This window comes from Aegilops tauschii, chromosome 6 (genome assembly GCF_002575655.3).
Source record: "Aegilops tauschii subsp. strangulata cultivar AL8/78 chromosome 6, Aet v6.0, whole genome shotgun sequence".
In the NCBI taxonomy this organism is placed as follows: Eukaryota; Viridiplantae; Streptophyta; class Magnoliopsida; order Poales; family Poaceae; genus Aegilops; species Aegilops tauschii.
Genome location: NC_053040.3, coordinates 369,509,638 through 369,581,726, shown reverse-complemented (window position 1 = coordinate 369,581,726; position 72,089 = coordinate 369,509,638). Strand labels below are relative to the sequence as shown.

Genomic DNA, 72,089 nt, shown 5'->3' with positions numbered 1-72,089 from the left:
ATAATAAATGGTTATTATTATATTTCTTTGTTCATGATAATAGTCTATTGTTCATGCTATAATTGTGTTATCCGGAAATCGTAATACATGTGTGAATACATAGACCACAACGTGTCCCTAGTAAGCCTCTAGTTGACTAGCTCGTTGATCAACAGATAGTCATGGTTTCCTGGCTATGGACATGGGATGTCATTGATAATGGGATCACATCATTAGGAGAATGATGTGATGTACGTGACCCAATCCTAAGCATAGCTCAAAGATCGTGTAGTTCGTTTGCTGGAGCTTTTCCAATGTCAAGTATCTGTTCCTTAGACCATGAGATCGTGCAACTCCCGAATACCGTAGGAGTGATTTGGGTGTGCCAAACGTCACAACGTAACTGGGTGACTATAAAGGTACACTACGGGTATCTCCGAAAGTGTCTGTTGGGTTGGCACGGATCGAGACTGGGATTTGTCACTCCGTGCGACGGAGAGGTATCTCTGGGCCCACTCGGTAATGCATCATCATAATGAGCTCAATGTGACTAAGGAGTTAGTCACGGGATCATGCATTGCGGTACGAGTAAAGAGACTTGCCGGTAACGAGATTGAACAAGGTATTGGGATACCGACGATCGAATCTCGGGCACGTAACATACCGATTGACAAAGGGAATTGTATACGGGATTGATTGAATCCTCGACATCGTGGTTCATCCGATGAGATCATCGTGGAACATGTGGGAGCCAACATGGGTATCTAGATCCCGCTGTTGGTTATTGACCGGAGAGGCGTCTCGGTCATGTAGGGTGCAATACGGTGCTCTACGATGAGCTAGTGATCGTATAATCACCGCAAAACTATATATAGTGACCTTAAAGAGCGTATTGTTACATACGTTGACCGCTAGTGTATTTTTCTTGTTTCAAATTAAGCCATATTAACCAGAAAGGACGAAGTATGGCTAGTACTAGTACTGCTTTGATGTGTCCTGTCAACTCGCCGAACGAGGAGAAGCTTGCTTACTACGCCTCTCCCTCGCCCACGCGCACAATGGTTTGTAGGACGAGGAGAGGGTTTTGACTACAGCGCCCTCTCCCTCTCCCTCGCCCTCGCGGTGGACGTGCAGCAGTTCAATCGGTGTCAGATTGCCAGAAGCATAATGTGTACTGTAGTATCATCATTGTTGGACCTTCCGAAGAGGCGAAGAGCCAAGTGCAAGGTTCACACGAGTACGAACTGTTGAACCTCCCGAAGAGGCAAAGAGCCAAGCGCAAGGTTTTATAGGAGTTGTCGTCCTAGTAGGAGTGTACTACAACTATAGAGAACGATGCTACTGTATGATGCCGCCACGTCACGTATATCCAAAGTTGTGCCACCTTTTTTTCTCAAAGAGCATGTTGGAGCCCGTGCAACAACCACACAAGTTGCACGTACACATAACACATTTACTAGTAATAAATTCTAAAGGACAAATGCCAGTATGCCACACAAGTTCATCTTCAATTCATGTGATAAATTTGTGCACGACTAGTCTACATATATTCACAGCGCTACCATTCACAATTTACCGTACTCCACTTACACGTTATAGATGGGCTACATGTCCTCCTCCAGGTTCCAGTCCCAGGTGTTCTTCATGGATGGCATGATCCATAGCGGTGGGCAACGGGAATCATTGTCGCAGCTTTCTAGTCCGGTTCCACACGATGGAGACTCATCCAAGCTGAAGCGGCATAAATTAGGGATAGCGTGTCCCAGCATGTCGTTCATCCGGCGGTGCGCACTGAACACACAACCATGCTTCATGAACGGCAGGCCTTCCGTGTCGTGCACGGAAGGTGGCATCCGCTTCACAATGGGGTAGCTGTCCCCAATGAAAAGCGAGTACTCTCCAAGAGTGTTCCTCGGCACCCACGTAGCATCACGAGGGTCGAACTCGGCGCCGTTCATTTGGCACACGCGGCATCTCAGATCTGGACACATGGTGACGTACATAGTCAAGGTCCATGCATAATAATGTTGTGCTCAAATATGGCGGTCAGTAATACTGTGCAGCAAATAGTACTACTCCGGTATAGAGGAAGTAAAATAACCGGCTTATTATATATAGCCACTCTTGGCTACATGGATGAGATAGTAAGACATGGAAAAACAAAAATGCTGGCAGCTATTGGGTTCAAGTATTCAAGGGCCTAGCTAGCTATACGCGTCCTCCAAGGTAAAAAGTACTCCTACTAGTACGTAAGTAGAGTACTAGTACAATAATGAAAGAGAAGGCGAGAGGGTTAAAAAATGGAATACCTGGGTAGATGGTGACGGTACGATCATGGTAGATTGTGTGACCATGTTGCACATCAGTGGTACCATGGGTAACGACTGCTAAGATAGTTGATCCCAATATGCCAAAGTCAGCTACAAGGTTCCAGGTTAGACCGAATCGCGGATGCAAATGCACATCCAGGATCGGCGATCTTATTTTGATCGCGGGATGACTGGTCCCTGCAAAATAATGGAGTACCGTTAGGGATGCAAATGATGGTTTGTGCATTCCGTTTGTAATCTCCCGTACCGTAGGATGGCAACCAGATGAAACAAGTCCCCTGGCTTGTCACCACGAAGATGCGGCCTAGATGGCGCACGACGTCTTCGAACGTGTAGGGGTACAAATCTGCCGCCGCCAACATGCGCCAGCCTCTGCCGTTACTGCCTCTTGCATTGATGGCAATCCTTATGTCGAACACCGCGATGAGATAGTAATCGTCATAGCCGCGTCGCTTTGCCGGCGGGTCCGCAATTGCTATCTTCTTCAATCTCATGTAGGCATCATCATACGTATTCAAACCCAGCCAGTCCGGAAGGCCGATCCCAATGGTGGAGAAGGGGTCTACCGGAATGGCCGCACTGCTGTGGATGTTGTGCAAAATGATGGTGGTATCCGGCCGGAGGTATGCAAGCCAATGTTCGTTGGCACCGACCCAGACCTATATATAAGATGGTGGGCAGCGGAGAAATTACGAGGTGGAAATGGAATAACTAAGTACTACATGATCAAACTCCATTACTGACCTGCTCATCGGACAAAATCCGACTACCTCTCAACGTCGACAACTCTAGCGGAGTCAACGTGCAACCATGGCCAGGGAGCGGTGGACTGTTCGAAGGATTGTCCCATAGAAGAACCTTCTCCTCGAGGACGCATGGAAGACCAACAAGCATGGCCTTTTCCCAAGCCATTTTAAGCACCATCTTGAAAAAGTTGGTGCAGAAGCACCGAGTCTTGCGGCGGTGAGGACGTCAGAGCGGCGTGCAATTTCTCCCAGAGGATCGTCGTCCAAGGTCTCCCAGCCCCGACGAGGAGGAGAACCGCCTGGCGAATCCATGGGAGCAGCAACGAACTGCCTTCTCTGCGGGGGAGGGGAACTGGCGAGGAGGAGATAAGAGTGTAGTAACTGCAGGGCCTCGTCCCTTCCAACTGTAGATCGTTCCTTAGCGAAGGGATGAGGCTATTATTTACTACTAGTACTAGCATTATGGGACGTTATGGGATTTCATTATACTGTAAATAATAGCACTAGTAAGAAATTTTTGGCACTAGCTAGTAGTTTTTGGCGTGGATTAAGAAATTTTGGGTATGTTTTTGCTATTTTTTGTACATGCCAACTAGTGTCAAAAAACGTCTTACATTATGTGACAAAGGAGTACGTGCTCGTACTGTAGCAGTACTAGTACTACTTTCTCAACTAGTAGTGCGATGTACTGTACTTCTAGTATAGTGCACCAGTTTTGAACTCTTGAATCTCAGGGCCAAGGAGCTACAGTTGGAAGTGGAGGGCACTACTGTTCTCTAGAACCATCGCTGTACTATCAATGCAGGGAAAGTACACCTGCGTAGTGGCCTAGTGGGTACTCTCGGTGCTCTATTCAGCCACTCCTCTCACGTAGCTGGCCTACTCAGCCGCTCCTCTCACGCACACACTAGCAGCCTGTTTATCAGCGACGGTTACTGCGGGGGCAGAACATTTGAGTTATTTGATACAGCAAGACTAGGCTTTTCGCTTCCATTTGTGGAGGTGTAATGGATCTCGTCGATCTTTGTTAGTAGTTCCTTCTTTATGAATGATATGAAGCAAAGCTTTTGCCTCCGTTTCAAAAAAAACACGTCAAGAGGAATTTCTTTTATAGTAGAGCCGATAATGGAGTGAAGTCCATGTGTGCAACGCCACAAGCTACGGAGTAGTAGTAGAGCACTTTACGTACAAAGCCATATTGCACAGTTCCCAACGCCCCGCCAGGCTTTTCCAGCTCCTCGGGCTTAATTGGGAGGCGCTAGTTTAAATATGCTACTAGCAGATGAGGAAGCTGCAAGCGAGGTGCGGCTAGGGCGAGCACGCGAGCCACGAGATGCTGGGAAGGAAAACTCGTTCACGTGGCTAGGCTATCCAGTGCACCCAGATTGTGGTGCCGCACTGTTGGAAATATGCCCTAGAGGCAATAATAAATGGTTATTATTATATTTCTTTGTTCATGATAATAGTCTATTGTGCATGCTATAATTGTGTTATCCGGAAATCGTAATACATGTGTGAATACATAGACCACAACGTGTCCCTAGTAAGCCTCTAGTTGACTAGCTCGTTGATCAACAGATAGTCATGGTTTCCTGGCTATGGACATGGGATGTCATTGATAACGGGATCACATCATTAGGAGAATGATGTGATGGACGAGACCCAATCCTAAGCATAGCTCAAAGATCGTGTAGTTCGTTTGCTAGAGCTTTTCCAATGTCAAGTATCTGTTCCTTAGACCATGAGATCGTGCAACTCCCGGATACCGTAGGAGTGCTTTGGGTGTGCCAAACGTCACAATGTAACTGGGTGACTATAAAGGTACACTACGGGTATCTCCGAAAGTGTCTGTTGGGTTGGCACGGATCGAGACTGGGATTTGTCACTGCGTGTGACGGAGAGGTATCTCTGGGCCCACTCGGTAATGCATCATCATAATGAGCTCAATGTGACTAAGGAGTTAGTCACGGGATCATGCATTGCGTACGAGTAAAGAGACTTGCCAGTAATGAGATTGAACAAGGTATTGGGATACCGACGATCGAATCTCGGGCACGTAACATACTGATTGACAAAGGGAATTGTATACGGGATTGATTGAATCCTCGACATCGTGGTTCATCCGATGAGATCATCGTGGAACATGTGGGAGCCAACATGGGTATCCAGATCCCGTTGTTGGTTATTGACCGGAGAGGCGTCTCGGTCATGTCTGCATGTCTCCCGAACCTGTAGGGTCTACACACTTAAGGTTCGGTGACGCTAGGGTTGTAGAGATATGAGTATGCGCAAACCCGAAAGTTGTTTGGAGTCCCGGATGAGATCCCGGACGTCACAGGGAGTTCCGGAATGGTTCGGAGGTGAAGAATTATATATAGGAAGTCCAGTTTTGGCCACCGGGAAAGTTTCGGGGTTATCGGTATTGTACCGGGACCACCGGAAGGGTCCCGGGGGTCCACCGGGTGGGGCCACCTATCCCGGAGGGCCCCATGGGCTGAAGTGGGAAGGGAACCAGCCCTTAGTGGGCTGGGGCACCCCCCATGGGCCTCCCCCCTGCGCCTAGGGTTGGAAACCCTAGGGTGGGGGGAGCCCCACTTGACTTGGGGGGGAAGCCAACCCCCCCTTTCCCTTGGCCGCCGCCCCCCCCCCCCCCCATGTAGATGGGTCTTGGCCGGCGCCCCCCCCCCCCCTCCCAAGGGGCCTATATAAAGGGGGGAGGGAGGGCAGCAAGAGAACAGCCTTGGGCGCCTCTCTCCTCCCCTGCTACACCTCTCCCTCTCGCAGAAGCTCGGCGAAGCCCTGCCGAGATCCCGCTACATCCACCACCACGCCGTCGTGCTGCTGGATCTCCATCAACCTCTCCTTCCCCCTTGCTGGATCAAGAAGGAGGAGACGTCGCTGCACCGTACGTGTGTTGAACGCGGAGGTGCCATCCGTTCGGCACTCGGTCATCGGTGATTTGGATCACGGCGAGTACGACTCCATCAACCTCGTTCATTGGAACGCTTCCGCTCGCGATCTACAAGGGTATGTAGATGCACTCCTTTCCCCTCGTTGCTAGTATACTCCATAGATGGATCTTGGTGATGCGTAGGAAATTTTAAAATTCTGCTACGATCCCCAACACGCACGTCCGTTTGACTTCAAAACTCAAACTACCCGTGTAAAATATTGGCTCGCAGTGAAGTTACTATTTAAAAAAAGGCCGCCGTGCGTTCGGCCGGGATCAAACCCACAAAACAAGGTATACACTCCCGCGACCACTAGTAGTACTCGTTGGAGTACAACGCAACCTAGAATTGCCTTTTGTCGCTAGTAGTACATTGTTCCTTACAAGAAACCCCTAATAATGCAAGAAACCACTAATAATGCCAAGAAACTACTACCACTTGCATACATGGCAGACTTAAGATAAGGCTACCTTATCAACCATTGTACATGCTCTTACCAACCAGCCCTACCAAGAAACGACTACTCTACAAAGTGTCATTATAGGCACGTTTCAACCCATGGCCCTGTTTGGATACATTTGTTGTCAATCTAACCCTGCCATCCAAACACTACTTTGGTTAGAGTTAGTTCAGGGTTAGAATCTAACCTCTAACTTAGAGTATCCAAACAGGGCCCATGTCGCTCATTAAGTCAACGCCTTCTATTCGATCGGGCGTTATGACTTGTGGGGCCTACATGCCAGTCTGCACAAAAATCCTCGAGTGACCACCTACCTCCGGCCCGTCCACCTAGTCATCCTCGGCCATGGGACACAGCTACCGCCGCCGGCAGAAGGCGAGGTCAAAACCGCCGGCGGTGCGGAGCCCATCTTGCGGCAGCCCGGATGCCAGCTCCGTCCGGCGCTCGCGGCCGCTAGCTAGCCAAGATAGCTCCATCCAGCTGCTTGTCTGCAAGGTTTTCTAGCTAGATTGGCACGGCGGCGCGGCGGCTTGCTCGCGCACGCCGCGCTAAGGCCAGCCATCTGGCTCGAGCGAAGGCCAGCGTGGCGGCTTGCTCGCTCATGAGTCATGCTCGGGCCAGCGTGCCAACCCGTGCGGAGGCCAGTGCGGCGTCCGGCCCGTCCGGCGGAGCGGCGGCCAACTCGCTCATCACCGCCGCCACCGACGAACACGCATCTGTACTGTTTGAAGTAATGTTCAGGAAAAATAATGATTTGAGGGGGAATAATGCTACGTCTTGAGCACTGCGTTGGTTTCCCTTGAAGAGGAAAGGGTGATGCAGTAAAGTAGCGTAAGTATTTCCCTCAGTTTTTCAGAACCAAGGTATCAATCCAGTAGGAGATCACGCACGAGTCCCTCGCACCTACACAAACAAACAAGAACCTCGCAACCAACGCGATAAAGGGGTTGTTAATCCCTCAACGGTCACTTACGAGAGTGAGATCTGATAGATATGATAAGATAATATTTTTGGTATTTTTATAAAGATGCAAAGTAAAATAAAAGGTAAAAGAAATAACTAAGTGTTGGAAGATTAATATGATGGAAAATAGACCCGGGGGCCATAGGTTTCACTAGTGGCTTCTCTCAAGAGCAGAAGTATTATGGTGGGTGAACAAATTACTATTGAGCAATTGATAGAATTGAGCATAGTTATGAGAATATCTAGGTATGATCATGTATATAGGCATCACGTCCTTGACAAGTAGACCGACTCCTGCCTGCATCTACTACTATTACTCCACACATCGACCGCTATCCAGCATGCATCTAGAGTATTAAGTTCATCAGAACAGAGTAACGTTTTAAGCAAGATGACATGATGTAGAGGGATAAACTCATGCAATATGATATAAACCACATCTTGTTATCCTCGATGGCAACAATACAATACGTGCCTTGCTGCCCCTGCTGTCAGTGGGAAAGGACACCGCAAGATTGAACCCAAAGCTAAGCACTTCTCCCATTGCAAGAAAGATCAACCTAGTAGGCCAAACTAAACTGATAATTCGAAGAGACTTGCAAAGATAACCAATCATACATAAAAGAATTCAGAGGAGATTCAAATATTGTTCATAGGTAAACTTGATCATAAACCCACAATTCATCGGTCTCAACAAACACACCGCAAAAGAAGATTACATCGAATAGATCTCCACGAGAATCGTGGAGAACTTTGTATTGAGATCCAAAGAGAGAGAAGAAGCCATCTAGCTAATAACTATGGACCCGAAGGTCTGAGGTAAACTACTCACACATCATCGGAGAGGCTATGGTGTTGATGTAGAAGCCCTCCGTGATCAATGCCCCCTCCGGTGGAGCGCCAAAAAAGGCACCAAGATGGGATCTCACGGGTACAGAAGGCTGCGGCGGTGGAATTAGGTTTTTGGCTCCGTATCTGATAGTTTGGGGGTACGTAGGTATATATAGGAGGAAGAAGTACGTTGGTGGAGCAACGCGGGCCCCACGAGGGTGGAGGGCGAGCCCAGGGGGTAGGCGCGCCCCCTGCCTCGTGCTCTCCTTGTTGATTTCTTGACGTAGACTCCAAGTCCTCTGGATCACGTTCGTTCCGGAAATCACGTTCCCGAAGGTTTCATTCCGTTTGGACTCCGTTTGATATTCTTTTTCTGCGAAACACTGAAATAGGCAAAAAAAACAGCAATTTGGGTTGGGCCTCCGGTTAATAGGTTAGTCCCAAAAATAATATAAAAGTGTATAATAAAGCCACTGAACATCCAAACCAGAATATAATATAGCATGGAACAATAAAAAATTATAGATACGTTGGAGACGTATCAAGCATCCCCAAGCCTAATTCCTGCTCGTCCTCGAGTAGGTAAATGATAAAAACAGAATTTTTGATGTGGAATGCTACTTAGCATAATTTTCAATGTAATTCTCTTAATTGTGGTATGAATATTCAGATCCGAAAGATTCAAGACAAAAGTTTAATATTGACATAAAAATCATAATACTACAAGCATACTAACTAAGCAATTATGTCTTCTCAAAATAACATGGCCAAAGGAAGTTATCCCTACAAAGTCATATAGTCTGGCTATGCTCTATCTTCACCACACAAAGTATTTAAATCATGCACAACCCCGATGACAAGCCAAGCAATTGTTTCATACTTTTGGTGTTCTCAAACTTTTTCAATCTTCACGCAATACATGAGCGTGAGCCATGGATATAGCACTATATGTGGAATAGAATGGTGGTTGTGGAGAAGACAAAAAAAGGAGAAGATAGTCTCACATCAACTAGGCGTATCAACGGGCTATGGAGATGCCCGTCAATAGATATCAATGTGAGTGAGTAGGGATTGCCATGCAACGGATGCACTAGAGCTATAAGTATATGAAAGCTCAACAAAAGAAACTAAGTGGGTGTGCATCCAAATCGCTTGCTCACGAAGACCTAGGGCATTTTGAGGAAGCCCATCATTGGAATATACATGCCAAGTTCTATAATGAAAAATTCCCACTAGTATATGAAAGTGACAACATAGGAGACTCTCTATAATGAAGATCATGGTGCTACTTTGAAGCACAAGTGTGGTAAAAGGATAGTAACATTGTCCCTTCTCTCTTTTTCTCTCCCTTTTTTTGGGCCTTTTCTCTTTTTTAGCCTCTTTTTTTTCTTCATCCGGAGTCTCATCCCGACTTGTGGGGGAATCATAGTCTCCATCTTCCTTTCCTCACTTGGGACAATGCTCTAAAAATGATGATCATCACAATTTTATTTACTTACAACTCAACAATTACAACTCAATACTTAGAACAAAATATGACTCTATGTGAATGCCTCCGGCGGTGTACCGGGATATGCAATGAATCAAGAGTGACATGTATGGAAGAATTATGAACGGTGGCTTTGCCACAAATACGATATCAACTACATGATCATGCGAAGCAATATGACAATGATGGAGCATGTCATAGTAAACGGAACGGTGGTAAGTTGCATGGCAATATATCTCGGAATGGCTATGGAAATGCCATGATACATAGGTATGGTGGCTGTTTTGAGGAAGGTATATGGTAGGTGTATGATACCGGCGAAAAGTGCGCGGTATTGGAGAGGCTAGCAATGGTGGAAGGAAGAAAGTGCGTATAATCCATGGACTCAACATTAGTCATAAAGAACTCATATATTTATTGCAAAAATCTACAAGTTATCAAAGCAAAGTATTATGCGCATGCTCCTAGGGGGATAGATTGGTAGGAAAATACCATCGCTCGTCCCCAACCACCACTCATAAGGAAGACATTCAATAAATAAATCATGCTCTGACTTCATCACATAACGGTTCACCATACGTACATGCTACGGGAATCACAAACTTTAACACAAGTATTCCTCAAATCGACAACTACTCAACTAGCATGACTCTAATTTCACCATCTTTATATCTCAAAACAATTATCAAGCATCAAACTTCTCATAGTATTCAACACACTCATAAGATATATTTTTACTAATCTTGGATGCCTATTACTTTAGGACTAATTTCTCAACTTAAGCAAATTACCATGCTGTTTTGTAGGACTCTCAAAATAATATAAGTGAAGCATGAGAGAACAATAGTTTCTATAAAACAAATCCACCACCGTGCTCTAAAATATATAAGTGAAGCACTAGAGCAAAAACTATATAGCTCAAAAGATATAAGTGAAGCACATAGAGTATTCTAATAAATTCCGAATCATGTGTGTCTCTCTCAAAAGGTGTGTACAGAAAGGATGATTGTGGCAAACTAACAAACAAAGACTCAAATAATACAAGACGCTCCAAGCAAAACACATATCATGTGGTGAATAAAAATATAGCTCCAAGTAAAGTTACCGATGGAAGTAGACGAAAGAGGGGATGCCTTCCGGGGCATCCCCAAGATTTGGATTTTTGGTGTCCTTAGATTATCTTGGGGTGCCATGGGCATCCACAAGCTTAGGCTCTTGCCACTCCTTGTTCCATAATCCATCAAATCTTTTACCCAAAACTTGAAAACTTCACAACACAAAACTCAGCAGAAAATCTCGTGAGCTCCGTTGGCGAAAGAAAACAAAACACCACTTCAAGGTACTGTAATGAACTCATTCTTTATTTATATTGGTGTTAAACCTGCTGTATTCCAACTTCTCTATGGTTTATAAACTATTTTACTAGCCATAGATTCATCAAAATAAGCAAACAACACAGGAAAACAGAATCTGTCAAAAACAGAACAGTCTGTAGTAATCTGTAACTAACACAAACTTCTGGAACTCAAAAAAATCTACCAAAATAGGAAGACCTAGATAATTTGTTTAATGATCATCAGCAATTGTAATCAGTATTTTATCACGTTCTGATGATTTTTAACAATTGTTTTCATGAACAGAAAGTTTCTGGAATTTTCAGCAAGATCAAATAACTATCATCCAAGAAGATCCTATAGGTTTAACTTGGCACAAACACTAATTAAAACTAAAAACAAATCTAACCGAAGGCTAGATCAAATATTTATTCCTAAACAGAAGCAAAAAAGCAAAGAAACTAAAAATTGGGTTGCCTCCCAACAAGCGCTATCGTTTAACTACTCACACATCATCGGAGAGGGTATGGTGTTGATGTAGAAGCCCTCCGTGATCAATGCCCCCTCTGGCAGGACACCGGAAAAGGCCCCAAGATGGGATCTCACGGGTACTGAAGGTTGCGGCGGTGGAATTAGGTTTTCGTTGATGCCTCTGATGGTTTGGGGGTACGTAGGTATATATAGGAGGAAGAAGTACGTCGGTGGAGCAACGTGGGCCCCAGGAGGGTGGAGGGCGCGCCTGGGGGGGTAGGCGCGCCCCCCTGCCTCGTGCTCTCCTCGTTGATTACCTTACGTGGACTCCAAGTCCTCTGGATCACGTTCGTTCCAAAAATCACGTTCCCGAAGGTTTCATTCCGTTTGGACTCCGTTTGATATTCTTTCTCTTCGAAACTCTGAAATTGGCAAAAAAACAGCAATTTGGGTTGGGCCACCGGTTAATAGGTTAGTCCCAAAAATAATATAAAAGTGTATAAATAAGCCCATTAAACATCCAAAACAGAATATATATATAATAGCATGGAACAATAAAAAATTATAGATACGTTGGAGACGTATCAAATAACAGGATAGAAGGTCAGATGTGGGTCCCTCGTGTCAACGGTCAAACAAAATGTGTTGGTTTAAGCTGCCTCGTCAGCACGGACGTGTGGGCCAACCCTGTCATAAATAGGTTTAAACTAACCTAATCGGTAGGTAGTAGTTTTTGGCGTGGATTAAGAAATTTTGGGTATGTTTTTGCTATTTTTGTTGGGAATCGTAGCATAATTTAAAAAAAAATCCTACGCTCACCAAGATGCATCTATGGAGTCTACTAGCAACGAGGGGAAAGGAGTGCATCTACATAGCCTTGTAGATCGCGAGCGGAAGCGTTCCAATGAACGTGGATGACGGAGTCGTACTCGCCGTGATCCAAATCACCGATGACCGAGTGCCGAACGGACGGCACCTCCGCGTTCAACACACGTACGGTGCAGCGACGTCTCCTCCTTCTTGATCCAACAAGGGGGAAGGAGAGGTTGATGGAGAGGTGTTGCAGGGGAGGAGGGAGGCGCCCAAGGCTGTAGGTTGCTGCCCTCCCTCCCCCCCCCCCTTTATATAGGCCCCCTGGGGGGCGCCGGCCCTAGAGATGAGATCTCATGGGGGGGCGGCGGCCACAAGGGGGAAAGGGGTTGCCTTGCCCCCCCAAGGCAAGGGGGAACTCCCCCCCCCTAGGGTTCCCAACCCTAGGCGCATGGGGGGAGGCCCAAGGGGGGCGCCCCAGCCCACTAAGGGCTGGTTCCCTTCCACTTTCAGCCCACGGGGCCCTCCGGGATAGGTGGCCCCACCCGGTGGACCCCCGGGACCCTTTCGGTGGTCCCGGTACAATACCGGTAACCCCCGAAACTTTCCCGATGGCCGAAACTGGACTTCCTATATATAATTCTTCACCTCCGGACCATTCCGGAACCTCTCGTGACGTCCGGGATCTCATCCGGGACTCCGAACAACTTTCGGGTTTCCGCATACATATATCTCTACAACCCTAGCGTCACCGGACCTTAAGTGTGTAGACCCTACGGGTTCGGGAGACATGCAGACATGACCGAGACGCCTCTCCGGTCAATAACCAACAGCGGGATCTGGATACCCATGTTGGCTCCCACATGTTCCACGATGATCTCATCGGATGAACAACGGTGTCGAGGATTCAATCAATCCATATGCAATTCCCTTTGTCAATCGGTATGTTACTTGCCCGAGATTCGATCGTCGGTATCCCAATACCTGTTCAATCTCGTTACCGGCAAGTCTCTTTACTCGTACTGCAATGCATGATCCCGTGACTAACGCCTTAGTCACATTGAGCTCATTATGATGATGCATTACCGAGTGGGCCCAGAGATACCTCTCCGTCACACGGAGTGACAAATCCCAGTCTCGATCCGTGCCAACCCAACAGACACTTTCGGAGATACCCGTAGTGCACCTTTATAGTCACCCAGTTACGTTGTGACGTTTGGCACACCCAAAGCACTCCTACGGTATCCGGGAGTTGCACGATCTCATGGTCTAAGGAAAAGATACTTGACATTTGGAAAAGCTCTAGCAAACGAAACTACACGATCTTTTATGCTATGCTTAGGATTGGGTCTTGTCCATCACATCATTCTCCTAATGATGTGATCCCGTTATCAATGACATCCAATGTCCATAGTCAGGAAACCATGACTATTTGTTGATCAACGAGCTAGTCAACTAGAGGCTTACTAGGGACATATTGTGGTCTATGTATTCACACATGTAATACGATTTCCGGACAATACAATTATAGCATGAACAATAGACTATTATCATGAACGAAGAAATATAATAATAACCATTTATTATTGCCTCTAGGGCATATTTCCAACAGTCTCCCACTTGCACTAGAGTCAATAATCTAGTTACATTGTGATGAATCGAACACCCATTGCGTCCTGGTGTTGATCATGTTTTGCCCTAGGGAGAGGTTTAGTCAACGGATCTGCTACATTCAGGTCCGTATGTACTTTACAAATATCTATGTCTCCATTTTGAACACTTTCACGAATGGAGTTGAAGCGACGCTTGATATGCCTGGTCTTCCTGTGAAACCTGGGCTCCTTCGCAAGGGCAATGGCTCCAGTGTTGTCACAGAAGAGAGTCATCGGGCCCGACGCATTGGGAATCACCCCTAGGTCGGTAATGAACTCCTTCATCCAGACTGCTTCCTGTGCTGCCTCCGAGGCTGCCATGTACTCCGCTTCACATGTAGATCCCGCCACGACGCTTTGCTTGCAAATGCACCAGCTTACTGCTCCTCCATTCAAAATATACACGTATCCGGTTTGTGACTTCGAGTCATCCAGATCTGTGTCGAAGCTAGCGTCGACGTAACCCTTTACGACGAGCTCTTCGTCACCTCCATAAACGAGAAACATATCCTTAGTCCTCTTCAGGTACTTCAGGATATTCTTGACCGCTGTCCAGTGTTCCATGCCGGGATTACTTTGGTACCTTCCTACCAAACTTACGGCAAGGTTTACATCAGGTCTGGTACACAGCATGGCATACATAAAAGACCCTATGGCCGAGGCATAGGGGATGACACTCATCTTTTCTATATCTTCTGCCGTGGTTGGGCATTGAGCCTTGCTCAATTGCACACCTTGCAATACAGGCAAGAACCCCTTCTTGGACTGATCCATACTGAATTTCTTCAATATCTTGTCAAGGTATGTACTCTGTGAAAGACCAATGAGGCGTCTTGATCTATCTCTATAGATCTTGATGCCCAATATATAAGCAGCTTCTCCAAGGTCCTTCATTGAAAAACACTTATTCAAATAGGCCTTTATACTTTCCAAGAATTCTATATCATTTCCCATCAATAGTATGTCATCCACATATAATATGAGAAATGCTACAGAGCTCCCACTCACTTTCTTGTAAACACATGCTTCTCCATAAGTCTGTGTAAACCCAAACGCTTTGATCATCTCATCAAAGCGAATGTTCCAACTCCGAGATGCTTGCACCAGCCCATAGATTGAGCGTTGGAGCTTGCATACTTTGTTAGCATTCTTAGGATCGACAAAACCTTCCGGCTGCATCATATACAACTCTTCCTTAAGGAAGCCGTTAAGGAATGCCGTTTTGACGTCCATCTGCCATATCTCATAATCATAGTATGCGGCAATTGCTAACATGATTCAGACGGACTTCAGCTTCGCTACGGGTGAGAAAGTCTCATCGTAGTCAACCCCTTGAACTTGTCGATAACCCTTAGCGACAAGTCGAGCTTTGTAGATGGTCACATTACCATCTGCGTCCGTCTTCTTCTTAAACATCCATTTGTTTTCTATGGCTCGCCGCTCATCGGGCAAGTCAGTCAAAGTCCATACTTTGTTTTCATACATGGATTCTATCTCGGATTTCATGGCTTCTAGCCATTTGTCGGAATCCGGGCCCGCCATCGCTTCTTCATAGTTCGAAGGTTCACCGTTGTCTAACAACATGATTTCCAGGACAGGGTTGCCGTACCACTCTGGTGCGGAACGTGTCCTTGTGGACCTACGAAGTTCAGTAGTAACTTGATCCGAAGCTTCATGATCATCATCATTAACTTCCTCCTCAGTCGGTGTAGGCACCACAGGAATATTTTCCCACGCTGCGCTACTTTCCGGTTCGGAAGGGGTGACTATCACCTCATCAAGTTCCACTTTCCTCCCACTCAATTCTTTCGAGAGAAACTCCTTCTCTAGAAAGGACCCGTTCTTGGCAACGAAGATCTTGCCCTCGGATCTGAGGTAGAAGGTATACCCAATAGTTTCCTTAGGGTATCCTATGAAGACGCATTTTTCCGACTTGGGTTCGAGCTTTTCAGGTTGAAGTTTCTTGACATAAGCATCGCATCCCCAAACTTTTAGAAACGACAGCTTAGGTTTCTTCCCAAACCATAATTCATACGGTGTCGTCTCAACGGATTTAGACGGTGCCCTATTTAAAGTGAATGCGGCAGTCTCTAAAGCATAACCCCAAAATGAGAGCGGTAAATCGGTAAGAGACATCATAGATCGCACCATATCCAATAGAGTGCGATTACGACGTTCGGACACACCATTTCTCTGAGGTGTTCCAGGCGGCGTGAGTTGTGAAACTATTCCACATTTCCTTAAGTGTGCACCAAACTCGTGACTTAAATATTCTCCACCACGATCTGATCGTAAGAATTTTATTTTCCTGTCACGTTGATTCTCAACTTCACTCTGAAATTCCTTGAACTTTTCAAAGGTTTCAGACTTGTGTTTCATTAGGTAGACATACCCATATCTACTTAAATCATCAGTGAGAGTGAGAACATAACGATATCCTCCACGAGCCTCAACACTCATTGGACCGCACACATCGGTATGTATGATTTCCAATAAGTTGGTTGCTCGCTCCATTGTTCCGGAGAACGGAGTCTTGGTCATCTTACCCATGAGGCATGGTTCGCACGTGTCAAATGATTCGTAATCAAGAGACTCCAAAAGTCCATCTGCATGGAGCTTCTTCATGCGCTTGACACCAATGTGACCAAGGCGGTAGTGCCACAAGTATGTGGGACTATCGTTATCAACTTTACATCTTTTGGTATTCACACTATGAACATGTGTAACATCACGTTCGAGATTCATCAAAAATAAACCATTGACCAGCGGGGCATGACCATAAAACATATCTCTCAAATAAATAGAACAACCATTATTCTCGGATTTAAATGAGTAGCCATCTCGAATTAAACGAGATCCAGATACAATGTTCATGCTCAAAGCTGGCACTAAATAACAATTATTGAGGTTTAAAACTAATCCCGTGGGTAGATGCAGAGGTAGCGTGCCGACGGCGATCACATCAACCTTGGAACCATTCCCGACACGCATCATCACCTCGTCCTTCGCCAGTCTCCGTTATTCCGTAGTTCCTGCTTTGAGTTACAAATATGAGCAACCGCACCGGTATCAAATACCCAGGAGCTACTACGAGTACCGGTAAGGTACACATCAATTACTTGTATATCACATATACCTTGGGTGTTGCCGGCCTTCTTCTTGTCCGCTAAGTATTTGGGGCAGTTCCGCTTCCAGTGACCACTTCCCTTGCAATAAAAGCACTCAGTCTCGGGCTTAGGTCCATTCCTTGACTTCTTCCCTGTAACTGGTTTACCGGGCGCGGCAACTCCCTTGCCGTCCTTCTTGAAGTTCTTCTTACCCTTGCCCTTCTTGAACTTAGTGGTTTTATTCACCATCAACACTTGATGTTCTTTTCTGATCTCCCCTTCCGCTGATTTCAGCATTGAATATACCTCGGAAATGGTCTTTTCCATCCCCTGCATATTGTAGTTCATCACAAAGCTCTTGTAGCTTGGTGGAAGCGACTGGAGGATTCTGTCAATGACCGCGTCATCCCGGAGATTAACTCCCAGCTGAGACAAGCGGTTGTGCAACCCAGACATTCTGAGTATGTCCTCACTAACAGAACTGTTCTCCTTCATTTTACAGCTGAAGAACTTGTCGGAGACTTCATATCTCTCGACCCGGGCATGAGCTTGAAAAACCAGTTTCAGCTCCTCGAACATCTCATATGCTCCATGTTTCTCAAAACGCTTTTGGAGACCCGGTTCTAAGCTGTAAAGCATGCCGCACTGAACGAGGGAGTAATCATCAGCACGCTGCTGCCAAGCGTTCATAACGTCTTGGTTCTCTGGGATTGGTGCTTCACCTAGCGGTGCTTCTAAGACATAATCTTTCTTGGCTACTATGAGGATGATCCTCAGGTTCCGGACCCAGTCCGTATAGTTGCTGCCATCATCTTTCAACTTGGTTTTCTCTAGGAACGCGTTGAAATTGAGGACAACGTTGGCCATTTGATCTACAATACATAGTGTAAAGATTTTAGACTAAGTTCATGATAATTAAGTTCATATAATTGAATTATTTAATGAACTCCCACTCAGATAGACATCCCTCTCGTCATCTAAGTGAAACATGATCCGAGTTTAACTAGGCCGTGTCCGATCATCACGTGAGACGGACTAGTCAAGATCGGTGAACATCTCCATGTTGATCGTATCTTCTATACGACTCATGCTCGACCTTTCGGTCCTCCGTGTTCCGAGGCCATGTCTGTACATGCTAGGCTCGTCAAGTCAACCTAAGTGTATTGCGTGTGTTCCGAGGCCATGTCTGTACATGCTAGGCTCGTCAACACCCGTTGTATTCGAACGTTAGAATCTATCACACCCGATCATCACGTGGTGCTTCGAAACAACGAACCTTCGCAACGGTGCACAGTTAGGGTGAACACTTTCTTGAAATTATTATAAGGGATCATCCTACTTGCTACCGTCGTTCTAAGCAAATAAGATGCAAAAACATGATAAACATCACATGCAATCAAATAGTGACATGATATGCCCAATATCATTATGCTCCTTTGATCTCCATCTTTGGGGCACCATGATCATCTTCGTCACCGGCATGACACCATGATCTCCATCATCATGATCTCCATCATTGTGTCTTCATGAAGTCGTCACGCCAACGATTACTTCTACTTCTATGGCTAACGCGTTTAGCAACAAAGTAAAGTAATTTACATGGCGTTATTCAATGACACGCAGGTCATACAAAATAATAAAGACAACTCCTATGGCTCCTGCCGGTTGTCATACTCATCGACATGCAAGTCGTGATTCCTATTACAAGAATATGATCAATCTCATACATCACATATATCATTCATCACATCTTCTGGCCATATCACATCACATAGCACTTGCTGCAAAAACAAGTTAGACGTCCTCTAATTGTTGTTGCAAGTATTTACGTGGTTTGTAGGTTTCTAGCAAGAACGTTTTCTTACCTACGTATGACCACAATGTGATTTGCCAATTTCTATTTACCCTTCATAAGGACCCTTTTCATCGAATCCGTTCCGACTAAAGTAGGAGAGACAGACACCCGCTAGCCACCTTATGCAACTAGTGCATGTCAATCGGTGGAACCTGTCTCACGTAAGCGTACGTGTAAGGTCGGTCCAGGCTGCTTCATCCTACAATGCCGCCGAAACAAGAAACGACTAGTAGCGGCAAGAAGAATTGGCAAACTCAACGCCCACAACTGCTTTGTGTTCTACTCGTGCATAGTAACTACGCATAGGCCTGGCTCATGATGCCACTGTTGGGAATCGTAGCATAATTTTAAAAAAAATCCTACGCTCACCAAGATGCATCTATGGAGTCTACTAGCAACGAGGGGAAAGGAGTGCATCTACATACCCTTGTAGATCGCGAGCGGAAGCATTCCAATGAACGTGGATGACGGAGTCGTACTCGCCGTGATCCAAATCACCGATGACCGAGTGCCGAACGGACGGCACCTCCGCGTTCAACACACGTACGGTGCAGCGACGTCTCCTCCTTCTTGATCCAACAAGGGGGAAGGAGAGGTTGATGGAGATCCAGCAGCACGACGGTGTGGTGGTGGATGTAGCGGGTCTCCTGCAGGGCTTCGCCGAGCTACTGCGAGAGAGAGAGAGGTGTTGCAGGGGAGGAGGGAGGCGCCCAAGGCTGTAGGTTGCTGCCCTCCCTCCCCCCCCCTTTATATAGGCCCCCTGGGGGGCGCCGGCCCTAGAGATGAGATCTCATGGGGGGGCGGCGGCCACAAGGGGGAAAGGGGTTGCCTTGCCCCCCAAGGCAAGGGGGAACTCCCCCCCCTAGGGTTCCCAACCCTAGGCGCATGGGGGGAGGCCCAAGGGGGAGCCCCAGCCCACTAAGGGCTGGTTCCCTTCCACTTTCAGCCCACGGGGCCCTCCGGGATAGGTGGCCCCACCCGGTGGACCCCCGGGACCCTTCCGGTGGTCCCGGTACAATACCGGTAACCCCCAAAACTTTCCCGGTGGCCGAAACTGGACTTCCTATATATAATTCTTCACCTCCGGACCATTCCGGAACCTCTCGTGACGTCCGGGATCTCATCCGGGACTCCGAACAACTTTCGGGTTTCCGCATACATATATCTCTACAACCCTAGCGTCACCGGACCTTAAGTGTGTAGACCCTACGGGTTCGGGAGACATGCAGACATGACCGAGACGCCTCTCCGGTCAATAACCAACAGCGGGATCTGGATATCCATGTTGGCTCCCACATGTTCCATGATGATCTCATCGGATGAACCACGGTGTCGAGGATTCAATCAATCCGTATGCAATTCCCTTTGTAAATCGGTATGTTACTTGCCCGAGATTCGATCGTCGGTATCCCAATACCTGTTCAATCTCATTACCGGCAAGTCTCTTTACTCGTACCGCAATGCATGATCCCGTGACTAACGCCTTAGTCACATTGAGCTCATTATGATGATGCATTACCGAGTGGGCCCAGAGATACCTCTCCGTCACACGGAGTGACAAATCCCAGTCTCGATCCGTGCCAACCCAACAGACACTTTCGGAGATACCCGTAGTGCACCTTTATAGTCACACAGTTACGTTGTGACGTTTGGCACACCCAAAGCACTCCTACGGTATCCGGGAGTTGCACGATCTCATGGTCTAAGGAAAAGATACTTGACATTTGGAAAAGCTCTAGCAAACGAAACTACACGATCTTTTATGCTATGCTTAGGATTGGGTCTTGTCCATCACATCATTCTCCTAATGATGTGATCCCGTTATCAATGACATCCAATGTCCATAGTCAGGAAACCATGACTATCTGTTGATCAACGAGCTAGTCAACTAGAGGCTTACTAGGGACATATTGTGGTCTATGTATTCACACATGTATTACGATTTCCGGACAATACAATTATAGCATGAACAATAGACTATTATCATGAACGAAGAAATATAATAATAACCATTTATTATTGCCTCTAGGGCATATTTCCAACAATTTTTTGTATAATAGATTCTTCCTAGGGCTGGTTGAAAGTGGTAGTTTTTTTGTTAAATACTCTACATATTGTAAGTAGGAGTGAAAGTTAAGCCTTGGAACCCAATAAGCAAGGCTAGTTACATAGTGCATATGTGTACATGATTGAAAGTAAATATCAACCATGAGTGACTAATATCTTGATGGAAAACTCGAAACTATGGAATACTAGGGAAAAAATTGCATGGTTGGAAATACTAGCAATGTTCATGTGCGTTGCAACGAATCATAATTAGAATAATACTTATTCACAAACTTGATACAAAACACTCTAATTTTGATATACATATATCACTAGAGATATATTATGTGTCAATTAGAATATATTCCTTGGGCTGTTTTGGTGAGGTCAGGGAGGGATGTGGTTGGTTTTAAGATACTAATTATGGGTTTTTCTGCAAATTGGTAGACAAGTGGGATGTTTGTGAGAAAAGGCAACAACTTACCTCACAGTCGTTAGCTGTAGATCTAATGGTCACAAACGACGGATGGCAGACACACCATCATCTCCAACTTAGTCTTCTGTAGGAGTACTAGCAAGATCCGTGCATTGCACGGAACATCAAGATGCATTTTTTATAAAAACACTCGTTGTGATTGACCCATGCGGGAGTAATCCCATGTGTAAAAACTAATGATATCTCGAGAAATAGGAGATAAGGTGAAGAGGAGTGGTGCGTGGTGGTGATTGGTGATCGGACTGAGCGGAGGCATGGGGATTGACGATGCCGGCAGCGGCCACCTGGCCAGTTTGTTCCAGAGGCTTCCTTTCTTAATTGCTCAACAATGAGGGGATAAGGATGAACGAGGGAAGGCCTTGTCTGCAAATGTGGAGAGGGGCGCGGGTATCTTTTAGTTTAATTTCCATCAGTCAGATATAGATCGGACGGTCTATATTGCAAGATGGCACGCGTACCATCATCACCAACTCGGATTTTTATAAGAGAAGAAATATAAGTATGGAGATACAAACGTATTATCGATACTTGTTTCTGTAAACTAGCATCTACATTCTATTCAATGCCTCAGCATGTGAGGCCTTAGCACAATGACTTCTCGACTGTGTAAAACAAAGGTTTTCCCGTCGCCGATAAGGAGGGGGTGACGGCAGCGCACTTTTTGGCTTGCTCTAGTCCCAGTAGTCATACTAGGTGGTCTAAGCACGTGTAGATTTATTCTTTTTCACGTCTCGTGTTCGCCGTACTACCACGACTGTTGATGAATAGACGGTAAGTTATTCACGGGGAAACCCTTGTTGAGCGTGTTTGCGAGAGAGAGAGAGAGACAGTGTGCATGTGTGATATGTCTAGAGACTGAGGCAATGATAACAGATTCTTTGTGTCTATGTGTGTGGAGGATAGAGAGAGACATGTACATGGGGCTTTGTGTTGTGTAACGTGGAGACACATATAGATAATTAGAGAGTGAGTGTGCGAGATACACATGCGGACATGGGGAGAGATGAGGATCCAGATTAATGGGTGTTTGTGCGTGTCTGTGTGTGTTTGTGCAAGCGTTTGTGTGTGAGAGGGAGTGTGTGTATGCGGAGTAGAGAGACCACTAATGATGTAAACCTAGTATAAGGGAAGGGGGAATGGTGTGACATGTGTAGTAGCGGGATAGCATGGGTGCGGGCGGGGGGCAGACTATTTGGAAGAGACATCGATTGTGTGTGGGAGAGGGGTGTGAGCGAGAGAGAGAGAGAGAGAGAGCTAGCGACGGAGAGAGAGAGAGAGGGAGAGGAAGAGAGGGGCGAGAGAGGGGGCCTTTGTGTCCATAAATGGCGTATAGATAGGGAGACAATGTTGATGTTGTTTGAAATTGGCCTATGTACGGAGGCGCAAGGGAAGCGAGTCATCGTGTGTGTGATAGGGACTTCATGAGAGATCTAGAATAGATGGTGTAGAGAACAATGTGCGAGATCGAGAACGATGATACATTAGGGAGCTATGGAAAGAGTCACGACATATATGTATACAGGGAGGAGCTGGGGCAGGTCCGCATGTGGGAGAGATAGAAAGAGGAGAGTGGTGCACAAGGAGAAAAAGTGTGCTTGTTTTGCAGTGGGGTGGTGTGTGAGGTGAGTGTGCGAGAACCACATAACTAGGGAGATAGACGTTTGGGGGTGACGTTTTGTGTGTATGGGAAAGATACACTCTACATAGTGCGTGTGCTTGGGAAAGAGAGATGTCGGGAGACCTAGCTAGAGAGTGTGGGAAGAGATGTGTGCATGCCCAAGAGACAAAGTGATAGAGACCTATATTGGGGTCCAGACTTTAGAAGAGAGAGGGGTGTTAATGTGCTCGTGTGTTGGTGTTTGGGGGAGAGAACGACTTCTGTGTGTGTGGGGGGCGACGAGGGGTGGGGGGGTGGGCGACGAGGGGGGTTGGCTTCAGATAAAGAGTGAGGTGTCTATATTTGAGGGACTTTAGCGTAATTGAGATATACATGGTCAATAGTGTGTGCACTCAAGGTTGATCAATTTGTTTCACAGTTTGGACTATGAGATAACGATACTTTTTAACATGCGTGATATACTTTGATGTACCAGAATTACAAACCTAAGATTGGAATTTTGGAATTCGACTCCATCATTAGCTTTTGTAATTCATTTAAACGGAGGTACATTTTTAAGCCGGGATTTCGTGATTTCAAATTCATATATCAAACCTAGAGATATACACATACGGGCATGTTCAAACTTTATAATCATCCACTTTATTCATACACATACACATTTTTGCTTTTGTCATCATATTTAGGATAAACACATTTGGAATTTCATTTGAATTGGACCATATGATGGTATTTGCTTGTAGTAGCTCAATGATCCATATTTGAATTGAATGGACAATCTAAGTTTCGAGTTGGAGAAATTGATTTTCAAAACTTGCACTTTTTTTGCGTGCAAAATAAACAAATTCTCGGCCATGATATCATAGTCGACTGTACAAGAGCAGAATATAATTTCAGGCGCCAAAAGCTTTCAAACTTCCCGCTCACATCGAAATATCTCGCACCCGAAAGTTTAGCCCTGCGATATTCCTGTTTTACCCCTGCCACATGAATGGAAAAGGGCTGCTTTGGTAACTTCATTGTTTTCCCCTCTTTGTCCCCAACATTGTTCCCCAGAGCCCCTCCCCTTTCCCTCCCCGACCCCCCCCCCCAACCACGGCAAGCCGCCGAATCTAGTCCTCCGCCGCAGCGGTGGACCTCACACCCCGACGGATCTACCTTCCGCACCTTGGAACCCCCAACTGCCAACTCACCACTTCACCGGAGCCGCTTCAGCGACTGGCTTGTACACCGCTCCAGATCTCCTTGACCGCCATCATGGTCCACCGCACCGGATCTGCTTAACCGGCGCCCTCGTCCACCACAGTGTAGGCCCTACACTGACTCCCTCGTCCGTCCCTTCGCTGGCCCTTCATACAAGCCCTCGTCCGCCGCAACAGATCCGCCTCACCGAAAGCACTGTACAACGCGCCCGCCGAAGCCTTCGTCCACTACACCGGACCCGCTCCACGGATGCCATATTCAACTCCACCAGCCCTACTTTACCGACGCCGCAGCCTCATCAGGTTATTTCGATCTGTACTCCTTCGGTTTTTCTCTTTATCATGCAACTGTTCACTTACCACAGATGAGCTTTCTTGTATGTCGACAGGCGCCGCAACCGTAGCACCGGAGCCGCTTCAGCGACGGCGACAGCCGGCCCAAACTCAACCGCAACACGAGCACCATCGACGATCCTTAGCTATCAAGTATGCCAACGATACCCATACGTCGCCGAGAATCAGGTACTATTATCCAACGACCGGCGCCTACGTTCACTTTCTTAGCATAAGCACCGCACCTTTGAATTTCTTCAGGGCATCATTCAGTTTTTCATGAGACGCGTTATTCTGCTTGCACCTGTAGGGCCATACTTCTGGCAGTGAACATGTTACATGTGCTAAATTACATACCAGTGCACATATAGTTAATATGCTTTAGTTTTGTCCTGAGTATTATTGTACTTCCTAGATATCACTGCCTACTATTTTACTTCTTGCATGCTATATTTATGATAATGGTGTTGTTCTGATGCCACCTGTTGGTTCCATCAGACCGCTTCATGTTCTCTATGCTTAATTACACATCAGCAAACTAGCATGTGGTTCCGCTGGTTTTTGTTCGTTTTACCCTACATTTTCTGTTGCTAGCTATTACATCACTGCTACGAGCCTTTGTTCATTACTTTTGTGTGTTCTTGATCTTCCCAAGTTGCATGACTAATTCGATGCTTCTATTAATTATGGAGCTACCAACCCCATCAAGCAAAATATTTGTTCTTTTGGGGCTGGCACCTCGAACAAGCATAAAAATAGAGGGAAGCAGATATATTGTCGTGTATGCACACACCCTTCTTTCATTAGTTTAGATGAACCATTGATGATCAATTCGAACCAGTGCATGTGATTAAAATTAATTTTACCTAAATAGAGGGTGCAGAATAAACTACAACAAGTAGATTTGCAACCACGGGATGCTGACGATATCTTCAAAGAACATTGCAACAACAGCGAGGCTTCACAGCAACATATGGTAAGCCAGTGTGTTTTAGTACATGTGAAATGTAATGCGTGTGGGCTGCTTTCTTGGCTTGTGCCCTCAACCTGTAATCCTACTGAATAACAAATAGTTCAGTTGTCTGCTTTGCTGTATTGCTTGATTCAAATGCTTGTTTGTTACTTGTTATGCTATACCTGAGTTGGCCAATATGTCAGCAGTGCCTGTTGTACTATCGTAAAGAAATGCATGCCTAGTTCATTTGAGTCCTTAAATTTTCCTCTAAACTTCATCACAAGACTGTCTTCGTAGTTTATATGAGGCCACACTTTTAAGTGTTTTCTCAGATTATTTCAACTGCTTAGATGCCATGGCAACTTAAATATAGCGGTGGTACACTCCCTTTCAACTAGGGATGTCAACTGGGTCCTGTTTAATCCCGATTAAAGTCCACTAGTGGTATGATAGTTCAAAAGAGTTTTTGTTTTTTGAGGAAAATGAACCAGGGAGCTAGCAAAAACTAACTAGATGGGACTGGCGGATGTCGTTTATTTGCCACTTACATCCCTAGTTTCATCTTACCATTTTAATTTCTTTTCGGCTAATGCTGCTTCGAACCATTTAAATATAGCTTGTCATGCTCGGCAATAATTCGTATGTCATTTACCATGTAAGCTTACTGCCTGGATCATGCGATAACTATCTCTTGCGGAAACCTTTCAGGATGCCGTTCACACTAGGACACAATGTACAACCCCAGAATCTATTTGTGGAAGCAGTGCGCCATCCATGTTACCAGATGGTAGTAGTTCAGAGGCAACACCGCCGGAGAGCATTTTGAGCACAGATATTATAGTTCTTGAGGCTCTACTAGAGGCAGAAAGAGATGGTGTGGCTGCCATGAATGAGGTAATCTCGATCTTGAAGCTGGAAATTATGCAATTAGCTGCACGCATTATGCAAGCAACCCAATAATTGGAGGAAGTAAGATTGTTGCATTTGAAGACGGAGGAGGTCCTGTTGCTTCTGCTATCTGAAGCCCAGGGTAATCCCAGTTCTTCTTTAGATAGCAGTTGAAATTGTCATTAGATTATTGTACTTGCATGTTGTGTCATGTCTCTGAATGGATTATGTTGTAAGACCCCCTATGTTGTCCATGTGTTGTAATGATCCGAATTTTTTAGGCGAGGTAATCCTTAGTACTTGTATGACTGACATAAGGTGAACTGTTTTCGTGTGAGCATATTGTATTGGATGAAATAACTGTTTGACGCAAAGTGTATCCAACCTACTGAATTCGAAGATCACGGCATTTCTAAATCATAATCATATATAAAGGTGGAATAAATCTTTGTTGTGGTTTTGAAGAAATAAATAACAAAACGTAGAATTATCTGTGGATATTCGTAATTGAATAAAAATTGGATTTGGATTTAGTTGCCAGGGCCCAGGGCAAACGTGAATGCTAATTCTCCCAAGTTTTGAACGAAGCGGCTAAACACCCACTATCATTTGTGGGCTGCCCGAAGCAAGTGTTTGCGTGATGGAAATTACTGTCTACCCCTGACACTTGACATCCTTATTGACCGGATTTGCACTGTTGTCGATAGGGGTAGACTAGTAACTTCAATCGGACATGACATGACGGCCTCTGAGCCCATTCAGACACGGTGGGCGCCAAACGTGGGCGGCAAAACACATTTGATTCAAGCTCGTCTGAAAGACATGTGTCTCTCCCTCCATTTCCCCATTCATCCACGGGGGGCTGCAAAACAAACTCTCCCCGTCCGAAATCGATGTAGGCTAATATTTTAAATAGGGGCAGATGTGTAACTTCCCTCAGACGTGACACAACCGCCCTACCTGTCAGCCCCGTTCATACACCGTGGGCGCCAACCGTGGGCGGCAAAACACCCTCTCCTCGCCCGAAATCGTTACCGGCAAATATTTGGGAGATGCGAGATTACCGTCCTATCCCCAACCGATGTGATGTCCGAAATTTTAAACGGGGGATAAGTTCGTAACTTTCCCACATTTCAGACAAGCGCGTCCCAAAGTTTGAGATCCCCCCTCCCCCTCCATTTCCCCATTCATACACTGTTGGCGCCACGACAACCTCCCCACTGCGGCCAGCCTCCTCCGTCCGCCACCCCATCCTCCACCTTGCCGGAGCCGCTACCCCTACCCCGTCGTCCACTGCAAGAGATGGACGTCTCTCATCCACGGCGCCGGACCAGGATCCTTTCATCGCGTCGTCTCGCTTCATCGGCGCCGTCGTCCTCTTTGCTGTTGTCGCTCCTACGACCGCCTTGTCCATGGCAACAGGATTTATCCCCGACCCGGCCGTCTGCCATCTAAAGTCTTCTTCCCCGCCGCCGACAGCCATCGCACCCACAGCACCCTCAACGTATCAGCAGGGGCCTACACGGCGTCGCAAGAGAGGTGGTACTCTTCCATATGTGCTTAAGTTATTGATCTCACCCGGAAAATAGATCTTAAATTGTTTACTGTACTTTTCTTGTCCGTACCAAATCGTAGTGGCTAGTTGAATGCAAACATTGGTTGCGAAGTAGCTTTGTCCGGTTTGCACCTTCAGATCCGCCATGTCACGGTCACTATACTCGTAAAGCTTATGATTTCCCCCCTTTATATTCACTACCATCATTTTAGGTGCTTCACTGCTTCGTGTCGTGCTAGCACTGCTCCTCAAGACCTCAACCCGTCAAGAGAAACAGCATGCCACTCATAATTCCAAAGCTTACGTGTTGAAATACGAATCTGATATGATGCTCATATTACTAAAACAGAGAACGTTTAATTGGTCACCTAATGTTCCTATATTCGTTCCGAAAAGCATGTGCACCACCCACTAGTCCAGCTAGTTCCACTTTCCTGATTTTACTCTTGATGCTTAGGGTTTTCCCCTTTTATCTACTCTACTATGATCTACGTAGGTGCTTTCTGTCATACTAGCATTACTCCACCCTTCAAGCTAAACAACACAACACTCAAAATTCCAAAGATTAGTTGTTCAAATATGATTGTGATAAGATACTGATATTAGTTAACAGACACATTTAATTGGTTAGCTAAAGGTCCCACTTGAGTTTCCAAATGCATGTCGAGACATATAGAGAGACAGCAGAATTGCATTTCTTTGTCACTTGTTGACTGTACTTTATTGTCCATACCAAATCTTAGTTGTTATTTCAAAGCAAATATCGGTTGCTAACTACCCTTTGCGCGGTTTGCAGCTTCAGATCTGCCATCCCACTGCCACGGTCAACACTAACTCATCATGCTTACGGTTTCCCCATTTTATGATGACCACGATCAACCTACGTGGTTCCTGTCGTAATAGCACTGCTCCACCCATCGAGCTAAACAAGCTTAGTTGTATGTAGCGACCAGACCTCAAATGGCCTGTGCTGCTGTGCACCAGTGTCATCCCTGGATCAGTAATGCTGACACGCACAGTACAAATGGAGGATTTATAACAGAGTAGCAATCACACACTTATTACATCGGATATCTCCATAGAGACTAAGTATGATAAACATGGCTTAAGGCCATCTAAAAACGATAACAGCGGAAGACTTGGAAGAATAGTGAGTCCATCAACTCCAGCGGCATCACTGAGTATAAGACCACGACCTAAGGCACCTTACTCGTCGTCTGAAAAGTCTGCAACATGAAACGTTGCAGCCCGAAAACGGGTCAGCACATAGAATATGCTGGCAATGTAACACATAGAGAGCAATGAACAATAATAATGCTATACTACATGCATATATGGCTGGTGGAAAGCTCTATGGTTACATTTTTGCGAAAAGCCAATTTTATCCTACTTCAAAAGGAATAACTTTATTTAACTATCATGGTGGTTGTGAAACATTGAGATGGTTGACAGCATCTCAATCCCAATTAAAAAGTCATTAATAACCCAACAAATTAATTAGAAGTAACATAGTTTTGAGATTCACATGATAATCCAAGTACTAGATACTCAAGTTGTCCATAACCGGGGACACGGCTAATCATGATCAGTTTGTACACTCTGCAGAGGTTTGTGCACTTTTCCCACAAGACTTGATCTCCTCCGTTGGATTACTCGCACTACATGGTGTTTGAGTAACGGATGACCAAGACACAGTCTTTCAGAAGTGTTTGCACCTTACGTATGGGTAGACCGTTACACCTACTTTCCCCTACATCTGCTAGTCTACCACTGTAAGAGTTCACACAACTTAGTCAACTATGCTAGAGCCCATAATAGCTTGCGGCTGCACACGGAAGTTTCTAGCATGAAAAATCTCATGATCCCTTTGAACCTGGGTGGCGGTCCAAAAGAAAAACAGGCAATCCTGGAATACCCAGGTACCTCAATCCACCCAGATGTGAGTTTAAGTTGCCACCTTAAGTAAACCATTAATTAACAATCTCACATCTATCATGAATTTCACTCAAACCCAATCCACGTCTACGAGCATAGCATGGCAATAATAAAAGCAACGTAGAAGTAACTCCCAAGGGTTTGATAGAAAACAGGTAATAGGTACTACCTCATCTACTTCCCAATACCCACAGTTTATTAGATCCTAATCATGCAATGTGTTTGAAGAAATAGATCTAATGCAATAAAACTGGGTATGAACGGGGTATGCTCACAGTGTTACTTGCCTTGCTGATGATCCGCAAAACCTAGCGATTCGAAGTAACAAGCGGCACACTCCGGGTACTCTATCGCAAACAAACAAGCATACAATCAGTACTCAACTAATGCATAGGTAAAACTCGAATGAAAGATCCAACCAGAAAGTTCAACTTAAGAACTCCGGTTTGCAAAAAAAATCAACTCGAAAGAAGCAACGAAAGTCAAACGGCGGAAGAAAGAAACTTTGTTTGCTAATCTGGATCTAGGTCAAATTTTACTGTAGCAAAAACTTGTTTGAGTAGGTTAAACGGAAAGAGAATTTCGAGACGAAACTCTAGGCGCTTGAATCACCTGATTCCGATAAACGAGCGAGAAGTTAAACAGAAACGAAGATTCAATCAGAATTCGAATCTGAGAAAATAACGAGATAATCCGCCGAAAAAGAAAAACGGACGAACGGTTAAAGAACGGACGTTCGTTAACAGAGAAAAAACCGACGAACGCGTTCGTTAAAACGAACGGTTCGGTGAACGCTCGTAAAATAAGAAAACCGAAAAAAACAGATCTAGGGTTTTTTTTTAACGAAGGGTTTTTTTTAGAAAAAAAACCGGTCAACGCAAAACGGCAGTGAGGCAGTACCTCGACGGGGCTACTCCGGCGGGGCGGGGTGCGGGGCTCGGGGGCTCGGCGGGCGAGGGGCGGCGGCGGGGCGGCGAGCGGCGGCGCGTGCGGGCGGCGGCGGCGGGGCGGCGGGTGCGGCGGGCGGCGGCGTTCGGGGGAGGAGGAGAGGGGGGCTATATATGGAGGGGGGGCGAGGGCGGCTTGGGGGAGGGGCAACCGAGGCGGCGGCGGCGTCGTGGCGAGGTCGGACTCCGGCGGCCGTGCGGGAAGAGGACGCCGCGAGGCGGGCCGTCGGCTGGGCCTTTTGGCCCAGTCGGCGCGGGCGTCTATTTTTTTTTAAATAAGTTCCGCGAAGAAAAATGCATAGAAAAATAAATAAAAATCAGAAAAATATGAAATAAATTTTCCCCGTCTAGTTGGAAAATCTAGAATAGGGTGAACATTTGTAAAATCAAAAATAAATATTTTGAAAACATGCATAATTTTAAATGCAATAAAATTTACAAATAAAATCCAAATAAATTCCAAATAATGATTTTAACAATTTTCCTCCAGTATTTCAATATTTTTGGAGAAGTCATGTTTTCTCCTCTCGTTTATTTCAAGAATGAAATATTTTTCCGGAGAGAAAAATAATTAAAATCCCAATCCTCGTTTGAAAAATCAAATAAGAAAATTCGAGAAAATCCCCAACTCTCTCCGAGGGTCCTTGAGTTGCTTAGGATTTATCGAGGATTTTGTCAAAATGCAGTAAAACATGATATGCAATGATGATCTATGTATAACATTCCAAATTGAAAATTTGGGATGTTACAAACCTACCCCCCTTAAGATGAATCTCGCCCTCGAGATTCGGGTTGGCTAGAAAACAGGTGGGAGTGGTTTTTCCGTAGATCTTCCTCTCGCTCCCAGGTGGCCTCATCTTCTGTGTGGTGACTCCACTGAACCTTGCAAAACTTGATAACCTTGCTGCGGGTAACTCGGCTGGCATACTCGAGAATCTTAACTGGTTTCTCCTCATAAGTCAAATCACTTTCCAACTGGATCGCTTCCAGTGGCACGGTATCTCTCAGTGGTATCTCAGCCATCTCTGTGTGGCACTTCTTCAACTGTGAAACATGAAATACATCATGTACTCCAGACAATCCTTCGGGCAATTCCAACTTATAGGCAACTTCTCCCATACGTTCCAACACTCTGTATGGTCCAATAAAACGAGGCGCTAACTTTCCCTTAACTCCAAAGCGCTTCACTCCACGAAGTGGTGATACTCGAAGATACACTCTGTCTCCGATTTCATGAACTGTCTCCTTGCGTTTAGAATCAGCATAACTCTTCTGCCTGGACTGGGCTACCTTGAGCCTATCGTGAATCAACCTTACTTTCTGTTCAGACTCCTTAATCAAATCTGGTCCAAACAACTGACGATCTCCAACTTCGTCCCACAACAACGGTGTTCTACACCTCCTTCCGTACAAAGCTTCGAAAGGGGCCATCTTCAAACTGGTTTGATAACTGTTGTTATAAGAAAACTCCGCATATGGCAAATTGTCGTCCCAACTATATCCATAATCTAGCGCACATGCTCTCAACATGTCCTCCAAAATCTGGTTGACTCTTTCAGTTTGTCCATCTGTCTGTGGGTGAAATGTTGTACTAAATTCCAGCCTGGTTCCCAATGTTTCATGTAACTGCTTCCAAAACTTCGAGGTAAACTGGGTTCCTCTGTCTAATACAATGGTCCTCGGAACTCCATGCAAACATACTATCCTGGTCATGTATATCTTTGCCAACTTGGCACTGGTATAAGTGGTCTTTACTGGAATGAAATGAGCCACTTTCGTCAAACGATCGACTACAACCCATATCGAGTCATAGCCTGAACGGGTCCTTGGTAATCCTGTGATAAAATCCATGCCTATTTTATCCCACTTCCATTCGGGTATCGGCAATGGCTGCAGCAATCCTGCTGGCTTCTGATGCTCTGCCTTCACTCTCTGACATACATCACAAACTGCTACATACTCTGCAATATCCTTCTTCATTCCGGTCCACCAGAAAGTATTCTTCAAATCCAAATACATCTTGGTATTCCCTGGGTGAATCGAGTACGGTGAATCATGGGCTTCTTGCAAAATCAACTTCCTGATCTCCGGATCATTTGGTACATATACACGGTCTTCAAACCATAAGGTATCGTGCTCATCTTCATGAAATCCCTTGGCTTTTCCTTTACTCAACTTTTCCTTTATCTCTTCAATCTCCTTGTCTGTCTTCTGAGCTTCTCTGATCCTTTCCATCAAGGTAGACTGGATCTCCAATGTTGCTAAATAGCCTCTAGGGACTATCTCCAAACATAGCTCGCGTAGATCCTCGGCTAACTCCTGAGGTAACTCTCCTGTCTTGATGTTGTTGACATGACTCTTGCGGCTCAACGCGTCTGCTACTACGTTAGCCTTTCCGGGGTGATAATGCAGTCTCATATCTTAATCCTTGATGAGCTCCAACCATCTCCTCTGTCTGAGATTTAACTCCTTCTGCGTGAAAATATACTTCAAACTCTTGTGATCTGTGTACACCTCACAATGGTTTCCGATGAGAAAATGTCTCCATGTCTTCAATGCATGCACCACGGCTGCTAATTCCAAATCGTGTGTAGCATAATTCTTCTCATGGGGTTTAAGTTGTCGTGAAGCATACGAAACAACTCTTCCTTCCTGCATAAGCACTGCTCCAAGTCCTCGACGAGAAGCGTCGCAATAGACTTCATAGTCCTTGCATTGATCTGGCAGTATCAACACTGGTGATGTAACCAATCGTTTCTTTAACTCCTGGAAACTAGCTTCACATTCCTCAGTCCAATTAAATTTGGTGTCCTTCTTCAATAGCTCAGTCATGGGCTTAGCAATCCTTGAGAAATTCTCGATAAATCTCCGGTAGTATCCTGCAAGTCCAAGAAAACTCCGGATTTCTCCAACTATCGTGGGTGATTCCCAACTTGTCACTGTGTCAACCTTGGCAGGGTCTACTGCTATTCCTTCTCCAGAAATAACGTGTCCAAGGAATCCAACTTCCTTCAACCAAAACTCACATTTGCTGAACTTGGCATATAGCTGATGTTCTCTGAGCTTCTCAAGTACCAATCGTAAATGCTCCTCATGCTCTTCTTCATCCTTGGAAAAGATTAAAATATCATCAATGAACACCACGACGAACTTATCCAAAAACTCCATAAACACTTTGTTCATCAGGTTCATGAAATAGGCAGGTGTGTTAGTCAGTCCAAAAGACATAACGGTATACTCATACAATCCATATCTGGTGGTAAATGCCGTCTTGGGTATATCCTGCTCTCGAATCTTTAACTGATGGTATCCTGATCGTAGATCGATCTTGGAAAATACTTTAGCTCCTTGCAGGCGGTCAAACAAATCATTTATCATCGGCAGTGGGTACTTGTTTTTGATGGTCACTTCATTCAATCCTCGGTAATCAACAACCATCCTTAGTGATCCATCTTTCTTCTCCACTAGAAGTACGGGTGATCCCCAAGGTGACGAACTTGGGTGAATATAGCCTTTATCCAGTAACTCCTTGATCTGTTTCTTAATTTCCTCCAAATCCTTAGCGGGCATCCTGTACGGTCTCTTAGATATTGGCCCTGTGCCTGGCAAAAGTTCAATCAAGAACTCAATGTCTCTATCTGGTGGCATGCCTGGCAACTCTTCTGGAAATACATCCGGATAGTCCTTCACCACTGGTACTTCCTCCTGTACAACTCCTGATAAGGAATTTACTTGAGTCCTCTTCGGCATATGTCGGGATACATACTTGATCCTTTTTCCTTCCGGGGTGGTAAGCAAAATCGTCTTGCTGGCACAATCGATGTTTCCTCCATACAACGATAGCCAATCCATTCCCAAAATCACATCCAAACCTTGCGATTCCAAAACAATGAGGTCTGAGGGGAAAACATGCCTACCAATGGCCAATGGTATCTGAAAACATCCTTGGGTGGCCATATACTCTGCTCCTGGCGAGGTTACTAACATAGGGTTTCTGAGAACTTTGGTGGACATCTTAAACTTATTCACGAATCCCCTTGATATGTATGAATGCGATGCACCAGTATCGAAAAGAACAGTTGCAGTAAATGACTTAACCAAAAACTTACCTATTACTGCATCAGGCTGAGCTTCAACCTCTTCCACGCTCACGTGGTTCACATGTCCTTTGTTGAACGGGTTCGGCTTCTTCCCAGAGCTTCCATTGCCATTTCCATTTTGGGCTTCGGGACATTCGTTGGCATAATGTCCATTCTTCTGGCACTTAAAACAAGTGACTTGGCTCAGGTCCCTCTTGGCTGGGGTAGATGGGTTGGTGCGGTTCTGTCCGTTGCTTCCTCCATTCCCATTCCCATTTTTAGAGCCATTATGGTTGTGCGAACTACCTCCTCCATGGGTATGCTGAAACTGTCCTCCCGGCTTCGGGGTAAAACGGGGCTTCTGCTGGGCTCCTGAGTTGTACTTCCCTTGTCCATACTTCCTCTTGCAGTTTTCAATCTGTTTTTGCTTCCCTTCAATCATGAGAGCTCTATCTACCAGCTCCTGGTAGTTGTTGAAGGTTGCTACCATCAACTGCATACTCAGCTCGTCATTCAGTCCTTCCAGAAACTTTTCCTGCTTGGCTGCATCTGTAGCAACGTCATCTGCTGCATAACGTGCTAGCTTACTGAATTCCTCCACATACTGGCCTACGGTGCGTCCTCCTTGGCGTAGGTTACGAAACTCGCGCTTCTTCATAGCCATAGCTCCTGCTGAAACATGAGTTGTACGGAAAGCTTGCTGAAACTGGTCCCATGTGACAGTGTCAATAGGGTGTGTGGCTGTATAATTCTCCCACCATGATGCTGCGGGTCCATCAAGCTGATGTGCGGCAAAACGCACTCTTTCCGCATCTGTGCATTCTGCAGTGGTCAACTCCCTTCCAACTTTGCGGAGCCAATCATCTGCTACAATCGGCTCGGTGCTACTGGAAAACACCGGCGGGTTTAGCCTTAAGAAACGGGCTAAGTGATCAACAGGTGGTGGTGGCGGTGGGTTGTTGTTGTTGTTGCCTTAGTTCTGAACTAACACTTGCATCAAGGCATTCTGTTGTTGAATCAACTGGGTGATCTCTGGCGGGAAAACAAATCCGGGGTCGCGTCTCGGAGGCATCTGATAGGTTTATAAAAGATGAGAATTAAGAATAGAATGAGGTCTAGAGAGAAAACACTACCCATATGCTCATGAGACAAATTCAATCAATATCACTCAATCAATCCAAACAAGGCAAAACAAACGATCTAACTAGCATTACAAAGTGCTTGAACTATACTACTAAATGGGGGAAAACTACTACTGATATGGTAGTCTACTAAAAATTCTGATCCGTTGAAGACTCCATGATGTCTGCTCCAGCTTCATCAATCCATTCGTCTTCACTTGGTTCCGAGTCGGTGTCGTCGATGATGATGTAGTTATCCGGACAAGTGCATTCGTCGACTTCTGCTTCTGGTACTGGATTTCCCACGGATACTCCAATCTTCTTCTCCAGGTCGTCAATCTTCCCGACTAGTGCGTTGATTTCCTCCAAATAATCTTCACGTGTAGTCTTGAGTTCTTCCTGGAGTTCCTTGATCTTCGTAAATGCCTTCTTCAGTTCTTCCTTGTCCGTGCACATCTGATTTTCCTGGCGTCGAATATGTTGGTTCTGCTCCTGGATGAAAGCTGCAATTGATCCATCCTTCTTGGTCTTGATCATCTCCCATTGCGCGTCTCGACGTCCACAAATTTGATAAATCGTATCCTTAAGCTCCTGGTGGTAGACTTCTCCAATGCGTCCCATGGCGATATGTGCGGCCATGCTCTTCCCTAAGCTCCAAGTTGGTGCTTCAAAAATCAATCTTATGGGTTCCGTAATTGGCGCAAACGTCCTTCCTGGAATGATAATTTGAATCTTCCAGCTCTCCTCTTCAGGAAATGTAGCGTTGTAGGTTCCGGTGACGCTTGGTATTCCTATGTTCAAGTACTTGGTGACTTCCTTCAAATGTCGTCCAAACGGCGTGTCTTCATCTGGTTGCATGAACTTGCTCCTTGCATTCGCCATTCCTAAAGGAGTAGAAAGTGGAGAGGAGTCAGAAATGAGAAGAGAGAAGTTTTTCTAGGGCTTAAGCTTAGTGGTCGTGTCCTATAGTCAGCGTGTGCTCTGATACCAACTTTGTAGCGACCAGACCTCAAATGGCCTGTGCTGCTGTGCACCAGTGTCATCCCTGGATCAGTAATGCTGACACGCACAGTACAAATGGAGGATTTATAACAGAGTAGCAATCACACACTTATTACATCGGATATCTCCATAGAGACTAAGTATGATAAACATGGCTTAAGGCCATCTAAAAACGATAACAGCGGAAGACTTGGAAGAATAGTGAGTCCATCAACTCCAGCGGCATCAATGAGTATAAGACCACGACCTAAGGCACCTTACTCGTCGTCTGAAAAGTCTGCAACATGAAACGTTGCAGCCCGAAAACGGGTCAGCACATAGAATATGTTGGCAATGTAACACATAGAGAGCAATGAACAATAATAATGCTATACTACATGCATATATGGCTGGTGGAAAGCTCTATGGTTACATTTTTGCGAAAAGCCAATTTTATCCTACTTCAAAAGGAATAACTTTATTTAACTATTATGGTGGTTGTGAAACATTGAGATGGTTGACAGCATCTCAATCCCAATTAAAAAGTCATTAATAACCCAACAAATTAATTAGAAGTAACATAGTGTTGAGATTCACATGATAATCCAAGTACTAGATACTCAAGTTGTCCATAACCGGGGACACGGCTAATCATGATCAGTTTGTACACTCTGCAGAGGTTTGTGCACTTTTCCCACAAGACTTGATCTCCTCCGTTGGATTACTCGCACTACATGGTGTTTGAGTAACGGATGACCAAGACACAATCTTTCAGAAGTGTTTGCACCTTACGTATGGGTAGACCGTTACACCTACTTTCCCCTACATCTGCTAGTCTACCATTGTAAGAGTTCACACAACTTAGTCAACTATGCTAGAGCCCATAATAGCTTGCGGCTGCACACGGAAGTTTCTAGCATGAAAAATCTCATGATCCCTTTGAACCTGGGTGGCGGTCCAAAAGAAAAACAGGCAATCCTGGAATACCCAGGTACCTCAATCCACCCAGATGTGAGTTTAAGTTGCCACCTTAAGTAAACCATTAATTAACAATCTCACATCTGTCATGAATTTCACTCAAACCCAATCCACGTCTACAAGCATAGCATGGCAATAATAAAAGCAACGTAGAAGTAACTCCCAAGGGTTTGATAGAAAACAGGTAATAGGTACTACCTCATCTACTTCCCAATACCCACAGTTTATTAGATCCTAATCATGCAATGTGTTTGAAGAAATAGATCTAATGCAATAAAACTGGGTATGAACGGGGTATGATCAAAGTGTTACTTGCCTTGCTGATGATCCGCAAAACCTAGCGATTCGAAGTAACAAGCGGCACACTCCGGGTACTCTATCGCAAACAAACAAGCATACAATCAGTACTCAACTAATGCACAGGTAAAACTCGAATGAAAGATCTAACCAGAAAGTTCAACTTAAGAACTCCGGTTTGCAAAAAAAATCAACTCGAAAGAAGCAACGAAAGTCAAACGGCGGAAGAAAGAAACTTCGTTTGCTAATCTGGATCTAGGTCAAATTTTACTGTAGCAAAAACTTGTTTGAGTAGGTTAAACGAAAAGAGAATTTCGAGACGAAACTCTAGGCGCTTGAATCACCTGATTCCGATAAACGAGCGACAAGTTAAACAGAAACGAAGATTCGATCAGAATTCGAATCTGAGAAAATAACGAGATAATCCGCCGAAAAAGAAAAACGGACGAACGGTTAAAGAACGGACGTTCGTTAACAGAGAAAAAACCGACGAACGCGTTCGTTAAAACGAACGGTTCGGTGAACGCTCGTAAAATAAGAAAACCGAAAAAAAAACAGATCTAGGGTTTTTTTTAACGAAGGGTTTTTTTAGAAAAAAAACGGTCAACGCAAAACGGCAGTGAGGCAGTACCTCGACGGGGCTACTCCGGCGAGGGGCTCCGGCGGGGCAGGGTGCGGGGCTCGGGGGCTTGGCGGGCGAGGGGCGGCGGCGGGGCGGCGAGCGGCGGCGGCGCGGGGCTCGGCGAGCGGCGGCGCGTGCGGGCGGCGGCGGCGGGGCGGCGGGTGCGGCGGGCGGCGGCGTTCGGGGGAGGAGGAGAGGGGGGGCTATATATGGAGGGGGGGCGAGGGCGGCTTGGGGGAGGGCAACCGAGGCGGCGGCGGCGTCGTGGCGAGGTCGGACTCCGGCGGCCGTGCGGGAAGAGGACGCCGCGAGGCGGGCCGTCGGCTGGGCCTTTTGGCCCAGTCGGCGCGGGCGTCTATTTTTTTTTTTAAATAAGTTCCGCGAAGAAAAATGCATAGAAAAATAAATAAAAATCAAAAAATATGAAATAAATTTTCCCCGTCTAGTTGGAAAATCTAGAATAGGGTGAACATTTTTAAAATCAAAAATAAATATTTTGAAAACATGCATAATTTTAAATGCAATAAAATTTACAAATAAATTCCAAATAATGATTTTAACAATTTTCCTCCAGTATTTCAATATTTTTGGAGAAGTCATGTTTTCTCCTCTCGTTTATTTCAAGAATGAAATATTTTTCCGGAGAGAAAAATAATTAAAATCCCAATCCTCGTTTGAAAAATCAAATAAGAAAATTCGAGAAAATCCCCAACTCTCTCCGTGGGTCCTTGAGTTGCTTAGGATTTATCGAGGATTTTGTCAAAATGCAGTAAAACATGATATGCAATGATGATCTATGTATAACATTCCAAATTGAAAATTTGGGATGTTACATTGTACAAATTAAAATATGATATTATGCTGATATTAGTAAAACTGAGAGATGTTTAATTGGTCAGCTAAATGTTCCTACTTTAGTTTCGAAATGCATGTGAGCCACATATGGAGAGACCGGAAGGAATAGTATTTCTCTGTGCGCTCTGGTTCATCATGGGTGGCCAACTGACATTGTATAGAAAGACTTGTAATATCTTCAATCTGCTTGCTCTTCTGCTCTTCTTTAAGATGATCCTCTTCTCTTGCGGTCGACTGGTCAGGTTGAGTTATTCTCCCTTAGTATATTTTGAATCTGTCAGGTCAGGTCGACTTGTTCTTCTTTACTATATGTTGAAGCTGTCATCTGCGAAGTATCATCACTTCTGGAGCTCTCATATTTTGAGTAGTAGGCCACATTATATTAATGCACACAGCAAATTACAGCATGCATGGCACCTCTTAGAAGAATTGCAGAGATAGCACAAAGGGGTTTACAGGGAGGAAGTATTGGATTAGAATCACTTCTGCATTACAAAGATAATCTCACTCGTTTTTATGTTTTCATGCATGTCTGGTATTGAACATTATCAAAATGAATATGAGAATGGGCGCACGAGAGGAATATTGCGGAACAATCCACTGGCTAACAAACTTGGCATGGTGGAGGATGGCCTATCTTATTCACCCATCAAGGTGCATGCTCTAACTTGGCAAGGTTGTATTGGTCGCACATATTTTGCATCTGACCTCTTGCATTACTTCTACTTTGTTACACCATCTGCTTAGTTTAAGCATCATATATGGGTATATGTCATACCTATCCATTTTCTGTACGTATTCCATGTGTCGTCATACTATGTTTTTTCAGTCAAATGTTGTTCTTTCGTAATAGATGTCCAAAAGGAAGAGGGTGATTGCAGATCCACAAGGAGTACAAACTAGGTATTTGGAAAAGGTAGTGATACCTGTTAAATCAGATAGATCAGCAGCCACAGAAAACACAGGCCCAACTGTAACAGACTTTACCCCTACTCCAGTGGCCAAACCCCTATTAGAACTGTTGACAGCCCAGCGTCAGGTACTGTCTATGATATCAATTCAAAATTTGAACTCCTAAATTGCTGCATGTGCCTTACCTTCTCTCTTGTTTGAAAACTAATTTCAGATGAATCTCCTTGCTCAAAAGATTATAGGATCTCACGACAATACTGGGCTCTTCATTGCTCTTGACAGTACCTCTTGCCCTTTGTCAGCATACTTACACTCATTGCTGTTTGATTATGTAGCATCACTGTAAATGTTCACTTCTTTATCCTCCCTTTGCTTGAAATTATAAGACCTATATTTACTCTTAGATAAATGTAGAATTAACACAATGGTTATGAAGTTTTGGATTGCTCATGTAAGTACCTGTTGTCATGTACTCCCTCTGTATCGAATTAATTGTTGATCAATTGGATGTATTTAGAACTTAATAGTGCTAGATACATCCATTTGAGCGACAACTAATAACGGATGGTGGTGGTATTACTGTACATGCATCGCGAGATAGTTGATTGTCTAGCATTACTCTGCATCTTATCTGCCATGTGATACCACAAGTATAGGGGGTCAATTGTAGCCTCTTTCGATAAGTAAGAGTGTCGAACCCAATGAGGAGCTAAAGGTAGAACAAATATTCCCTCAAGTTCTATCGACCACCGATACAACTCTACGCACGCTTGACGTTCGCTTTACCTAGAACAAGTATGAAACTGGAAGTACTTTGTAGGTGTTTTTGGATAGGTTTGCAAGAAAATAAAGAGCGCTTAAATAAAAAGTAGGGGCTGTTTAGATAAAGACACAATAAAGTAAATATAGCGAGTGTGGAAAAGTGGTGGTAGGAGTTGCGAAATTATCCCTAAGCAATTGACTACTTTACTAGACCGATAGCAAGTTTTATGTGGGAGAGGCCACTGCTAGCATGTCATCCTTGACTTGGAATTCTATGCACTTATGATTGGAAGTATTAGCAAGCATCCGCAACTACTAACGTTCATTAAGGTAAAACCCAACCATAGCATTAAGATATATTGGTCCCCCTTCAATCCTGTATGCATCAATTTCTATGCTAGGTAGAAGCTTCTGTCACTCTTGCCCTCCAATACATAGTCCTATCAACATACAACTAACCCTATGGTGTGATCCACACGCGCGCTCATATGATGGGCACCAAAGGACAGCAACATAACCACAAGCAAATTAAATCAATCATAGCAATTCATCAACCACCGATAGGACAACGAAAATCTACTCAGACATCATAGGATGGCAGCACATCATTGGATAATAATATGAAGCATAAAACACCATGTTCAAGTAGAGGGTACAGCGGGTTGCGGGAGAGTGGACCGCTGTAGATAGAGGGGGGGAGGTGATGGAGATGTTGGTGAAGATGGCGGAGGTGTTGGTGAAGATCGCGGTGATGATGGTGGTGGCCACGGCAGTGTTCCGGCGCCACCGGAAGAGAGGGGGAGAGGGGCTCCCTTCTTCTTCTTCTTCCTTGACCTCCTCCCTAGATGGGAGAAGGGTTTCCCCTCTGGTCCTTGGCCTCCATGGCATGGGAGGGGCGAGAGCCCCTCCGAGATTGGATCTGTCTCTCTCTGTTTCTGCGTTCTGGGATTCAGCCCTTTCACCGTTTCTTATATATCCGGAGATCCGTAACTCCGATTGGATTGAAACCTTCGCCTAGATTTTTCTCCGAAAATTATCATTCTTGCGGCCAAAGAAGAGCAGCAACCACCTTACGGGGGGGCCACGAGGGTCAGGGGCGCGCCCCCCTGCCTTGTGGCCACCTCGGGCACCGTCTCGCGTTGATTCTTCTTCCCATATTTTCCAAATATTCCAAAAATATTCTCCGTCCGTTTTTATCCCGTTTGGACTCCGTTTGATATGGGTTTTCTGCGAAACATAAAACATGCAACAAACAGGAACTGGCACTGGGCACTGGATCAATATGTTAGTCCCAAAAAATAGTATAAAAAGTTGCCAAAAGTATATGAAAGTTGTATAATATTGGAATGGAACAATCAAAAATTATAGATACGACGGAGACGTATCACCCTGCCCTCCACTTTCTCCAAATCATCATATCTACATTTACTCTTACCAAAATGTTGAATAAAGCCAATGCCACTGCACACGTTGATCTCTGCATTCCTCTTATCAGTACCTTTTGCCTTGTAACGCTGTACTTAATTAATTGCTATTTGATTATGTATCATCAGTCTGCACCTGAGCTTCATTATCCTCTATTTCTTCCAATATTATTTGATCTATATTTACTCTTTGCAAAATGTAGAATAATGGCAACGCTTATAAAGATTTTTCTTTGGGAAATTTATTGAATTATCTTTCCATCAACATGGAGAAGGGCTTTGTCCAGCCCGTGTTAACATGTAATGTAAGTTCATCCTTCTCAAGCCTTCAAACTTTGTTCTAGTATAGATTTGGATAGGCATCATTTCCTCCACTGCTGTTTACATCTGATTGGATGTTTGCAACAACTACCAGTTTTAAATTGTAGTTGTAAAAACATGTTCCTTATGCAGAACAGATCCATTTATTTGCTTATATAATTGTGAAACCTGTTACGTGTCTCCTTGTTTCTCTTTCAGAGTCATATCTCTTATGCCAGGCAGAACTTTAGGAAAGATAGTGAGCCAAACCATCTTGAGGACAGCGAGATGACCCCAAGGTCCTGTCTTGATGAAGACAGTGAGTTGAAGCTACTCACCAGCAGGTGTGAGACAACCTCTGTGCAGTCGCTGCCTCAATCAGTTCGACTTCTTCAGTCTCAACTTAAAGCGGAAAGGCTTGCTTCAGCTCAGCTCCGACTTGAAGTCAAAGATGTAATGAAGATGTCAGGGGACTGCCTTGCGCACTATGGTGCCATACAGCTAGGGATGAAGCATCTATCGTTGACACAACTAAGGTCTCATCAGCTTGTTCGGCTGCTTGCGGGGCCCGAGCTTGCCAGGTCTAGTGCCTTCTGAAGTGCTCTCAATTTTGTATATTCTTTTGTCGGCGCGTTTATATGCACTGGTGGCGACCTTTGATGCCCAGTGTATGTAATCCGCGGTCATGTTGCGCTTTATTATCACCGGTAGCGAACTTTGATTCACAGTGGATGTAATATGCCGTAATTTCTTTATTGTATAGTCTAGGTTTATTCTTTGGTCGGTATGCTGTAATTTAGGCCGGAAGGTTCAGTGGATCTCAGTGTTGTCGGTCTTCAGGCCGGCCCGTTACTCATATGGGCCAAAACGTGGGCCTATAATCATCTTGGGCCATTAGCAGGTCTAAACCTATAGTAGTTTCCCGCCTTTAACAGGCCATAGGCTACATATTTACTGTAGTGACACTGGGCTTCCTACGGGCCATAGAAACAATGGGCCTTCTACGGGCCGTAGAAACAATGGGCCTTCTACGGGCCGTATCATCAATGGGCCTTAGACGGGTCGTATGATCGATTGGCCAAACATGGGCCAAAAACAGACCGCATTATGGTCGTAAACGGGCTAGAGTTGGAGTCGTCCGTTCATGGGCGACCATAATGGGTCGTTGTTAATAGGCCGTATTTGATGACGCTATGAAAACGGCCCAACGTATTAACGGGCCACAAACGGGCAGACTGTAACCACATGCTGAATTTGGCCCACAAGCAGAAAATGGCAGTAACGGGCCATAAGTAACCGAATGTTGGAAAGGAGCCCAAGAATAAATGGGCCCTGAGAAGGCCGAAAGATAACATGGGCTGCAAACGGCCCAATGGATTAATGGGCCGTTAATGGGTATAAAGTGATACACTATTCATTACGGGTCAGTTTCACCATGGGCCGTTAATGGGCCAAGAGTTACAAAGGGCCTCATATGGGCCGAAAGACGTCATGGGCCATACATGGGCCAGAACTTAAAATGGGCTGGAATCATATTGGACGGCCCAGATGACCCTACTGGGCCTAATTCGGATAGGTCGTAACGGGCCCTGGGTTTGCAGGCTATAAATGGGCTATATGCGAACAGGCCGTTAACAGGCTTTCCGTGGGCCGGCCCGCCACCTTTTGACCAAGTCAAACGGGTCGGCCTTTTCACAGGAATGGGCCTCTGTTCGGCTGTGCCACATGTCGACGTATCATAGGCGCCTTCGGTCCAATGAGTGGATGACATCTGTCCCAACAGTGAGCCGACACGTGTTTCCTCCAGCCAATGATGATTTTACACGTGTAAATCCTGATACGTCTCCGTCGTATCTACTTTTCCAAACACTTTTGCCCTTGTTTTGGACTCTAACTTGCATGATTTGAATGGAACTAACCCGGACTGACGCTGTTTTCAGCAGACTTTCCATGGTGTTATTTATGTGCAGAAACAAAAGTTCTCGGAATGACCTGAAACTCCACGGAACATCTTTTTGGAAAATATCAAAAATACTGGTATAAAAATCCACGTCAGGGGGCCCACACCCTGACCACGAGGGTGGGGGCGTGCCCCCTGCCTCGTGGGCCCCCTAACGCTCCACCGACCTCAACTCCAACTCCATATATTCACTTTCGGGGAGAAAAAAATCAGAGAGAAGGATTCATCGCGTTTAACGATACGGAGCCGCCGCCAAGCCCTAAAACCTCTCGGGAGGGCTGATCTGGAGTCCGTTCGGGGCTCCGGAGAGGGGGATTCGTCGCCGTCGTCATCATCAACCATCCTCCATCACCAATTTCATGATGCTCACCATCGTGCGTGAGTAATTCCATCGTAGGCTTGCTGGACGGTGATGGGTTGGATGAGATCTATCATGTAATCGAGTTAGTTTTGTTAGGGTTTGATCCCTAGTATCCACTATGTTCTGAGATTGATGTTGCTATGACTTTGCTATGCTTAATGCTTGTCACTAGGGCCCGAGTGCCATGATTTCAAATCTGAACATATTATGTTTTCATGAATATATGTGATTTCTTGATCCTATCTTGCAAGTCTATAGTCACCTACTATGTGTTATGATCCGGCAACCCCGAAGTTACAATAATCGAGACCACTCCAGGTGATGACCGTAGTTTGAGGAGTTCATGTATTCACTATGTGTTAATGCTTTGGTCCGGTACTCTATTAAAAGGAGGCTTTAATATCCCTTAGTTTCCATTAGGACCCCGCTGCCACGGGAGGGTAGGACAAAAGATGTCATGGAAGTTCTTTTCCATAAGCACGTATGACTATATTCGGAATACATGCCTACATTACATTGATGAATTGGAGCTAGTTCTGTGTCACCCTATGTTATGATTGTTACATGATGAACCGCATCCGACATAATTCTCCATCACCGATCCAATGCCTACGAGCTTTTCACATACTGTTCTTCGCTTATTTACTTTTCCGTTGCTACTGTTACAATCACTACAAAACCCAAAAATATTACTTTTGCTACCGTTGCCGTTACTTCCATACTACTTTGCTACTAAATACTTTGCTGCAGGTATTAAGTTATCCAGGTGTGGTTGAATTGACAACTCAACTGCTAATACTTGAGAATATTCTTTGGCTCCCCTTGTGTCGAATCAATAAATTTGGGTTGAATACTCTACCCTCGAAAACTGTTGCGATCCCCTATATTTGTGGGTTATCAAGACTATTTTCTGGCGCCTTCGCCGGGGAGCATAGCTCTATTCTTTGAGTCACTTAGGATTTATATCTGCTGGTCACTATGAAGAACTTGAAAGACGCTAAGACAACAATTTATCCCTCAACTACGAGGGGAGGTAAGGAACTGCCATCTAGCTCTGCACTTGATTCACCTTCTGTTTTGAGTAAGCTTGCGACACCTAAACCTGCTTGTGCTATTCGTTCTGATATGTCGCATGTTATTGATGATGCCACTTCTGCTATGCATGATACTTATGATGAAACTACTTCTATGCTTGATACTACTGTGCCAGTTGGTGAATTTCTTGATGAACAACTTGCTAGGGTTAGAGAGAATGAAATTATTGAAACTGATAACATTGATGAAAGTGATGATGAAGACTCTCCCCCTAATAAATATGAATCGCCTGTTATTCCTGAGGGTTATTTTTTTGAAAAAGAAGCTGCTTTAGCTATTTTAGCTTGCAAAGATAGATACGAGCTCAAGATGTTATTAGCTAAATGAAAGCAGCAATCTCTTAATGCTAGAATGAAACCTGACCCTGCTTTTGCTACTTCACCTATCTGTGTTACTGATAAGGATTATGAATTCTCTGTTGATCCTGATGTAATTACTTTGGTTGAATCTGATCCTTTTTATGGCTATGAATCTGAAACTGTTGTGGCACATCTCACTAAATTAAATGATATAGTCACCCTGTTCACTAATGATGAGAAATCTCGCTACCTTTATATCCTTAAAATATTTCCGTTCTCATTAAAGGGTGATGCTAAGATATGGTTTAATTCTCTTGATCCTGGTTGTGTGCGTAGTCCCCAGGATATGATTTATTACTTCTGCGCTAAATATTTCCCTGCTCATAAGAAACAAGTTGCTTTAAGGGAAATATATAATTTTGTGCAAATTGAAGAAGAGAGTCTCCCACAAGCTTGGGGGAGGCTTCTCCAATTACTTAATGCTTTGCCTGATCATCCTCTTAAGAAAATGAAATACTTGATATCTTTTATAATGGACTAACCGATGCTTCCAGAGATTACCTGGATAGTTGTGCTGGTTCTGTCTTCAGGGAAAGAACGCCGGATGAAGCTGAAATTCTATTGAATAATATGTTGACAAATGAGAATAATTGGACACTTCCTGAGCCAGCTCCTGAGCCAATTCCTGAGCCTATTCCTAAACCAACTCCGAAGAAGAGAGGTGTTCTATTTCTCAGTCCTGAAGATATGCAAGAGGCAAAGAAATCTATGAAAGAAAAAGGTATTAAAGCTGAAGATGTTAAGAATTTACCTCCTATTGAAGAAATACATGGTCTTAATTTACCGCTTGTTGAAGAAATATATGATCCTAATCCATTACCTATTAAAGAAGCTCATGGTCTTGATAACCCGACACAGGTAGTAAAGGTAAACTCTCTCTATAGATTTGATGAAGGTGATATTCCTCACTATAAGTCTGCTAAACAATGCTTAGAAGAGTTTGATAATTTTATTGTCAAACAAGAAAACTTCAATGCTTATTTTGGTAGACAATTGAAATACAATTCCGATATGCTTGAACACTTGGGTGATTATATGTCTAGAGTTAAAGGTGAACTTAAACTCATTACTAAACATGCTTCTATGGTTACCACTCAAGTAGAACAAGTACTTAAAGCTCAGAATGATTTGCTCAATGAATTGAATAGTAAGAATAATGATTATGTTGTTAGAGTGGCTACTAGAACTGGTAAAATGACTCAGGAACCTTTGTATCCTGAAGGCCACCCTAAGACAATTGAGCAGGATTCTCAGAGGAATAATTTAGATGCACCTAGTCCTCCTAAAAGGAAGAAAAAGAAAAATGATAGGACTTTGCATGCTTCTAGTGACCTTATTGCTGAACCACCTGAGAATCCAAATGATATTTCTATTTCTGATGCTGAAACACAATCTGGTAATGAACATGAACCTAATGAAAGTGTTAATGATAATGTTCATGTTGATACTCAACCTAGCAATGATAATGATGTGGAAATTGAACCTATTGTTGATCTTGATAACCCACAATCAAAGAATCAATGTTATGATAAGAGAGACTTTGTTGCTAGGAAACACGGTAAAGAAAGAGAACCATGGGTTCAGAAACCCATGCCTTTTCCTCCCAAACCATGCAAGAAAAAGGATGATGAGGATTTTGAGCGTTTTGCTGAAATGATTAGACCTATCTTTTTGTGTATGCGATTAACTGATATGCTCAAAATGAATCCTTATGCTAAGTATATGAAAGATATTGTTACTAATAAAAGAAAGATACCGGAAGCTGGAATTTCCACCATGCTTGCTAATTATACTTTTAAAGGTGGAATACCAAAGAAACTTAGAGATCCAGGAGTACCTACTATACCATGCTCCATTAAAAGAAACTATGTTAAAATTGCTTTATGTGATCTTGGAGTCGGTGTTAGTGTTATGCCTCTCTCTTTATATCGTAGACTTGACTTGAATAAGTTGACACCTATTGAAATATCTTTGCAAATGGCCGATAAATCAACTGCTATACTTGTCGTTATTTGTGAGGATGTGCCTGTTGTAGTTGCAAACGTTACTATTTTAACGGACTTTATTATTCTTTATATTCCCGAGGACGATAGTATGTCTATTATTCTTGGAAGACCTTTTTTGAATACTGCAGGGGCTCTTATTGATTGCAACAAAGGAAATGTCACTTTTCATGTTACTGGTAATGAGCACACGGTACACTTTCCGAGGAAACAACCTCAAGTTCATAGTATCAATTCTATTGGAAAAAATCCATCGATTATATTTGGAGGTTTTGAATTTCCTCTTCCTGCTGTCAAGAAGAAATATGATATTCTTATTATTGGGGATGTGCATATCCCCGTTGAGGTAACATAGTGTTATTTGAAATTTCTCTGGTTCCATGTTATTCGGAATGAGTTTGTTAACAAGACTTGATCAACCTTGTTAGTGGATTCCTTTTCATGAGCATGAGATGGATGAAACTAGAAAGCACAACCTTCTGTACCCTCTTTCTACTTTCTGTTATTTAGTTGAAATAAAGTAAAAATAGTATTTTTGTGTCCGTTTTCTGATTTATCCATGCAATATAAAAATACCCCGAAAATAAAAGTTCTCCAAATGCCCTGAAAATGAAATATGATTTTTTCTAGAATATTTGAGTATATCTGGCACTGAGAACACAACAGGAGGGGCAAGCACCTGGCCACGAGCGTGGTGGGTGCGCCCTACCCCCCTGGGCGCGCCCCCTGCCTCATGGGCCCACGGTGGCTCCCCTCCACTTATTCCTGCACCCACACACTTCTTCCTCCCAAAAAAATCACCATCCAGCTCAAGCACGAGTTCTAGCTCATTTTGCTGCGATTTTCGATCTCCTTGCTCAAAGCACCTCTCACAAAACTGCTTGGGGGGATTGTTCCTTGGTATGTGACTCCTCCATTGGTCCAATTAGTTTTTTTCTAGTGCTTTATTCATTGCAAATTTGTGCTGCCTAGGTGACCATGTTCTTGAGCTTGCATGTCAAATTTATATGGTTCCAAGTAGTTCTAATGCATGATATAGGCTCTAGGCACTTGTAGGAGTAGTTGCTATCAATTTTGTTGAGCTTGGTTCACTTTTATTCGAAGTTACTAAAAATTTCAGAAATTTTTCAGAGGAAGAAATATGCTTAGGAAAATGTACCAAGGTGGTTCCTCAAGGAAGCAAGGACCCAGGCTTGCAATGCGTGATGCTGACGATGAGCCACCAAGGAACGCTCCAGTGCGGCCTTGTGAATGTCCTTCAGAAAATTTTATGGATTGAGCGGGAATCAAGGAAGAATTTAACGCATATTTGCATAACGCTGATCTTGTGAGCTTTGAGGCAGAAAAATGCCGCCAGTACCACTATCTCACTTGGTCCTTTGTGAGGAGGTTTGAATTTTCATCTTCACGTAATTCTCCAACTGTCCTGTTTGATCTTTATGAAAAATCTTATACGATGGACTTAGAGGATTTTACCACTGCTTGCAAACTTCCGCAATGGGGTAGTGATAGTGAACCCCGCAAATCCGAATTTAGAAATTTTCTTGCTAGTATAACTGTGGGGGAATCTAGAGATATAGCACAAGCTACCATTGGGAGCATTCATTTTCCTGCTATACATTATTTTGCTCTCTTCATAGGTAGATGCATAAATGGTAAAGATGAAGCATGTCATATGTGTGTTCCTGACCTCAGTATTCTTAGGAGTGCTGTGTTAGGAGACAAATCTTATAACTTGGGAGCCATTGTTGCACGTAGGTTGCATAATAATAGATTTAATGGAGATTTCTTCGGTGGAATTTATGCAACCCGCTTAGATGATTTTCTTGGTGTAACCATACGTAATGATGATATTGAATTGCCTCCTGCTTACCTAGACTTTAATGCTATGGTTCACCACCAGTTTGTTGAGAGGAATGAATCACCTCTCCAGTATCGCTTAATCTTTGACAGACGTCGTGCTGTCCATATTACTCTCCTTGCTCCTGCCTTCTTTGATTATCAGGCAAAAGGAAGATATGTTATTACCAGAGAGGAGGCAGATGAGTACGAGAGGAGGGCGGAAGCCGCTCGTCGCCACGGTGCAGCTCAGGAGGCGATAGCCGCTGCATCTCAGTACGACCCCGGCTACAACTATGGATATCCGCCAGGCCATCCGTGGCAATAAACCAACTTAGGCCAAAAGCCTAAGCTTGGGGGAGTACGTATTTCCCACCGACATTACATTTATGTTCACACACTCATTGCTAGATGTCGGTGCTCATACTTTTTCATTGTAATATCCATGCTAGTTTATTTTCTTTTTCTTGCTTTCTTCTTGTGTGTTTGTTAAACCTTAAGAAAAACCAAAAAAATTAGTAGTAGCTTCTAGTTAGTTTACTTTTCTTGTTGTAGTAGTAATAATTAAAAAGAAAACCCAAAAAAAATTCCCGTTCTTCTTTTGCTTGTTGGGAGCTTTCCCGTGTAAATAGTTTTATTTTCTTATCTTTTCTTTGGGGGTCGATAGGAGAAGACCATGATTAAATTGTTGAAGTGGCTCTTATATGCATTATTGTTGATTTAACCAAGAGCCCATATTGCCTTGTCTTCTCTTGTTTATTGAATGCTCGCAGATTCCAGCTTAGTCCAATGCACGTGCACTCTTATTATATTTGACAACGTTCAGTCGTGCAAGTGAAAGGCAATTATGACGATATATAATGGACTGACTGAGATGAGAAAAGCTGGTATGAACTCGACCTCTCTTGTTTTTGTAAATATGATTAGTTCATCATTCATGATTCAGCCTATTATGAATAAACATGTTTGCAATGACAATTAGAGATTATAGTTGCTCGTGCCATGCTTGATTAGCTATGAGTTATAATGGTTTACCTTGCGTGCCAACATGCTATTAAAATGGTTGTGATGTGGTATAGCGGGGTGGTATCCTCCTTTGAATGATTTAAGTGACTCGACTTGGCACATGTTCACACATGTAGTTGAAACAAAATCAACATAGCCTTCACGATATTTATGTTCATGGTGGATTATATCCTACTCATGCTTGTACTCAATGTTTATTAATTTTAATGCATGTACATGACCGTTGTCGCTCTCTAGTTGGTCACTTCCCAGTCTTTTGCTAGCCTTCACTTGTACTAAGCGGGAATACTGCTTGTGCATCCAATCCCTTAAACCCCAAAGTTATGCCATATGAGTCCACTATACCTTCCTATATGCGGTATCTACCTGGCGTTCCAAGTAAATTTGTATGTGCCAAACTCTAAACCTTCAAATGAAATTCTGTTTTGTATGCTCGAATAGCTCATGTATCAACTAGGGATGTCCGTATCTTCCATGCTAGGCAGGTTATTCTCAAGAGGAGTGGACTCCGCTCCTCACTCACGAGAAAATGGCTGGTCACCGGGATGCCTAGTCCCATGCTTTATGCAAACTAAATCAAAATAATTGCAAACAAAACTCCCCCTGGGACTGTTGCTAGTTGGAGGCACTCGTTGTTTCGAGCAAGCCATGGATTGATGCTCGTTGGTGGAGGGGGAGTATAAACTTTACCATTCTGTTTGGGAACCGCCTATAATGTGTGTAGCATGGAAGATATCGGCATCTCTTGGTTGTTATGTTGACAATGAAAGTATGCCGCTCAAAATATTATTTATCTCTGTTTCAAAATCGAGCTCTAGCACCTCTACAAATCCCTGCTTCCCTCTGCGAAGGGCCTATCTATTTACTTTCATGTTGAGTCATCGCCCTCTTATTAAAAAGCACTAGCTGGAGAGCGCAGCTATCATTTGCATCCATTACTATTAATTTATATTGGGTATGACTATGATTGGATCTCTTTTACCATGAATTACAATGTTTAGTCAGTCCTTGATCTTTAAAGGTGCTCTGCATTTATGTTTTGCGGTCTCAGAAAGGGCTAGCAAGATTCCATCCTGTTATATCATATCATGATTGTTTTGAGAAAGTGTTGTCATCCGAGATTTATTATTATGGCTCGCTAGTTGATTATGCTATTGATATGAGTAAATATGAGACCTAAGAGTTATTGTGAATGTGGTTAGTCATAATCTTTGCTGAAAACTTGAATGTTGGCTTTACATATTTACAACAACAAGAGCAAACAAAGTTTGTAAAAGTTTTTCTTTATCACTTTCAGTTTGTCAACTGAATTGCTTGAGGACAAGCAAAGGTTTAAGCTTGGGGGAGTTGATACGTCTCCATCGTATCTACTTTTCCAAACACTTTTGCCCTTGTTTTGAACTCTAACTTGCATGATTTGAATGGAACTAGCCCGGACTGACGCTGTTTTCAGCAGACTTCCATGGTGTTATTTATGTGCAGAAACAAAAGTTCTCGGAATGACCTGAAACTCCACGGAACATCTTTTTGGAAAATATCAAAAATACTGGTAAAAAAAATCCACGTCAGGGGGCCCACACCCTGACCACGAGGGTGGGGGACGCGCCTGCCCCCCTGGGCGCGCTCCCCTGCCTCGTGGGTCCCCTAACGCTCCACCGACCTCAACTCCAACTCCATATATTCACTTTCGGGGAGAAAAAAATCAGAGAGAAGGATTCATCGCGTTTTACGATACGGAGCCGCCGCCAAGCCCTAAAACCTCTTGGGAGGGCTGATCTGGAGTCCGTTCGGGGCTCCGGAGAGGGGGATTCGTCGCCGTCATCATCATCAACCATCCTCCATCACCAATTTCATGATGCTCACCGCCGTGCGTGAGTAATTCCATCGTAGGCTTGCTGGACGGTGATGAGTTGGATGAGATCTATCATGTAACCGAGTTAGTTTTGTTAGGGTTTGATCCCTAGTATCCACTATGTTCTGAGATTGATGTTGCTATGACTTTGCTATGCTTAATGCTTGTCACTAGGGCCCGAGTGCCATGATTTCAGATCTGAACATATTATGTTTTCATGAATATATGTGAGTTCTTGATCCTATCTTGCAAGTCTATAGTCACCATGTGTTATGATCCGGCAACCCCGAAGTGACAATAATCGGGACCACTCCCGGTGATGACCGTAGTTTGAGGAGTTCATGTATTCACTATGTGTTAATGTTTTGGTCCGGTACTCTATTAAAAGGAGGCCTTAATATCCCTTAGTTTGCATTAGGACCCCGCTGCCACGGGAGGGTAGGACAAAAGATGTCATGGAAGTTCTTTTCCATAAGCACGTATGACTATATTCGGAATACATGCCTACATTACATTGATGAATTGGAGCTAGTTCTGTGTCACCCTATGTTATGATTGTTACATGATGAACCGCATCCGGCATAATTCTCCATCACCGATCCAATGCCTACGAGCTTTTCACATATTGTTCTTCGCTTATTTACTTTTCCGTTGCTACTGTTACAATCACTACAAAACCCAAAAATATTACTTTTGCTACCGTTGTCGTTACTTCCATACTACTTTGCTACTAAATACTTTGCTGCAGATATTAAGTTATCCAGGTGTGGTTGAATTGACAACTCAACTGCTAATACTTGAGAATATTCTTTGGCTCCCCTTGTGTCGAATCAATAAATTTGGGTTGAATACTCTACCCTCGAAAACTGTTGCGATCCCTATACTTGTGGGTTATCAAATCCCCATTGGTCGGGGCTGTTAGCGGGTTATCAGATCCAAAACCGGACCCGATAGCTTAACGGTGTTCCGTTACGGTGGATGCCACGTGTCGGTCACCCTTGACGAAAGCACTTCTGTGACGCGCGATTTATCATCATGGAAGTGGACACTTCCGTGATGATAATTTTGGTAATGTCATGGAACACTTCTACGATAGCACAGGTATGACTATCTTGATTCTATCATAAAATTTTCATGGATGTACATGCATGACAAAAAACGCGACCTACTGTGACAAACACATATCATCACGGAAGTGTAAATTTTTTTTTGTAGTGTCCGGACGACCGTAAAATCCCTTTTGTTGCCCTGAGGCCGGTCGTCCAGTCTATCCGGACTTCCGTTAATTTTTCTAGCCCAGGGACCAGACGTCCGTAGAACTCCGGTCGTACGTAAAAAGTCTTCTGTTGCCGTCAGGCCGGTCGTCCGGTCTATCCGGACTTCCGTTAATTTTTTCCCTGGTCCAGGCACCGGACGTCCGTAGAACTCCGGTCGTCTGGGATTTTCTCGGGCACATATATATAGCGCGGGGTGCGGTTCGGGTCATTTTACCATAATCCTTGTTCGCTCCCCTCCTCTGTTCACCGCCGCCGCCCTTGTCTCGCGGCTCCTCGCTGCGGCCACTCGCGGCCCGTGGCCCTCGCCGACGCCACACCGCTTGGGTCGCCCCATCCCCGGCGCGGCCCTCTGGCTGATGTATTTCGGTCGACACCTTCTCCGTGCTCTTCACTCCAAGGTCGAGATGGTGAAGACCAAGCACTCTGCTCGCAAGGAGCCCCCGTCTCGGTCCTCTCATCCATCCCATCGCGGTGATTCCGACAATTCCCAAGAACGGGCTCGTCCTCGGAAGCATGTTCCTCTGCCTCGCCGCTCTCCAAGCGAAGACTCATCGGAGGCCTCTGACTATGAAGATGAGCCGGCTCATATGGAGAGAGGAGAGCCTATCCCTGTTCGCACCACTGCTCCCAAGCCCGGGACTCGGCGGCCCACCTTCAAGCCTCCTCCTCCTCCGGTGCAACCTCACGGTGATGCTCGTCATATCTCTCTTGAACCTCCTTTACCACGCGGCTGTCATGCTAAGCGGTTCAACGAGGTTCCCATTGCTTCCTATCTTAAGTTGCGTCCTGATGTTGATCAATTTACGGTTGCTCGTGACTCTAGGGACAATCGTTTTCGCACTAATGTCCAAGCTGACATTTTTACCACTATCATCCTAAGGGTCTTTCTCTGCATCTGTGCATTGATTTAGAGCATATTCGTACTCATCCAGAGAAATATTTCGGGGCTATTGAGCTCATTGAGTCCTCCAATCTTGCTGCTCCATTTGCATTTCAACATGACTTTAACCAAGCCACCATTCATCAATTCTATGCCACATGTTTCTTCGGTCCAAATAACACTGTTACTTGGACAACCTCCGACACAAAGCTCTCGGCTTCATATTCTCAATTTGTTGCTGCCCTTGGTTTCACTGACACCGGGTTCAAAATTCACAATGATGACCCCGAACATAGACCCAAGGGCACTGATGCATGTGCTGATCTTATCAAACCCATAGCAGAACTTACTGATGAGGAAAAACATAAGGGTTTTAACCAAGTCTTGATTTGGCGCGCTCCTTTCTTCATTATCTATCAATGTGTCATTCGCACCATTTATCCTAAGATGGGTGACAAGGGGTCCTGCAGTAGCTACTGCATCGATCTCATGCATCACCTCTATGCGTCTCCGAAAGGGAAAATCAATGTGCCTCATTTTCTATGGCATGAGATTCGCCTCGCTTCTTTCCAGCACAAGCGGGCCTTTCCTCATGCTCCCTTTCTTCAGACATTTATCGAGAGAGTGGCTCCGTTTCCTATTGTCCGCACTCATTTGCATGAGCGATGGGTCATTACCACACACATGGCCGATGATTATGTTCCCAAGGACTCTTCCTCTTCTGCTCATCCGCACCGCAATGCTGCTAGCATTCCTTGTTCTGCTCCCTCCGGATCTGCACCCTTTGGTCGCATTGCTCGCTTTCTTGGGAAGGCCCACTCTGCCTTGATGAAGGCTGTTACTTTTAACTGCTCCCAAAATCACAATGTTGTCACGCGCCTTATCACCTCCAAAAATGCTCTGAAGGCTCGTCTGAGAGACTCCGGAGTGTTCGATGTGAGTGATGATGACCGTTTTCCTGATGAGCCCCCTTCTGACTTTGGCTTTCCTTCGGGTCCTGAGTGGTCTGATTTCTTTGACGAGGCCGGTGGCAGTGGTGCTCATGATGATGATGATGAGGCAGGTTTCTGATGATGACGATGTTGGTCTGGTTGCTCCTCTTGGCCCCCTTTTGGGTACTTGATGCCAAGGGGGAGTAGCACTTATCCTTTTAGTACTGTGTAATATGGTGATATTAGTTTGTATCATACCATGAACTATGTTATGTAGAACCATGAACTATATTATGTATCGTGCCATGAACCATGTTCTGACTTTGCTTTATGATCTATGATATGAGTGAGGCATCTATTATGGTATTATGGGTTCTTGTGTACTTTGAGTGTTTGGCTGAGTTTTGGTTTGGATGCTTCGATATCAATCTGAGGGGGAGCTCCTCTCATGCTTATTTTAACTATGCACATGGTTAGGGGGAGCTCCACAACAAACTCCTTTGATATTCAAAGTTCTATTATTATTGAGAAGTGCATGTATGTTGTCATCAACTACCAAAAAAGGGGAGATTGAAAGTGCAATCATGCCCTTAATCATATTTTGATGTTGATGACAACATGCATATATGGGACTAATCATGTTTATCAAGTATATCTCATGATTATGTCTCAAAGGCCGTGTGTGGATCATGACTAGGGACAAATGCATATAACTCAAGATTGGAGATACAAGACATTAGCCTTGGCTTTGTTTACGGTTTGTTCTTGAGTATAGGGATCCCGCACTATTAAGAGGGGATCGTTGGATCTAGTGAAAGATTTGCTCAAAACCCACCAACTCCATTTTTCTCCGGACGTCCGGTACCTTACGAACGTCCGATCCCTCTCAGCTGTCCGGACTTCCGGCTCTCCACGGTCGTCCGGTGTTTCGTCAACAGAACAATATTTACGGATGTCCGTGCTTCTCCGGACGTCCGGTCGCCGGATGTCCGTCTCTCTCCGGATGACCGACACCTTCTCTACAGAACGTTATTTACAGATTTCCGGTCACCTCCGGACGTCCGATCAGCGGACGACCGAAACGTCTCGGACGTCCGTTGGCTGAGTGCTGGTTCATGGCTTGTGGTTCTCCAGCGTCCGGACGACCGATGGCTGTCGGACGTCCGGACCTATCTGTGCCACCGGGCGTCCGGTCCTGTCCGGACGTCCGACGTCTCCTGTGCACTTGAGTTGCTCAAAAGGTTACTTTTCCACTTCCACTATATACAGCCTTCTCCCCCCACGGGATAAGGTTGACCATTCACTTTGAGCTTGCCAAGAACACTTTTCACTCTCTCTCTCTCACTCCTCCACACCAAATCTTAGATCCCCAAGGGATTTGAGAGCATTTGAGAGAAGTTGTCCGATCAAGTGATAGATCCACTCCTTCTCCTTCCTTGCACCAAAGGAATTCGTGATTTGAGCAAGTCTTGAGATTTTCCCCATCCTTCTTGTTACTCTTGGAGGTTGGAGACTCCTAGGCGGTAGGAGTCTTTCGGAGAGGAATCGACCTTTGTGATTACCCCCGGAAAAGTTTGTGAGGGTTTGGAGACCACCCCAAGGTCTACCACTAGTGGTTGAGAAACGCCTCCGTGGTGTTTTCTCAAAGGGAGAATAGGGTGAGCCTTCGTGGTAACATCCACCTCTCTAACAGTGACGTAGCTTCCCTCCAAGGAAGTGAACATCGGCATACATCCTCGTCTCCCGGAGTTGTGGTTATTCCTAACCCTAACTCTCTACTTGTGGTTACTTGTCTCTTAGCACTTACTTATATCATATTGTGCGTGCTTACTTACATACTTGTGTTACTTGCTTAGCACTTAGTACTACACTTGCAATTGTTAGGCTCACCTTCATATTCCGCATTATTGCCTAAAATTGCCAAGTAATAATTAAATTTGTAATTGTACCTATTCACCCCCTCTAGGTCCATCTCGATCCTTTCAACTATGAAAAATGGCTCAATGCTATTTCTATTGCTTACAAGCTCTTTTGTATCTCCTCTTTTGCTTAAAAGCCTTTTGCTCTTTCTTTATATGCTTTGCCACTATGCTTGATGCTCGAGCCAAGATATGAGACAAGTATGTAATATATGCACAAGAGAGACTTAAATGGCACAAAGATGATTGTAAGATGATTGCACACTCAAAATAGCTACGCGGAGTAAGCGCATCTCTAAGGTGCACAAATACTGTGGCCCGACAATTATCAACTCGCTAGTCTCGATATGAAAGGTACGCAACAGGCTCAGGGCTATCAATGCAAATACCAAGGGATTTGGACCCCGAAACTCAATTTGGGGCGGAAATAGATGGTTCGTGGGTCAAAATTGATGGTGAAAACAAAAATTTTGGGATGGATTTCGTGGTGAGGAGGCGGGGAGTGCCAAGATCCACTTGCAAAACAACAAAATCTCGCAAGAACCAATAAAATGCAAAAAAATGGTATGCCTATTTTTGGTAAAGATTTTTGAATTGGGATGAAATCAAACAAAAAATGCTGGAAAATGAAGGGAAGGACTCCAAATTCGTGATCAACGTGGCTCATGATACCAAGATAATGTAGGGTGGAACCCTACTTGATGATCTTTCATGATTTGGAGGGTGATCCCATGAAGAACACGGGGAGAACACGAAGAAGCACTCAAGAACAAGTCCAATCACACATCCACTAGACTAACAAACACATGGATCTACAGGGTAGATGAACAATCAAAGGAAAAGATATAAGGTAGAGTTCATCCCAAATCCGAGAGGAGATAAGGTCTTGATGATCTAGATAGACCCTTCTCCCTTAGGAGGTCTTGCATCCACGAGGGATCTTCTCCATATGGAGGCCTGCACTCCAATGGAGTCTTCTCTCTCAAGAGTAATCCCATAAGGGGAGGTACATGAGCTAAGCTCCAATGTGTAGTTCTAATCTTAGCTATCCCTAGAACGAGGAGGGGAAGAGGTATATATAGTGCTAGGGGCGAATGGGTAGGTAGGAGAGGGATACCCGGGCTTCGGGCCTGAAGCTGCACACATGCAGGTGCCGAATGTCCAGGGATCGGGCCGGATGTCTGGCCTGGAGTGGCCTTCGTTGTTGTAGTCCTCGCGCCGGATTTCCGGGGGAAGGCCGGATGTCCGGGCGTTGGGGAGGCGTTGGATGTCTGGGGTCGCGCTGGATGTCCGACCGCTGATGCCTTCGGTCGTCTGTTGATGCAGCTCCTACGCAGCTGCACAGACGCCGGATGTCCGGCCTCTGGCCCGGATGTCCGGCCGTTGTAGCTTCAGCAACACCATCTTCTTCCGTCTCCACTTCCATGCTTCCCTCGCAGATGGTGTAGTTGTTTCTTGACGCTTGCACTCCTCCTCGACATCCGTGAAGCTCCGACAATACCTATGCATGCACACGAGAGAAGTGTCAAGTAGTATACCATCCTCGAAGGGGTCAAGTGAACACGTGTAAAGGAGATGATTCACCTTTATGTATATGGAGTGGATGTCACACGTGTCACTTGCCAAACGGACTCTTGACATGGCGATGTCCGAAAACTAGAACATATGTGTGAGTTGAATTCAAGTTTGAACTATTTTATTTGAAAACTTAGTTGGATTGTATTGTTTAAATAAGAATTACCATCGCATTTGAATATTTTCAATCATCGGCAATTTGATATGTTATTATTTTAAGCTCGCGGACTTAAAAAATAGGTGAAAATTTTAGGGGGCATGGTTAGATGGCGGTGGTGCACCACTGTCCACAGACTGGTCCATTAGTCCGCAAACAAATACCGTATTCGTTTCGGGGTTGGGGGTTAGCATTGGAGATACCCTTATATGATTTTTTGGGCTGTCCGTTATATGGGAGGTATAGAGCAGCTTTTTTTAGCGTGTTGCTTGGGTTGGCGTATGATATAAACAAAAAAAAATGTTTTCCAGCCATTTTGTTTTTCAAATTCGGTCATCAAAATTAGAAAATGAAATCGTGAGCTTAAAACAGCTCACCACAAAATTGATTAACCGACTAATACGGTTATGTTTCTGGCTTATACCGAAAGGCCATGATAAGTTGAGGCTGAAGAACGCGTCAGTGAGCATCCTTCTATAGCCAAAATCCATGCTCATCTCCGCAGCCAGGCAAGGTGGTGCTAATGAAATGCCCGTGATGACGTTACTCACGTAGACCCACACTCTTTCACACATGCATAACATGCTAGTCGCCGGTGACATGGATGCGTCTCACGAGAGAGCTGGTTGTGCCTGCTGGGCTAAATTCAGTTAAACTGGTTAGTTTAGTTTTGGAGCCCAGAATCCGATACTGGTCAAATCAAATTCGGCTTTTCGATTGTGCCAACAGAATTTTGTTGCATTTATTCAACTAACCAAAAATTTAGTTTTGTTTTCGGTTTGGGTTCAGTTTTCGGCTCCTCGGTTTTTATGCCCACCCTGAGCCCGTTGGAGACGCTCACTTTAACAAAAAATACTACTCCCTTCGATTCGAATTAATTGACTCATCCTCTATATTTGTATAGAGGATGCGTCATCGAAGGGAGTAAAAGATTACTAACTGAATGGATAACTTTTATGTAGACCACAAAAAAATTCACAACCAATCAGAAAGCCCAAAATATCATAGGGTGTCAAAATTTTGACAAGGGTGCATTTGGGTACCAACCAAGCACCGTAATTCTTCCTTTTTCCGACTGAAAAACTGAGTTTTCCCCGAAAGAGAAGTCTCAGTGATTTTTTTGTTGATAACTGACCCCAACGAGCTAATGAGTTTCACCCGAAAAAAAAGAGCTAATGATTTTAGCAAGCAATTTGGAAGATAGAAAAAAAAGCAGTACCATCATTTTTGCATCGAGCCACGAGGCCCGTCCAAGCAGCGCGCCCCTGTTACTCGAAAAAAAAAGCAGCGTGCCCCATGGACGTCGTTGGCCACTCGACAGTCGACACAACTGTAGCCACGTCACCTATCCGCGCCGAACCCTGTTCCGAATCTACCTCCATCCATCTCGCATCCGACGGCAACCAACCCCCCTCCCACGGATCGCTCCCTCCGCGCCATCGATCAACAGAAGGAACGCCCCTCGCATCCCAATCCGACGTCTCAAACGAATCCTTCCAACGAAGCCCATCCCGTGAAAACCGAAATCCTCCCGCTCAAACCCCAAACCAGATCCCCACCCCGCCTCCCAAATCCCCCGCTCGCCTATAAATCTCACCCCCAATCCGCATCACCTCCTCACCAAACTCCACAGCGACTCCAAATCTCTCGTGGTAGACAGCTTCCATCTCATCTCCGGCGATGTCTGGGCGTGGCAAGGGCGGCAAGGGGCTCGGCAAGGGCGGCGCCAAGCGCCACCGGAAGGTGCTCCGGGACAACATCCAGGGCATCACCAAGCCGGCGATCCGGAGGCTGGCCAGGAGGGGCGGTGTGAAGCGCATCTCGGGGCTCATCTACGAGGAGACCCGCGGCGTCCTCAAGATCTTCCTCGAGAACGTCATCCGCGACGCCGTCACCTACACCGAGCACGCCCGCCGCAAGACCGTCACCGCCATGGACGTCGTGTACGCCCTCAAGCGCCAGGGCCGCACCCTCTACGGCTTCGGCGGCTGAGCGCCATCAGCGCGCTGCCGCTGGCTGACACTGCTGTTTCCTGCTTTGCTCTGTAGTCTTACTCCCCCCCGTCGTGAATCCAGTGCGCTGGCTATGCTTGTTTCTGTAGTTTGTCTAGTGAGATCCAACTTCTAGTTGTAACTCCTATCGTTTCGTTTCGCTGCAATGAAAAGTTAATTCCAATCTGAGAAAAACATCATGCCTGCTTATGTTTGTTTAATATCGGCTTCTAGTATTGGAGGAATTGAAGAAATCGAGTGACAGCTGAAGTTAAATCTTTTGTGTATAGAGCTGGAAGAACCCTGCAGTTTGGTTCTGCAGAGTGGTAGATTCAATCTCAACGCTTTATGGGTTTGTGTTCCTTTGTTTTACTATGGCTTTGGTCCGCACTGTAGTTGTCTAGTTCTGCATTTTTTTTTCAACCTTGTTTCATTCTGGTAGAAAATATGCAACTGGAACATCATCAACTTTTGTGGGAAATCCTGATCTTGACATTGTGAACAATTCATCCTGGAATTCTTCTCTGATCTCCAATAAAGAGAAAAAAAACTTGGTCCAATTTATTTGTCTGAAAATAATCGGGTGTGACCCACAAAGAATTGCTCTGGTTCCATATTTTTTATGGTGGTTCCTCTTGTTTTTCAAATTTATTTATTTACTGTCGTTGATCCGTCTTTACCAAAGAAATCTCGTTTGCGCATGTATGAACATTCCACTAGAGTTTTAGTTTGCTGAAGCCACAGGCTTACAAATCTGTCACTAGGATAATACTAGTAACCATACGTTTGTTGTCAGTGTTCAGAGGCAGATTAGAAGCGTGTTGACTGGTTCCTGTGGATAACAGTAATCGATTAGTCGCAGTGATGAAGCCGGTCTCCAGCTGTAGGAAACCACAGCTACATATGTAGTACTCATAAGCAGATGAGCAGCCACTAGAACTCTAGAATAGATCGTAAAGCTCGTGCAGCAACAGATGGTTATTTGACAGAAACAAAAGTTAGTAAGAGCAACTCCAACGGGCCGATCCAAACGGACGGCGTTTTTGTCCGCTTTTTGTCTGTTTGGGTCGGCCGCCTGCCCGCCGTCTTTTAGTTTTGGGTCGGCAGTGCGCCCAACGGGCCGACCCATTTCATGACCGCGCGCGTTTTAGATCATGCCGTCGCCCTGGTTTTGGCGCTCCAGCGCGCGGGAAAGGTTCGTGCGCGCGGGGGAAAGCGGCCTAGCGCGCGCTGGTTTTGGCGCTCCAGCGCGCGGGAAAAGTTCGCGCGCGCGCCGCGGCCGGCGCTCGTTATAAAGAAGGCGCTCCCTCCACACTCTGTCCGCCGCCCACTCTCGCCGCCTCTGCGCCACCATGTCGATCCGCCGCCTGCGCGCTTTGGATTTTCGTGGAGTCCGCGAGCGCCGCTCCGGCGCCTTCTACTCCGAGATCTGGTTTCGCGAGAAACGTCTCATCCTCGGTACCGTCGACACCGCAGAGGAGGCGGCCCGCGCGCACGACGCGGCGGCGTGGCGCCTCCTGAGGCCTCGTCGGGATATGAATTTTCCCAACGTGTCGAGCTAGCGGGCCCAGGATCTGGCGCCTCTCCCGCGGCTTTTCACCGACGAGGATCGTCGTGTCCACCGGAGGCGGCAGCGTCGCCTCGCCATCGTGGAGAAGGACGTGGAAGCCTTGGTGGTGTGGCGCGGAGGCTTCCCGCAGGACATCGTCGACGAGCGCCAGTTCTACAAGCAAAGGAGGTTGGAGAGGGACGCGAGGAGGAGGGAGCGAGCCGCCTATCGGGAGGACAAGCGTTCGCGGAAGCAGGCAGCTCAATTGAAACTGAAGCTACGAGAAACGTCGGGTTGGGACTTTGAAGACGAGCAGCTTGCTGACGCCTACATTCAGACGTCGGAGGAAGACATTATCGAGTCGGAGTCAGAAAGCGACGAATAGTGGTCTTTTCTTTTATCTGTGTACGCTAGAACTATCTATGTATCCATTTTTATTTGAAAAAATGGCCGGCGGCGTCAGCGACGTAGCAGGTGGGCGAGGGTGTGAATCCAATGTGCCACCGACCAGCGCGCCCGGTGAGGAAAGAGGGCGAGCGCGCGCGCGTCCGTCTTGTGTCCGCACCGACGCAAATCAGGCTCAAAAATATGCCGGGAATGGGTCGGCAGGCGGACGAAATCGGACGCGCGTCCGTTTGGATCGGCGCGTTAGGCCGACTTTTTTGTCCGCGCCGATCCAAACGGACGGCCGCGGACGAAATGGGTCGTCCCATTGGAGTTGCTCTAAGTGCAGTTACTTATTTGATAGAACAAAAATGTCAGAAACAAATCCGAGTAATTTTTAATGACTATCAACCTTACAGAGTCACATTTAACTGCAATATTGGCAGAACATTATTGAATACTACCATGACATTGGCAGAGATTCTTGGTGCAGAACTTACAAGAACATCCAAGTCTTTAACTGCAACATTAACTTCCAAACACTAACTCTAGTGAATACCTTAACTGTAATTGATTTGGATTTGAGCAGCTTCAGCAGCGCTCTCGCCTTGGACTTCCACCGGCCTTCGTGTCCGTCGCCAACGCGCTGTACACGACAGGACGACCTCGGTGGGGCGGAGGAAGGACTGCACCGGTTTGTTGGACAAGGGGTAGGGGCCTGAGCGAGTCGCAAGCGTGTCGACGGCTCGGAGCAGAGCAGATGCATTCCACCGTTCGCTCCTTCATTTTTTTTATTTTTTATTTGAGAATTGTTCCTTCATGGTAACTGATGGAACCGGATCCTCTAACATTATGAAGGAAAGTCACGGTGCTACATGTTAGTCTGGTACAAAATGAAGAAGGGAAGTGAGGGACTGTCAGTAGGTTGTTTAATGTTGACATCTATTATAAATATAAATAATTTAATTAATTTTATTTCACCATCAATTTGTTTGTATGTAATCTATACCAATATAAAAAGACCCAAAGAGGCAGATCTAATTAATCTCGGCCATCAAATCATGTCAATCCAACGACCTAGACTGCTTCAATGTCGAGCGCTTAACATGTTTAACGTGCAGTTAATTTCATGCCAAAAATAATGCTAATCACATAATAATACACAAATAATATCCTACTTAATATCGACATACACTTAATATACTTCCAAATTAACGTGCATTGCACGTACACATTGACTAGTTACTATAAATGTACACAGTAGATCATCAATTTGCAAATTAATTTAAGTCATTTTACCCATAATCGTATGGATAGAAAGAAGGAAAGTTAGCGTATTATAGCTTCTCTAACTTTCCTTCTCACTGTTAGAGGATCCGGTTCCGTAACTGATATGATATGGTCGTTTCTGTTAGAATTAGTGGGCCTCGCCTAGGGGAATACAGAGTAAATTCAGTAAATTTCCAAAATCACTAGTTGAGGAGTACTCATTGCAAAGATCACTCCAACTTTTCCCAGGTTGCGACAAGTGGTGCGCTGCATGTGCGCCATTTGTCGCAACCCGGGAGTTTTCCCTTTTTCCGTAGATCCATTATTCAAAATGTTTTATCTATTAAATCGTGCGTCCAAATCTCGAACCGCTTTCACTGGTGGATTCCTCGCGTCAAGATCTTCAAAACTAGATCCCATGTTGATAGATTTTGACGAACTTTTTTTTATGAAAAACCTGACGAAAAAACCGGACCAGGAGGACGGGTTTTTTCCTTTCCGAAAGAGTCACGCCCGTGCCTCTCACGAAATCACAACCGTGCCTCTCGCGGAAGCAAAACCGCGACTCTCGCGAAAAAAAAGAAAACACGTTTTTTTTCGTTTCCGAGGAGGCACGACCATACTTCTCACGAAAGCACAACCATGCCTCTCGCGGAAGCAAAACCGTGACTCGTGAAAAAAAAAACAGAAAATGCGTTTTTTTCGTTTTCGAGAGGCACAGCCGTGACACTCGCGAAAGCACCACCGTGCCTCTCACGAAAGCAAAACCGTGTCTCTCACGAAAGAAAGAAAAACAGAAAACACATTTTTTTCGTTTTCGAGAGGCACGGCTATGACTCTCGCGAAAGCACAACCGTGCCTCTCGCGGAAGCAAAATCGTGACTCGCGAAAGGAAAAAAACAGAAAACACATTTTTTCCGTTTCCAAGAGGCACTGCCGTGACTCTCGCGAAAGCAAACCCGTGCCTCTCGTGAAAGCAAAACAGTGGCTCACGCGAAAGAAAAAAAAATGCGTTTTTTGCGCAAAAATTGTTTTTTTCAAAAAATTTATCCAAAAGCTAAGGAAGACAGGTGAAAAACTGAAATGCCAAAACCCCCCAAAAAACCCGTTTAAAAAGCCAAAAACGCATGCGAAAAAAACAAAAAAACAAAATCCAAAGAAAGCACCCAGAACGCGATACGTGGTGAACGGCTGAGAACGCACCAAGTGGCGCTGATCGTTGCGAGGCTCCTGAAGGAGCACTCGTTAACTAGTTGCTCACGTAAATTTCAAAAGCTCATGCATGGCAAGAGGTGTATGTGTAATCTTTAGTCCCTCTTAGAAAGTGATGCCACACGCACACTCTCGCCTCGTCGTGCCATGCACGGGCCGGGGCCAGGGTGATGGATACAGGCATGCACATACATATGATTTTTTCTAATGTTGACATGAGAGCTGTCAAATTCGTTGATCACCCCCATAAAAGAGGAATGCATCGCATAAAAGTAAGTGCAAAAAAAGAAGAAGAAAGGAAAACAGGGCTGGTCAGTTTATTGTGAAAAACCGGGTAAACACCATAGTAGCGCCTAGCTAGACTAGACCTAAAGCACCAGAATACATACAAAACGCCGGAAGGCGAAAACCCATAACACACCCGGTCGATCGCTGCTACCAAAGTGCACACAGACAACCGTCGCATTATACCAAGCTGCCACGAGGATATCCGCAAGCCTCAATGACACTGGAGAGGAATGATAAGTCCGACAGAGCAAAAATCTATGCCGCTCCGATCCCACGAGGCTAGCTGACATAGCTCGCCCGACGCTACTTGTATATGAAGGGTGCCCCTGCTGCTCTCATCTCGACCAAACAACCGACTCCAAACGGAAGCACCACCAACGACTCGACGCTCACCCAAACGCTGCCGGCTCTAGATCCACGGCACCACTAGCAACTAAGTGCTCCATTACCAGACTTGCTCCAAAGCAAAGCTTCCAACGAAGTAATGACACTACACGTGCCACCATTGCATACGGTTTTCACCGGGAGGCAAGAACATGGATCAAGGAGGTGTCAGATCCCCTCGATGGCGCCTCCAACAAGGAAAATCACACCCAAGAGCATCATTCGCCATCAGCCCAGACCGAAGTCGAGCATGACTTTCACCGGGGAACCGAGCACCTCTACCGAGGACGACGACTTCTCCAACACACCACCACCAGACCGGAGCAGCAGACGCCACTTGTTGCACCGCACACAACTAGCGGGAGCACCACCGGTGGTGCAATCCCAGAGCAGCCCGAAGGTCCTGCGAAGACCACTATACCGCAGACCACAATCCTGACCTAGAGCCACCACGCAACCATAAGGAGTCAGTCGCCGACCGAGCCGCCTCTAGGACAACGGCCGCCAGGGCGCCAGATTCGGCCGATAAGGACCCGTCAGATTTGATTGCACCAAGCTAGAGGCTGCCCACCGGGGAGGGGGTGGCGATGGGGGAGCCTGCACCCCCCGCAACACCCCACAACGTGGACGCGCATGACCGCACCGCCCCTAGCCCCCATGCCACATGGGTAGCGCCCATCACCTCCACGTACAGCCAGCACGTGTGCTCGCTGTTGGATGGGCGTGCGGCCCTTCACCTCCACCTCGCTGCTGCAAACACGCATTGAGCAGATCCGGGGCACGCAGATCTCCCCGGCGGGCCAAGTGGCTGCCCTCCTCGTCGTGCCGCATCGTCAAGGGCTAGCGCCCCGCCGCCGCCTTCCTTGGGCCGGGCCGGACTTCGCCGGTGGGCGCCCTCTGGCGGCGACGATACGGGTGGGGGAAGGGAGAGGAGATAAGGTGGAGACACTAGGGTTCCTCCCCCCGTGCCGCCAGAGCAAGGCGACGCGTGGGTCGGAAAGGGGGGGGGTTCCTATGTGTACTGCTTGACATGTGTGTGAATGACTTGTTGAAATTCAGTTTGTGGTCTTGCAAGAGCACGACTTCCTTTTGCATTTACTTTTTGGTTTCTTGGCTGCTGTAGTCTTCGAGTTGGATACCTTGTTTAGATCATGATCGCATTATGAGGCCGATTCTCCTATATATAGACTCATCGGCAACCATCAAAGATATATAAAACCAAGTCAGGGTTTTGCTTGTTGGGGAACGTAGTAATTTCAAAAAAATTCTACGCACACGCAAGATCATGGTGATGCATAGCAACGAGAGGGGAGAGTGTTGTCCACGTACCCTCGTAGACCGAAAGCGGAAGCGTTAACACAATGCGGTTGATGTAGTCGTACGTCTTCACGATCCGACCGATCAAGTACCGAACGCACGGCACCTCCGAGTTCAGCACACGTTCAGCTCGATGACGTCCCTCGAACTCCGATCCAGCCGAGTGTTGAGGGAGAGTTTCGTCAGCATGACGGCGTGGTGACAATGTTGATGTTCTACCGACGCCGGGATTCGCCTAAGCACCGCTACGATATTATCGAGGTGTAATATGGTGGAGGGGGGCACCGCACACGGCTAAGAGATCAATGATCAATTGTGTGTCTAGAGGTGCCCCCTGCCCCCGTATATAAAGGAGCAAGGGGGGGGGGGGTTCAGCCGACCAAGGGGAGAGGCGCGCCAGGAGGAGTCCTACTCCTACCGGGAGTAGGACTCCCCCCCTTTTCCATGTTGGACTAGGAGAGAGAGGGGGAAGAGGTGGAGGGGAGGAAGGAAAGGGGGGGGGGGGGGCGGGCGCCGCCCCCCTCTTCTTGTCCTATTCGGATTGGGGGGGGGAGGGGCGTGCGGCCCTGCCCTGGCCTCCTCTCCTCCCTTCCACCTAGGCCCACTAAGGCCCATTAAGTTACCCGGGGGTTCCGGTAACCTCCCGGTACTCCGGAAAAATCCCGATTTCACCCGGAACACTTCCGATGTCCAAACATAGGCTTCCAATATATCAATCTTTATGTCTCGACCATTTCGAGACTCCTCGTCATGTCCGTGATCACATCCGGGACTCCGAACAACCTTCGGTACATCAAAACATATAAACTCATAATATAATTGTCATCGTAACGTTAAGCGTGCGGACCCTACGGGTTCAAGAACTATGTAGACATGACCGAGACACCTCTCCGGTCAATAACCAATAGCGGAACCTGGATGCTCATATTGGTTCCCACATATTCTACAAAGATCTTTATCGGTCAGACCGCATAACAACATACGTTGTTCCCTTTGTCATCGGTATGTTACTTGCCCGAGATTCGATCGTCGGTATCTCGATGTTGGAAATATGCCCTAGAGGCAATAATAAATGGTTATTATTATATTTCTTTGTTCATGATAATTGTCTATTGTTCATGCTATAATTGTGTTATCCGGAAATCGTAATACATGTGTGAATGCATAGACCACAACGTGTCCCTAGTAAGCCTCTAGTTGACTAGCTCGTTGATCAACAGATAGTCATGGTTTCCTGACTATGGACATTGGATGTCATTGATAACGGGATAACATCATTAGGAGAATGATGTGATGGACAAGACCCAATCCTAAGCATAGCTCAAAGATCGTGTAGTTCGTTTGCTAGAGCTTTTCCAATGTCAAGTATCTTTTCCTTAGACCATGAGATCGTGCAACTCCCGGATACCGTAGGAGTGCTTTGGGTGTGCCAAACGTCACAACGTAACTGGGTGACTATAAAGGTACACTACGGGTATCTCCAAAAGTGTCTGTTGGGTTGGCACGGATCGAGACTGGGATTTGTCACTCCGTTTGACGGAGAGGTATCTCTGGGCCCACTCGGTGATGCATCATCATAATGAGCTCAATGTGACTAAGGAGTTAGTCACGGGATCATGCATTACGGTACGAGTAAAGAGACTTGCCGGTAACGATATTGAACAAGGTATTGGGATACCGACGATCGAATCTCGGGCAAGTAACATGCCGATTGACAAAGGGAATTGTATACGGGATTGATTGAATCCTCGACATCGTGGTTCATCCGATGAGATCATCGTGGAACATGTGGGAGCCAACGTGGGTATCCAGATCCCGCTGTTGGTTATTGACCGGAGAGGCGTCTCGGTCATGTCTGCATGTCTCCCGAACCCGTAGGGTCTACATACTTAAGGTTCAGTGACGCTAGGGTTGTAGAGATATGAGTATGCGGAAACCCTAAAGTTGTTCGGAGTCCCGGATGAGATCCCGGACGTCACGAGGAGTTCCGGAATGGTCCGGAGGTGAAGAATTATATATAGCAAGTCCAGTTTCGGCCGCCGGGAAAGTTTCGGGGGTTATGGGTATTGTACCGGGACCACCGGAAGGGTCCCAGGGGTCCACCGGGTGGGGCCACCTATCCCGGAGGGCCCCATGGGCTGAAAGGGGAAGGGAACCAGCCCTTAGTGGGCTGGGGCGCCCCCCTTGGGCCTCCCCCTGCGCCTAGGGTTGGAAACCCTGGGGGTGGGGGGCGCCCCACTTGACTGGGGGGGGGGGGAAGCCACCCCCCTTCCCCCTTGGCCGCCGCCCCCCTTGGAGATCCCATCTCCCAGGGCCGCCCCCCAGGGGTCCTATAAATAGTGGGGGGGGGGGAGGGAGGGCAGTAGGACCACAGCCCCTGGCGCCTTCCTCTCCCCCTGCAACACCTCTCCCTCCCGCTAGTGCTTGGCGAAGCCCTGCCGGGATCCCGCTACATCCACCACCACGCCGTCGTGCTGCTGGATCTCCATCAACCTCTCCTTCCCCCTTGCTGGATCAAGAAGGAGGAGACGTCGCTGCTCCGTACGTGTGTTGAATGCGGAGGTGCCGTCCGTTCGGCACTCGGTCATCGGTGATTTGGATCACGGCGAGTACGACTCCATCAACCCCGTTCATTGGAACGCTTCCGCTCGCGATCTACAAGGGTATGTAGATGCACTCCTTTCCCCTCGTTGCTAGTATACTCCATAGATGGATCTTGGTGATGCGTAGGAAATTTTAAAATTCTGCTACGATCCCCAACAGTGGCATCATGAGCCAGGCCTATGCGTAGTTACTATGCACGAGTAGAACACAAAGCAGTTGTGGGCGTAGATGTTGTCAATTCTTCTTGCCGCTACTAGTCTTATCTTGTTTCGGCGGTATTGTGGGATGAAGCGGCCCGGACCGACCTTACACGTACGCTTACGTGAGACAGGTTCCACCGACTGACATGCACTAGTTGCATAAGGTGGCTAGCGGGTGTCTGTCTCTCCCACTTTAGTCGGAACGGATTCGATGAAAAGGGTCCTTATGAAGGGTAAATAGAAATTGGCATATCACGTTGTGGTTCTACGTAAGTAAGAAACGTTCTTGCTAGAAACCTATACAAGCCACGTAAAAACTTGCAACAACAATTAGAGGACGTCTAACTTGTTTTTGCAGCATGTGCCTTGTGA

At 45.6% G+C, this 72,089-nt stretch overlaps 2 protein-coding genes across 2 annotated transcripts; both read left to right on the top strand.

Moving 5' to 3' along the window:
• The first annotated feature begins 62,129 nt into the window (after positions 1–62,129).
• Positions 62,130–62,705, top strand: LOC109762158 (histone H4). The gene has a single exon (XM_020320978.4). The coding sequence runs from the start codon at positions 62,200–62,202 to the stop codon at positions 62,509–62,511; it is 312 nt and encodes a 103-aa protein (XP_020176567.1). The 5' UTR covers positions 62,130–62,199; the 3' UTR covers positions 62,512–62,705.
• A 1,157-nt stretch (positions 62,706–63,862) lies between these two features.
• Positions 63,863–64,444, top strand: LOC109762171 (uncharacterized). Its single transcript, XM_020320992.1, has 2 exons — positions 63,863–64,015; positions 64,082–64,444. Exons 1-2 carry the CDS (start codon positions 63,863–63,865, stop codon positions 64,442–64,444), a joined length of 516 nt encoding a protein of 171 aa, XP_020176581.1.
• Positions 64,445–72,089: the final 7,645 nt, after the last annotated feature.

Excerpts from the sequence above, each read along its gene's own strand:
- LOC109762171 (XM_020320992.1), top strand. The coding sequence starts at position 63,863 with ATGTCGATCCGCCGCCTGCGCGCTTTGGATTTTCGTGGAGTCCGCGAG. Across the intron at positions 64,016-64,081 it reads CCCGCGCGCACGACGCGGCG|GATCTGGCGCCTCTCCCGCG; the intron begins GCGTGGCGCCTC and ends TAGCGGGCCCAG.
- LOC109762158 (XM_020320978.4), top strand. The coding sequence starts at position 62,200 with ATGTCTGGGCGTGGCAAGGGCGGCAAGGGGCTCGGCAAGGGCGGCGCC.